Source organism: Haliotis rufescens, unplaced genomic scaffold (assembly GCF_023055435.1).
Source record: "Haliotis rufescens isolate VD_foot unplaced genomic scaffold, xgHalRufe1.0.p SCAF_4, whole genome shotgun sequence".
Lineage (NCBI taxonomy): Eukaryota > Metazoa > Mollusca > Gastropoda > Lepetellida > Haliotidae > Haliotis > Haliotis rufescens.
Genome location: NW_025964112.1, coordinates 4,166,079 through 4,222,533, shown reverse-complemented (window position 1 = coordinate 4,222,533; position 56,455 = coordinate 4,166,079). Strand labels below are relative to the sequence as shown.

General features: G+C 41.1%; 1 protein-coding gene across 1 annotated transcript; it reads left to right on the top strand.

Annotated features, from left to right (window-relative positions):
- Nucleotides 1–23,893: 23,893 nt before the first annotated feature.
- On the top strand, nucleotides 23,894–35,651 carry LOC124142989. The gene is made up of 5 exons (XM_046511764.2): nucleotides 23,894–24,049; nucleotides 28,076–28,271; nucleotides 33,951–34,090; nucleotides 34,533–34,656; nucleotides 34,958–35,651. Exons 1-5 carry the CDS (start codon nucleotides 24,016–24,018, stop codon nucleotides 35,142–35,144), a joined length of 681 nt encoding a protein of 226 aa, XP_046367720.2. The 5' UTR covers nucleotides 23,894–24,015; the 3' UTR covers nucleotides 35,145–35,651.
- The last annotated feature ends 20,804 nt before the right edge of the window (nucleotides 35,652–56,455 follow it).

Sequence of the window (56,455 nt, the reverse complement as noted above, 5' to 3'; positions counted from 1 at the left end):
TCACCTTGACCTGCACTCCTTCATGTAGTATGTTGTCTTCTGTTCCATCACCTGAACCTGCACTCCTTCATGTAGTATGTTGTCTTCTGTTCCTTCACCTGAACCTGCACTCCCTCATTTAGTATGTTGTCTTCTGTTCCTTCACCTGGACCTGCACGAATTCATGTAGTATGTTGTCTTCTGTTCCTTCACCTTGACCTGCACTCCTTCATGTAGTATGTTGTCTTCTGTTCCTTCACCTTGACCTGCACTCCTTCATGTAGTATGTTGTCTTCTGTTCCATCACCTGAACCTCCACTCCTTCATGTAGTATGTTGTCTTCTGTTCCTTCACCTGAACCTGCACTCCCTCATTTAGTATGTTGTCTTCTGTTCCTTCACCTGGACCTGCACGAATTCATGTAGTATGTTGTCTTCTGTTCCATCACCTGGACCTGCACTCCTTCATGTAGTATGTTGTCTTCTGTTCCATCACCTGAACCTGCACTCCTTCATGTAGTATGTTGTCTTCTGTTCCTTCACCTGTACCTGCACTCCTTCCTGTAGTATGTTGTCTTCTGTTGCGATGTCACTGTGTGAGTGTTCTGTGATGTCACTAGACACTGTATGAATGCTCTGTGCACTCATCAGACACTATATGAGTGATTTGTGATGTCATTAGACACTGTGCGAGTGCTCTGTGATGTCATCAGACACTGTGCGAGAGCTCTGTGGTGTCATCAGTGACTTTGTGAGTGCTCTGTGATGTCATAGACACTGTGCGAGTGCCTTGTGATGTCATCAGTGACTTTGTGAGTGCTATGTTATGTCATCAGACACTGTATGAGAGCTCTGTGGTGTCATCATTGACTTTGTGAGTGCTCTATGATGTCATCAGACACTGTGCGAGTGCTTTGTGATGTCATCAGTGACTTTGTGAGTGCTTTGTGAGGTCATTAGACACCTGTTTTTGCCCTGTGGTGTCTTCAGACACAGTGTGAGTGATTTGTGATGTCATTAGACACTGTGTGAGTGCTCTGTGATGTCATCAGACACTGTGCGAGTGCTCTGTGAAGTCATCAGACACTTTGTGAGTGATTTGTGATGTCATCAGACACTGTGTGAGAGCTCTGTATGTCTGTTTAACCATACATGAGGACTTCAGCAGATGATTCTTCTCCTTCTCACATGTGTGAAATATAATTTTGATGTCACATGAGGCGACGTAAATGTAAGATTGTACCAACTGATTGTTACACTTCACAGAAAGTGAATATTTTATGAATGACAAAGCAGGTTGAAGCTCTCATGTGGCGGTTTGGTAGCCTAGTGGGCAAAGTGATTGCTTGTCACACCAGAGCCCCGGGTTTGATTCCTCACATGGGTTCAATATGTGAAGCCCAATTCTGGTGTACCCACACAGTTATATGCTGGGTTGTTGCTAAATGTGGCGTAAAACCATACTCACTCACTCATTCACTAACTGTAACTCTGTTACAGTGTTGCAATAACAAACTGAAACGTATGCATTCTAAGTACCACAAAATACCTGTAACAGACACATTTGGTTACATTACCATGTTTACCCCAAATCATGTGGCTGACACTGACCTTGGATATTGAGTCGTCACATGATCAGTATTGAATATTGACTCGTCTGCTAGGAAACAAGATGGCGTCTGGTACTAACATTTCATAGTTCACAGCTAAGTTACTGTAATCAAATCGGGTCCTTGTTTTCGCATATTGAACTCGCCAGAATTAAATATTTGTATAATGTTTAGTATTATCATGAGTTCCATGAGTTTTGGCAAAGTTTCTGGTGACAATCGTCATGGCTACTCCCCTCATTATAAGACCCCACCAGAGAACATGTGTACAAACGGAAAACAGTGTGCTTCACATAAAGTGGTGACTATGTTATCACATGATTTGGCCATTTTGCATAATAATAAAAGCCACAAAACCCTAGCCATATTTATTAGAAGTCAGTGTTAAAAGTAGAGTCGATTGTACGATTCCCACTCATAAACATGAGAATCACCATCAATTAGTGATGACACTGGAAAAGGTATGCGTATCCTACCCCACCGGTGGTACCCGTCACAAACACATGCAAGTGAGTGAGTGAGTTGGGTTTAACGCCGCTTTAAACAGTATTCCAGTTATATCACGGCGTGTCAGCTTAATGTGGGAGGAAAGCCCGAAGTGATGCAGCTCTCAGACGTTTACCACTTCGGTGAAACCCACGAGCACGGGTATGGTGCTGACAAACCTAGAAACATAATCGGGGCGAACCGGGGTTCGAACCCACAATCATAGGTTTCTGGTGTGCCCAAGGGACGCAACTCTGCACAGCGAATCGCGGCGCCTTTGACGACCGGGCCACCCGTGCCCCCAATGACTGAAAGGAAGCGTAACGCCAAATGGCGTTGGGGTACGAAGACATGCAGTCCTCCAAGTCATGCAGTCTGACCACCAGATATAATTTCGTCGCTCCTTCCAAAAGGGGCAGTTACAGTGAGACATGAAGGAAAGTATACAGCGGGTTTTTCGAACGTAACTGAAAATTGAAAGAAATCTGTTTGATTAGGTGTATTTAACCATCACTCATTCCTCCAACAGTTTGAAAGAACTGAATTTGCAAGCATTCATTCCCCAGTCTATAGAATAATTGTAATGGATAACATATTAAATCTATGAAATAACTGTTATCAAGTATCATAGTTAGAGGGTTTTACTTTATAATGTTGGAAACAATATTCCATATTGGTAAATCGATGAGACTGTAGGGGTCCCAAGTAGTAGATATCTGTGAGGTGGTGAAATGGGTTTGACGTCGCGTCGAAGATCATTGCACTTATTTAGTGACGTGGGTGCGTGCGTGCACTTGTCTGGCAATGCCGATTTGATAGTGCTAGCTCGGCGAGATACCATGCCGCAGATTACCAGATAACCGAACAAGCTATGTGAGCAAGACGGGTTTATCATCACAACTAGTCCCTTAAGAATTACTTACTTGAACACCTCGAAAACTGGACTGAAAGTTTTATTTCCTTCGGTAATGAAACCGATGTCCTTGGCGAACACAATGCCGTCTCCACATCCAGCGCGTAATATTGCATATCTCTGCCCCTGTTGGACTCCTACAGCATCGCACGCAACTGGCTTTAAACCACTTTCCAAGCTCGAACCACGGACCCCCGGATATCCCCTACCAACCGGACCTTCTTGGACAAGGGGACAGCGGCAGCGAGGGTTTCATTCCGGATATCCACCAGCTTCAGAAACACTTCTTCAGCGTCACTTTGCGGGCCTTGATGTGACTGGATCTCCTTGGCAGCAATGAGCGGCTCGGAGGAGGCCGACGTAGGACCCCTGTGGCTTTTATGTGGATCAAATGTACATGTTATCAGAAAGTCTTTTTTTTTGTGTAGTCACACCGTGGAATCGATCTTTCCATGATACTCCTATGTGCAGCTTAAAGAGATTGGCTTTACTGCGAGTGAACGCACATACACTGGGAGTGAAGTTGTAGGATACAGGCAGGTAGAAGTGAACAAAGTCTGTGGAGTTGAAATGGTGCCTGGAGCCGTTGGAGCAGACCGCCACAGCTGACAGGTCAACATCTGTTATTATACTACATTAAGATATATGTGACGTGTTTATCTTACATATAATATATGTCCATAATTTTTAATAAAATCAATTATCTTTGCATAATCCGAGCCGGCTCGCCGGTCTTAACTGCCTTTGACCGAACTGGCGCGCCCCTCTCGCCCGACCCAAGCCGAGCCGGCTCGCCCGTCTTACCTGCCTTTGACCGAACTGGCGCGCCCCTCTCGCCCGACCCAAGCCGAGCCGGCTCGCCCGTCTTACCCGCCTTTGGCCGAGCTGGCGTGCCCCTCTCGCCCCTATTATCAACTCGAAAGGCCTGTTAGATCATATTACAGGGTATTACTTCGGTAGGGCTGGGAGATTTCTTATTATTCTGTAACATCCAAACATGGAGTTCAATGTGCCGACTTAAGGCTAGTCAGCACTAACATTAAAACGGCTCCCAGACCCTAATGCCTAGTTGGTTGTTTATTGTTCAAGTTGCATTATAAACGAATTAAACTAAATAAACATGATGAAACCAAAACAGTTGTCTGTTCCTTGTGCTGACTGAAAACCGTCGTCATGAATATTTGTGTTATAAGTGTGAAGAACGGGGTGTGTATTATATTTAGACTTTATTGATATTGATAATATTTGTAAAATACAGTGAAGTGTATTCATTTTGTTCCAGTGCACATCTAAAATATGGTATACACATTAGGCCGTGTTGATTAGGCAAGAGAAAATAATATTCAGCATTGTAATGTTGAATTTGAATAATAACATTTTCTCGAAAAAAGAGTTGCAGATCATTATTCTTTTGTTATCTGCCAGTGTAATTTATTATTGAACAATGGTTGTGACCGTGTTACATTGTTCCTGTTTAGATTCAGTAGAAGTTCAATGCATTGTATTTGGACAATGATTAGTTATGGAATGTAGTACTATTTAATGTAAGCGGTGGTGAGGAAGTTATTATATTTAGATGCTTTATTCTCTGTAAACTCCCGGAAGAGCAACGATGGATGTCAAACGTTATAGAAACATGTGGAATATTCTGTGATGTTCTAGTGACACTGGACTGGTCAAGCACTGTGTAGAAAGTGCTGGAAGCTAGTTTGACTATATAAGTGGAGAGAGCACGTGTCTATCATCTCACATTTCATCTGACATTACATCAAGACCAGCTATCTCGGAAGTTTGACCACTTCTCTTTGATAGTGATTTATAAACACATGCGTATGATATAGTCGGAATCGTAAAAGATACTTTAAATGGAAGAATTTTCTTCTGATTAGGATTATGCTTTTGTCGCTTTTATTTACAAATGAAATCTTTTCTTATAAGCATTTAAAAAAGTGCTTACAATATACTGACATTGTGTTGAAAATTGTCAGCAGTTTAGCTTAGACGTGGTAAGGATTATTTGCTGATTCGTCAATATTCATATTCAATGAAATGCTATATATACAAAGTATTGTATATCAGAATTAAACACTATGTATTTAGCTCGCAAATACATTGTGGATATTCATAAAACATGATATTTACCATCCCAAAACGCAATCGCCTAACGTCTTCTATATTTGTTTGTAATTTAAAGTAGCAATATTCCAGCTCGCGGTCGTTGCTTATTGCAGACTGGGAGAAGACAACTCAGAGCCCCGCCAACCATGGTCTATTCTCCCAGCAGTGTTTTTTTGTACGATAAAAAAACTCTTACTCGTCGTTTATTTCATAAACACACACATACGCACGCATGCACGCGCACACCACACACAAACATACAACATACACGCACACGCCCACACACACCACACGCAGTCAATAAATCACACACAAACACACACACACAAACACACACACACACACACACACACACACACACACACACACTGCAGGACATGTATCAAAGACAGTCAGCTAGGTAGTGTTCACCTAAGCGAGGTCACCCGCAAAAGTCAATATTGTAGAATACGTCACAGTATAGCATTCAAATGTCTGAGGAACTTTGACAGTTTTCTTAAGTACTTACTTTGCCATTAATTGTGAACAGTTTACGATACTTAACTAGGTTTGGCCAGTGTGTCTAGTATTCATTAACACATTCAGTACGTAAGGGTAAAGGCGTATTACAGCTGAATTAATAGTGGAACTCGTCACCAATTACTCGTTAGTCACACAATATACATATCCTTTGTTCTCATGGTATAGTTACTCATCGGCCTGTTTCTATTGGTAGGTGTGTTTACCAGTTCCAAAAACAGTAAATGTTTAGAAATATGATCAGAGAGAAGTAACTTTTAGCCAGGAATAAATATGACCAAGCTTGTTGCGTTTCAACGTAAATGACGTAATCTTATTCTTTGGATTAGGTAATACTTACTTACACCAGTATGGTATGGCTCGTTTAGCAATTTTAATGCTTAGTGGTACTCTACCCAATTCGCCAATTCTACATTGAGGCTGTTTTGTCTGAGTGTGTGTGTGTGTGTGTGTGTGTGTGTGTGTGTGTGTGTATTTGTATGTATGAATATATACACAAATAACTAGCATGCATTCAAAAGCCACTACATTTCCACGTGTGCACAGTCTGGCCTTAAGGCTACAATAAAAACAATTTTTGGCTAGCGTAGCAAGTTTCTTATACGAGTACAGGAAGTTAAACCTACCAACCCCAGTCCCGCGCCAAAAGTCACCTGCTCGAAAACATTGCCATGGTCACAATCAGGATTAGTTATCCTGTTCAAAAAGACAACACTAAATATTTGAAAAAAAACTTGGTCTGTTTTAATTTACTCAATGTATGTTCATTTGAAAACATCAACAAATTTCACACAAGATCATCCAATCACAGCAACAGATCTCTCAATCAACATTCAATAGTTCTCAACGAAAGCTGCTGGCCGATCGACTGATTCAGGTTTGGTGTGATTTTGATGGAGCTTTGGAATCCAGTACAAAAGAGGAATAGGAATGGACATGTCTTTAGGTACAGAATTATGTATGGTACAGTAGGTGTAGGATTAACAGTAACACAGTGTACTTACATGGGAGATATTAACAAGCTTGGATTAAGAATAACAACAGAAGTATAGTATTGTACCTGCATGATGGGCAGAGAAGCCAACAAGAAGGCATTAAGTGTATGTAAGAGGAATAATAGGAGACGGAGCGTCTGCTTAATGGGCTCATAGAAGGCGCATGGAATGAAATAGTCTTGGTCTAGCCTTTCAACTTCACACAAATGCCTATCAAACAATTCATTTTCGTATCATCACTATTTGATAGTAATTCATTAAACACATGGTTGTGATGTAGTTGGAATCGTAACATGGTCTCAGTTTTGAACAGAAATGTCTTATGATCATGGAAAGGGTTCATTGGCGTTGCTCTTGGTTTATGGTCTGGTACTGTATAGGGGTTTTGCCATGGTGTCGGTCTTAAAGCCCAACCCTGACTATAAATAGCCCGCAAGGTGGCGGTGTTTCAGTTTCGAACAAAGACTGACAATGTAAACACAAACGAAAGTAATAAAAGAAAAACCCAGTGCAATGAAAAAGTACCATATACAGGATATTTTTTAATAATAATATTCACGAAAAAAATCTTTTCTAAAAATGCAAAATAATTTATCAATTTATCCCAAGGTCGTAACCCTGATCACGTGGTGGGTATTTGGAAGGAATCTTTGCGATGACGCCGTGAATGAGGCTGTGTGTATTACATTGTTGAACTGCCCAGGAAGATTGTTGAGGCATTGACATTATGACAGATGTTCGTCATGGATGGAGAGAAAAATGTATCTGAGAGAAACATTGTTGCTTTGAGCTTCGAGACAAAACACTACTGCTGAAGTAGCCAGCGACCTGAATGTAAGCTTGATGAAAGTAATGTTGAAACCCATTTTGACGCACATGACAGAATTAACGTGATCTACAATTGCACCGTCATAAAAGAACCAGGTCAACTTTATCTTTGTTCCCATGTTTATTAAAAATTCGTTTCCGAAAAAAAGCGAATCTATCTACATCATAGATTAATTCATAGACTAGATTCTAGTACCAAGTGTTGAACCTTTTTTAAAATGTCATAAAATAAATTACACAATTATTGAAAGACATTTTTTGATAAGTCATATATTTTATTTCGACCCCCCGCTCTCTGATTAGTTGAAGCTTGAATATGGATGGCCTTATGCAAATGACACTTGGCATGCCAATCAACAGGGATCTGGGTCACTGGGACCCGCCAAGTTTCACGGATCGAGTTACTTCGGCATGAGGAGCTTCATCGGACAAGTGAGACTTTGCCAAAATACATTGCTACGGGGCAATGAAAAAACGACAAGAAACCACTTTGATCACTTGAAAATATTTTTGACCATTACCAGGGTTTTTTACACAATCGTTGTCATCCAGATTCCAGATGAGGCAAGACGAACACAACGAAGAAAAACATTGTTGAAATCACCGATTGCTGTATATATTGTGAGAAATGCTATTTATAAACTGCAGACATACCGCACACCACAGGATAACGATTGGTGCCCAAACACATATTATGTTTCTTGTTCATTTACACTGCTCATATGCATCACGACAAACGTATTTCGTTCTCGTCCAGAGATTTAGAACTATAATTTGTGTGTTGGACTGTGTTGGATAAATCGTGGACATTCCACGGTATCATTTTATGAAGATGTGAAGACGACATGGCAGGTAGGTTTTGAAACCAAAGATGTACGCGTTTGTTGAAAAGTCTTGGAATCGTTTGGTAGATATTTATATTACCATTAAAACTTACGTCCTTGTTGTCAAACGGCCCACGTGGGTGGCACGTGGGTGGGTGTTTACATGACGTCACCCGTTTACGCATTAACCAATGAAATGTATGTGTTATCATGACGTCATATTGACCTGTCAAATCACTTGTATAAGCTCCGCCCACTAGAGTGCGGTAGTTACTACCGCAGATGGGGCTTTAACTGAATTGCTCTGTTAATCGTGCCACGTGAGGAGGGGCGGGGGAAGGACGAACGTGACTGAGTCTGGTCCATGGAATGTAATTGTCCCAATATTATCTAGTATCTAAACATATTGCTGCTTGTTTTTAGGGGGAAGGGTTGGTTTCGGTGCTTTAGGAGATGCACATTGTCCCGGAATATATAGAGATACTGCAAAGGGATTTTATGATTCCAATAAAATATTTTACACATTACTCTGACTGGTAAATCATTACTTGAGGACTAGATATTCATTACAGGAATGGCCTAAACAATGGCAGTTGTTTGCCTGGATTAATTTGTCACATTTCTTAGATAATTTGCTATTCAAATTGTATTTCCTCCTCTGCGGGCCATTGTTTTATATGCAGGGATTAATATTAAGAGGATTTTCTCATAAACTAAACCAGACATAGCAATCAGCACACTTTCTCCATATCTCCCAATGTATACCAAATCCCCTTAGTGGTGGTGCTGCGATCGGTTAGTAAAACAAACCCAGTTGTGTTTATACAAAACAGACTGATTGTATGCTGGCTATAGTTCGATAAAGTTTCAGTTGACAGCAAAAAGAACACGTTTATAGGTGAAAGAACATAGTCAATGTTTTTAACAAATTCAGATAAGACCAGTGGGTTTATCTCCATTCTACCATGACGGCAACTTTGAAAACGGCGCTCTCTTGCAATGCGTCACAACACAGGCACACATTTCAGCAATCTTAGAACATTCTGAAAAGTGGTCCACGGTACAATAGTTATATATGTAACAATTATTACTTAGCTTCAAGATTAAAAACTCCATAGTCGTTAGAAGTTCAAAATAAGTGTTCAAAACACATACTTTTTCAAAAGAATTTGACAAATAACACTACAAACTTAGTCCAAAAACAGATGTTTTTTTAATTTCTACCAACTTGGTGTACACTGTTGTACACTGTGGATTGACTGTCAATCCTTGGAATTTTGTGAGAGCGGTCATTTCTTGGAAATCGAACATGCCATCATTTCTATTGTAGGGATGACAGGTTGTAGAAAAAGGTTTTAAAATGCTAAACTAATACATTTATACAAAAAAACCTTTTGAATTACCATTCTACTGTACATTTAACATGTGTAAGTGTTCTGAGGTAGGACTTGACCTACATCACGGTTACTCACACCTTGCAGCTGTCAATGGCTGTGGCTGACAATCTTGTGTTTACATTCTCCGTTGCAAGTTAAACCGAGCAAGATGGCAACCCCAAGCTATGATGTGGTTCAACATTAACCTGTGATTTACTGGGAATGATCGAGCTTGTGGTACCAATGGTACTGAGTATGACTGATACTGAGTTACCAATGGAACTGTGTGTGACTGAACAGACGCTTTTCAGCCGGCCTATGAGTCGGACATTTTGTCACGAGGTAGGGCCTATCTCAGTATCTGCATGATGTGACCTGTCAGTTTCAAGATTTCATGGATTCCAAGCCAGAGTGTGAATGGAATCAGACATTCATGGCCCAGAAATAGTGGGTCGTGTATGATTTTCTTAATTGTGCATGTTCTGAAATACATTTCATCAAGTTTGTCTTCAATTTATGTCGGGACATTGTTTTCGTGGATTTTCGAATGGACAAGTGTTTTCTGAGTTATGGACTTTCAAATCCATACGATGGAAGTTGACGGAGATGGCAACGAATATCTATTACAAAAAGGTTTTGAAACAACATGAATAAAGTTTTTTCATACAATTTTTAAACTGTTATATTTTGCTTTCATTGTCGGTTGTTTCAATGTGGAAATAGCTTAAATTGTTCTGATTCTGGTCAACAGAGAACCTTTGCCTAACAGTTTCATAAACATTTCATCTGTATGCAAAAGATATCCCTGCGTTAAATCGTTTAATGTCATCATCGAAGCAGTCAGGGTTGCGGCCTAACCAACGCCAAAAATATCCAATATCCATACCTTATTTCCTCTATTTGACGCTATGCCATCTTTTAATTTCATGAGAGCCCTTGAGTCAGCATGTATTAGAGACCTGGCTGGTATTAGAGACCCAGCGTGTATACGGGGAAATATAAATACGTTTTACAGTTCATATGGTGTGATCGATCGGCAGCCATTTTCTATGAATCGATATGTCAGCTGTCTATGTATTCATACGAACATTTATTTTGTGAAAAGGCTTAATATATTTGAAAGGGTTTCCGTAGCAAAAAGGAAACCTCATTTTAACCAGTCAGAATCAAGCATTCCTCAATGTCATTGTAGAATCCCATATAATTATCATATCATGTCATATCATCTCTCTGCTTCAGTGTCGTAATTGTGGATCGATGAACACTCATGCTAATATCACAGGTGGCAGAGTAACATGTTTATTCTTACAAAAGGTATGGCAGCCCTATCCATGTTCGCTGTTGTCACGTTGTTCCTTCATTACAAAGCTAGTGCTGAAGATCATACAGCATTATCTGCAAACCATATTCTGAGTGTACTTAGTTTACTCTCCCATGAATGAGTCTGTTGTTGAAGACAAACATAGCGTTGCCTCATGTGCTGTACAGTGTGCCACAGACACCAGATGTGTGGCTTTCAGTGTGTCTTCAACTGATGACATGTGTATGCTTCACCATGAGATGTTTCTGACAGGAATCTGCAACAGTGGGAAGTGGCGCCACTACAATGTAAGTCAAAACTATATTATGTTTTATTATACAAATATATATTTGATGTTTAATTTACATGATATACGGATTTGTTGCTGATCATTTAGATATTTTAGTCTTGAGTTTTTTTAGCAAACATTGGAATAAGTCAGAATGCTTGACAGCATCCCCGTGATCGAATATTCTCATTACGACCCACCATAGTCAATAAAATAAAGAAATAATTTGAAACTCTGGACTAGATCCGTGCCAAGACCCTCACTGTGACTAGAGATATTACATAGCAGACTTGTATCATATAAAGATGATATTCTTTAAATCGATTTGTAACCTAACAACAAACGATGTCACTGTCGATCAGTAATGGCCATAAGTTTTCAACATGGCTGCTGTGGAGTCGAAACCATTGAATATTTTGTTCCCATCATTGGTGGGAACAAGTATGTAAAGTTTCAGCTTCATTGGTCCAGGTGGCGACGGATGTCAAATATGCAGGAATGATGCGTCGGGGGGGACCATGATTTGAACAATAATTATTCACACGTGGGTGGGGTTCTTTTAATCGAAATTTTCTATACTATGACCGATTATAAGTGGTAATATACTGTTACTTTTTTGTGGTAACGTTTCTTATAAATTGGGAAATAAGCTAAAAGTATATGGTTTCAACTTGCCAAAGGGCACTTTCAGGGTTTTTATAGGTCATTCTTCTCTATTATAAAAAAATCTGAATTATGTCTTCAGGAACCGATGTGGTTATTAAAATCGATAGCTGTGTGGGAACTTTGTAGATACACATAAACAAAAATATACTAGAATTTATTGTCCCGAGCCAAAGCAGATGCTCACCACGGACATGACAGATACTGAGTTTTGCAATGACTAAGGTTAAGAATTGCGGAGTTATGAACCTTCATCACTGAAGAACAAAACATGTCGAATACTAGTGTCATGAAGATCTCTCCACCTCAGTATTTCAGACAGTGAGTGTCTTTCGAACATTTAACACAATCGTACAGAACGTTGATGACGAATAAAAGTAAGAAAAAGTGTGAAAATACTAAAACAACGAAAACAAAGTGCGCGAAATCTCCGACACCTGCCATTGAAAATGTAAACAAAGACACAGAAGTGAGTGATGTGTGTAGAGTCATATCAGAGAGTCTGAATTTGTTATCTGGACAAAATATTGACCTACCGCAACCACAGCCAGTGCAATCGGTCCCCAGCCATGACGGGATGTGGACCCCCACCCCAACACTACCTACCCTACATGTCGACACATAGTCAAGTGGCCCCCAAAGGGTTTGGTCATCTAACACCCCAGGCAAATAAACTGCTTGAGTTGACAGGTAAAATGAACTTGGTTCTCTCTAAACTTGACAAACTAGATCTGGTGGAAAGTGCAGTGCATGACATTAACACTAAAATTTCACAAATGGGACAGAAAATAGAGAATACTGATAACAAGCTTCAACGTCTCCAAGAAAGTGTAGATTTTATGAGCGCACAGTATGATGAGGTAAAAGAACAACAGCAGACAAAATACCTGACAAAAGCAATAGAAAAGAAACAAGCATTAGAAACAGCGGATCTTAAAGAGGAAATAGGAAAAAATATACACTGTATTGATACACTACCCAATAACTTGCATGATACAAGGGAAGAAATGTTGGACCTACAATGGAGGGGGATGAGAAACAATCTGCTATTCAGTGGTATAGAAGAGGAGGATCAGCAGAACAAAGAAGAGAAACTGAGAACCTTCATCAGAGACAAACTGAAGGTGGAAGAGGAGATAGTGTTAGAAAAAGTGCATCGTCTCGGACCACATCGTCCTTCCCGGATTCGCCCCGCTATTGCGCGTTTTCTCCACTATCCACAACGAGATTGTGAGAGATGCTGCACCGTCAAACTTAAAAGGAACAAGGTATGGTGTGAACGAGCAACTACCGAAAGAGTGGAATGAACGTCGTAAGACACTCTTACCAAATTTACAGACGAGCCAGGCAGAACCAGGAAAATACTAAACTTGTCAGAGACAAACTATTTATTAATGGAGAAATAGTATACCCTGAAGGAAACAGCCCTCGCTACTAGGACAGTCAAGGAGATCATGCACCCGGACCTCATCATACAGATGTAAATAGATAATATGCTGCTACTCCTCGTTATAACAATGTAAACAAAGAGGGACACAAGTGTGATTTGCAGATTAGCATTGATGTTATCTTAACGCAACAGGTAAACTGTCTCTTGATAGATGTATGTGGACTCAAGTCAAAATTGTTATCACCAGAGTTTTGTGAATTTATTGAACGTTTTGAAATTTGTGCTTTGCTGAGAGTAAGCTTGATTGCTATGATACTGTAGAATTACCTAATTAAAATCCTTTAGTTACCCAAGGACACAACGTCACTCAGTACGCTCAGGGGGGATTATAGTGTGTATTAAAAATGACATTGTTGACAGGGTTACCGGTGAACCATACAAGGATGAACATGTACTTTGGGTACAGATACATTTGCCTCAACACAAGAATATCATGCTTGGTACTATATATATACCACCTGAAGGATCACCTTACTTTACACCAGAATGTTTCACAAACTTAGAAAATGATATAATTGATTATAGAAATAATGATAATATTATTGTAATGCTTGGTGATTTTAATGCAAGAACTAACAATAAGTCAGATATTATTAATGCTGATGATACAGACATACAATATATAAACATACCTGATGAGTTATTGGAAGAAATGCTAGATCAACATATATTGAGTGAACATGGAATGACAAAAGATAGGTGCTCTATGGATACTGGGCATGTGAACAATCATGGTAACACACTTTTGGGTTTGTGTAAAAATAATAATTTATTTATTCACAATTGAAGAATTGGAAGTGATAAGTCTATAGGAAAAGTAACATGCAAAGGTACAAGTGTGGTGGACTACTCAATTTCAACATATGATGCTATTCAGTACATATCGGATTTCACAATACATGAATTTGATCCCTTATTTTCAGATGTACATAGTGCAATCTCTCTCACACTGGACATACCACCAATAACCATAGACACTGAACCTCACAACACCACACCCTTTCAAAACAAAACTAGGAAATGGAACAAAAGACTATCTCAGGAATATACTGCTGCTGTCAACACAGATGAAATCAATCACATCAACCAGCAAGTTATAGAGGTAGGAGAACAAAGAAAATAGCCTCAATGACATTGTGGATAAATTAAGTGAAATTTTCATCAAGGCAGCTAAAGATACATTTGGAACCTACACCATCAGGGAATCGAACACTGTAAAACATGTTAAATTAATTAAACCATGGTTTGGCAAAGAGTGCAAAATAGCACGAGGGAAGTACCACAGGATAAAACAACACAAAATAAAATGAGGCTCGTAAACGCAAGCAGAATATATAAAAAGACTCTTGTGAAATATAGTAGACTCCATAGAGATGTGTTGCAAAAGAAGATAGATAACCTGCAACAACATGACACTAAATCTTTCTGGAAATTGTTAAAACGTGGAACAAGAAATGATAAATCACCACCTATTGATGAGCTTTTTGAATATTTTAGGGCACAGAATGAAAATAGTGAGTTTGAAACAGATACGAACATTGACTTTAATACAGACTCACATGATATATATATATATACCTGCTGTGCGATCTGGGGCACGTGGTGTTATAAATGATGTACGATATGGAGAACGTGTTATACCTGCTGTACAATATGGAGAACGTGTTATAACTGATGTACGATCTGGAGAACGTGTTATACGTGCTGTTCGATATGGAGAACGTGTTATACCTGCTGTACAATATGGAGAACGTGTTATAACTGATGTACGATCTGGAGAACGTGTTATACGTGCTGTACGATATGGAGAACGTGTTATACGTGCTGTACGATATGGAGAACGTGTTATACCTGTTGTGCGATATGGAGAACGTATTATACCTGCTGTACGATATGGAGAACGTGTTCTACCTGCTATACAATATGGAGAACGTGTTATAACTGATGTGCGATCTGGAGAACGTGTTATACGTGCTGTACGATATTGAGAACGTGTTATACCTGCTGTGCGATATGGAGAACGTGTAATACCTGCTGTACGATATGGAGAACGTGTTATAACTGATGTACGATCTGGAAAACGTGTTATACGTGCTGTACAATATGGAGAACGTGTTATACCTGCTGTACGATCTGGAGAACGTGTTAAACGTGCTGTACGATATGGAGAACGTGTTATACCTACTGTACGATATGGAGAACCTGTTATACGTGCTGTACGATATGGAGAACGTGTTATACCTGCTGTACGATATGGAGAACGTGTTATAACTGATGTACGATATCGAGAACGTGTTATACCTGCTGTACGATCTGGAGAACGTGTTATACGTGCTGTACGATATGGAGAACGTGTTATACCTGCTGTGCGATCTGGGGCACATGGTGTTATAGCTGATGTACGATCCGGGGCACATGTTGTTGAGAACACGTTGTTACAACTGTTGGACGATCTGGGAACATGTTATTATAACAGCGGAACGTGCAATATGACACACACTCAGCCAGTGACGTCAAGGTACAATATCACACACAATCAGACAGTGACGTCAGCATGACGCACAGTCAACCAGTGACGTCGTCAAGGCACAGTATGACACACAATCAGCCAGTTACGTCAACATGACACACAATGTGCCAGTGACGTCAAGGCACAACATGTCAGATAATCAGCCAGGTGATACATTGTAATTAGCCAATTCCCAATTCAGACAGCTCTTACTTCAAGTCAACGTCGCTATATAAGTGCAATAATCTTGGACGCGACGTTAAACCCAATTTCACCTCACCTTACTTCAAGTCATGGGTCGGACCCGGAATTCCTGGAGTTACAGGAATTACTGAAACTGTCAAACTATTGACAAAATGAACATGGGCTGTATTTAATAACAAACACATTCATAGAGCAGGGGCAACATTTGGAAGGTCCGTGGATCGAAAAGGCGAAAACATTATTGCTGTATCTGTGGACAGGTGAACGCCGGTATTGTTTGATGGCTTTGTCAGTAATGCTGGTCCCCGTCACTCCACGCCAGCTTACACTGAGCGGACACTGCATGGTGCAATGCCATCTCATGAAGAAAATTAAAACAAGCGTATTCAATGTTAGAGATTCGATAAACGGAGAGCCTCACGAAGCGATAACCAGCATTAGAGACATTTGGTGCATGTTTATCTTAACCTTTTTGTTATTCGATTTTAACAAGCACAAATGTGTGAAATGACTTCAAACCTTTTACGTCACCTTCACTTGACACATATCATTTAACGCACATGTCCCTGTCTCTCCAGAACACAGTTGCCTCCCCTGTTGGAATTTTGCTATCGACCACACACACCTGTGTAAATAAGACAAGATGTCGATTTTCACGAATTGCAAATGAATGATACCGTATGTTATCAGTCTCAAATCAAACGGTATTAGCACCACGCGAAGTGGCCCTACCTTTGCCCCCCCCCCCCCCCCCCCCCTTCTTAGCAGGGCCCCTCCCATGGGATTGCCTAAAAGTCGGGCGAAGAAAAGTCGGGTCGGGCCGGGCCAGCGGGTAATACTAAAAATGGATTGCAGAATAATAAAACGAAACGTGCATTTCTAAGCAGATCTCAAATGTCCAGAAACGGATAGTTTTGCTCATTTAATTGAGTTTGAATCAAAATGTATCTTCAGCAATGTAATAAAGTGATAATTATAGCTACATACCGAGAGTTCATACCGAAAAGTCAGTCTTGACTGTGTCTTTACTTTGATGAGAAGGTTTATCACCGACCTTAGCGTGCAGGGGTGTGATGTCCTGGGCAGGAATTCGAAATAACAGTGTTTTGACTACTCTTCTTTCATTAACGTGTTTGGCATACCTAATTAACCTTTACTAATTCATGTTAAACCAACACAGGATGTTTTCTGCAAGTGGATATTCGCGAATGTCATAGGACTGACACGACACGTGTTAATAACTGTCAAAGCGCTTCTAAAATTACAGCACATACTTTACATCTATAGACTAATTATAATATCATATCTACCTATATAACACTTTAGTGTCTCATATTGCAGTAGCAAACACGGTGCTCAAAAGTGAAGCCCATTTCCCTCTACATTCTCAACATAGTCTCTATCAGAAGTGTTTGGCTTGTGATGGTTCCGACTTGGCCCGGGCGGTCAAAATCAACTTTAAACACACAGATGTAAGTTCAAATGTGTTTACACCTTTGGATAAGTGTTATATCTACCTGTATACCACTTTATAATGTCACAGTTTATCGCATTTAAAGAAAACAAGGGGCTCAAAGTGAAGCCCTTTTCCCTTTACATTCTCAACATAGTCTCTATCAGAAGTGTTTGGCTTGTGTTAGGTGCGACTTGGCCCGGGCGGTCACAATCAACTTTAAACACACCAGATGTATCTTCAAATGTGTTTACATCTTTTGATTAGTGTTATATCTACCTATATAACACTTTATAATGTCACGGTACATCGTATTTAAAGAAAACAAGGTGCTCAAAGTGAAGCATTTTTACTGTATTTTCTTAAGAAAATCTATGTCAGAAGTGTTGGGTCCGACTTGGCCAGGGCTGTCAAAATCAACTTTAAACCCACAGATCTATCTTCAAATGTGTTTACATCTATAGATTAGTGTTATATCTACCTATATACCACTTTATAATGTCACAGTTTATCGCATTTAAAGAAAACTATGAGTTCAAAGTGAAGCCCTTTTCCCCCTACATTCTCAACATGACTAGTATTATATCTACATGTACCTATATAACACTTAATAATGTCGCACGATTACTCAAAGAAAACTGGTCTGTTAAAGTCGAGCACTTTCACTGTATCTTCTCAAGAAAATTTCACCAAATGTGTTGGAGTGAAGTATACTCTTTAAAGTGAAGCCCTTTTTTCATGGTATGTGTCTGGTCGGAAAATCCCTTGCTTTTACCTAATCCGTCGTGTTTTTTTTCAAGGATCATACTCACAGGGTAACACTCGGAAAAGGTAAGGTGAGACACTTTGCATTTCAGGATAAACCTCTCCCTCAACCCTGCTTAATGCTTCTATTATCTATGAGTGTGTTTAGGAAAACGGGATTATCTGAGACAGTTGTAATCTGCCATACCGCGAGAATACGTGCTGCATCTCCGAGCAGCTCGTTCTGTGAAAACACACTTCTCCTGAACCTGACTTGGACCACTCAGTATTATTGTCGTGATGGTTAAAAGACGCCATAATTAAAGTTCTCTATATATTTAGCAACTTTGTTTTATATAAGCAATCCCTAAAGCCCCCTCTTGGGTTGCACACACCACTTTCGCACCTTTCGGAAACACATTAAATGGCCTGGCCGGGCCCGTGTGCGAAATACGCATCAGTCGGAAATCGCACGTTAAATCTCCAAAGTAAGTAAGTAAGTAAATAAGCAACTTTGTTTTACAGTCCTGATGTTTAAGATTATTAACCACCCGGGACAAGTCGATCCGACAGGTTGAATGATACGCAGGATGCAAAAGGAGGTAAGCGCAAGTACGGTACAGAAACTGAAGTAAGTTGGGCTCTCTTAGTTTTCTGTATGCTTACACATCATCACGTCATACTGGATTTAATTTAGTTTCTTATTCTAATACTGAAAGTATCACAAGGGAAAATTCCAATATATACAAAATATACAATTTGTATATATGGTATATCCAAAAATATACAATTTTGTATATATGGATAGATTTTACCACTGCTTTACTCAGTTCCTTTTTACTGGATTCTCACAATATGTGGTTGATATTGAAAATATTATTAATAATACCGGACAGTATTTTTGCATGTGACAAATATACTTTAAAACTATGTTCATTATGAGAACTATATTTGGAGTGTTATGAAATAATTGGCATTTATTCATGTTGACAGCATTTTACAAAATAAAGAAATAGAAGATTTCAGCAGACTTTTGTAACTGTTAGATATATAATACGCCCGGTTACTGTTTACAAATAAGATGATCTATACATACAAGTAGTTCAGAGTAGTTTTAAACAGTGACGGTAAAATAAATTTATTGTGAATAGCGGCAAATATGAATATATACAATTTAATATATATGTTTCTGTTATGTCATGGAATGTTGATTCTGAATCTAAAATATTGCTTGATATTGTTTGCCAAAGAGTTGTATGCACTGTCCATCGTGATACTTCTACTTAAGTATATAAAAAAGGATGTTTGTTTAGACATGCGTTCATTGTAAACAACGCCGTGTTTTCGTTTGCTGGTTAGCTTTTACAGGTCAAAAGCAAAGTTAATCGCATTACTTCCGTGACGCATTTTAGGCCTGTCATACAGTTCCTGAAACAAATATATCCAATACAGCCAATGCAAGTCAATCATATTTAACAAGACTAGATTACTGCATTTCTATATTTTATCAATAAAATCAAACAATTGTTTTTATTGTGGTAAAATATGTTCATTTCAGAAACTAGATGTTAGTCTAGCCAGTGGTCTAAACTCGCATTAATTTGGTTACACGTTTCATGATTTACAGTATTCGTGAAGAATATGTAACAATTAGCCACAATTAGAGCCTTTGGTAGGAGTAGAGGGAATGATAAGCAAAGACTTGCTAAGTATTTTATGATATTTATGATAGCTCAAAAGAAACTTTGATTTATGTTTGTAGTACACCCCAAAAAGAGGGATAACACAAGTGATATATTAAGATGACATACAACTTATACATACTTACGTGTATAAACTATTATCAAACAGTGAGGATAACAGGTGTTTGCATAGAGGTGAGCGTATCCTGCACCACCGGTGGAACAAACACACGCAAAGGCAAGTTAGTTGTTAAACCCGAAAAACACGGAAACGATTAGCACAAGTCAAAACAGAGAATTTCATCGGACATAACTCCATTTGCTACTTCTGTGGTATTCACCAATCAACCCATTTATACTTCCAAAAATAGCTTTAACCCTTTTAAAGCTTTTGAGAAATTCAACAGTATGGGTTTGGTCTGACAAAGCAAGAAGCACAAATGGGGCATGTTTCGGCCAATGATTAGAGTATCCTTGCAAGTCTAAGGAGTTATTTCTGCGACATGCTATTTCAAAACCCAAAATTCAGAGGGATATATATGAAAAGAAAAATTGAAATAATACAAATATAAATTCCTTCCAGGTGAAGGCTATCACTTGAAATCAAATTAACAAAGCAGATTTTAGTCAATGACACATCTCTTGGGGTAGAGGTTCATCTCTGTCACCATGCTATGGTATTCCTCGAAAGGAAAGTTAACTTACAAAGTTGTAATATACGTGAAAGGCTTAATGTTGCTGATTAAGCACAAAGATATAAACTCTAACTGACTGTTCAGTAACATTCATGTAATATTAGTAATATTCAAATAAGTGTACTTGTTCTAGGTGTGTGTGACGTGGATACATATATCTAAGCGTATAGAAGAAACGTCAACAAACTTGTAACTATGTATAAAATAATAAATAAGCCATGTCCTTCATATGTAACTGATCTTATACCACCAGCTGTGTCACAGAAGGTCAGTTATAATCTCAGAAACCGCCATGATTTTGTAGTTCCATTTGCACGGACATCTACGTTTAAAAGGTGTTATATTATAGATACATTAGGCCAATGGAATAATCTATCATCAGGAATCAGGGATGTTCCGTCAATATCTTATTTTAAAGCTGTCGCATCTGAGCAGCCTACATCACCGCCTATGCACTATAATTGCGGTGAGAGATCTACAAACATATTGCACACTAGACTGAGACACAATTGTAGCACACTAAATTCCAACCTGTTTCGTGTTAATTGTCTGATACTATTTCCTGTAAATGCGGAGCTCCTTGTGAAAATTCATTCCATTTCTTCTTCCAATGTACCTTATATGATGATATTAGGGAGACATTACTGACAGCTATCGATAATCTTGGTGGACAAAAAACTCTAAATAGTATTCTTTTTTGTGTTCCAAACTTAGATGTTTTCCTGAATACAAAAATATTCTTGTCTGTACACAAATTTATACAAACGACTAACAGATTCAGAAGCTAGCATATTTTGTTTCCAAACTGTTAATCATTCATATTGTTAAATCTATATACAACACTAACATGTATAATATTAGCATATGTATGAGATGCACACTGTCTTCACTTTCCAGCACATTGTACATATCCTTCATATCAGCACTGTATATAAATTTATATTGCGCACTTTGTTTCCACAATGTGATGCTTCAACTGTAAATTGTTAATTTTCATTATGCAATATTATGTATAACTGTATATAGGGAGAAGGTGGTAATAAGTGCTGCACTTGTGCCCAATCCCTTTGTCTTTTTGGACAATACAATATGATTAATAATAATAAGCAACCAATGTATTATGATCAGGGTCCATTGGTATCCCTTCAGCAAGTGCGAATCAGGTCCTAACACATCTGTTTTGTCATGTATCACGCGCTATACAGTCGAACCTCGCTTATCCGGACAATTGCTTTTTCTAAAATGTTGTCGAGTTTCTGGATTCTTGAATACCTTGTTATCTGACCAGAAGTCCTTCCCCTACCTCAATTCTACCGAGGCATATGTGAAATGAATGGCAAAAATATGATTTATGAAGGATCGACCAATTACTAATAAAATACATTGTGCTGTACAGACCTACGCAGCATGCTGTGACAGCGCACTGCATTATTGAAACGGCTGAAGACATGCATATGTAGCCTAGTTTAGACTATGCACTTGTTTTGTGTACAGATACGACGGCGAGGTTGGGGCAACCTGACACACATGAGCATTAATAGCCATGTTTACCTGTACTTGTAGTTGACTGCCAAAAATGCTGTCGAGGCATCTGTACATCTCTTTTGTCGAAATTGCATTATTAAAGTACATCAAGAGGAGACATCATATACATTCATATATATTTGTTGAGCATGAAACCTTGAAGTGTAGCCAGGACATTTCCTCGAAACTATGGGCGGCCATGTAGCTTCAATATCTTATAAATTATATCACTGAACATAGGTCAAGGTGTATTCAGTAAACAAAGATCTGAAGGGCTGTATTTCCTTCATCGAACACACTATGCGTTCATCACAGTTTGTGACGGATTACGGATACGAACGAACTAGCACTTGTTTGGCACGTAGGTTTTGTTAAGATTTGTTATCTTGTTCTCTCTCTACCCTCTACTTCCTTAATCACAATTTAAATCCTAAATAGACTTTCGGGCCTAACACTGTGGCAATTTTAGACCCTCTGTTGCTGTATTTACTTGAGCTCATTTCCCCTTAGGTTTACACATCTCATAAGACTAAGTCATCAATAATGTCAAAGCTGTCGGACATATTTCTTATGAACAGTTTATGAAGCTCAACAATGTCCAAGTGACTAAAGCACAAAAATACGCGAACACTTCTGACATAGAATTTCTTAAGAAAATACAGTAAAAATGCTTCACTTTGAGCACCTTGTTTTCTTTAAATACGATGTACCGTGACATAATAAAGTGGTATTTAGGTAGATATAATACTAATCTAAACATATGAACCCATTTGATGATACATCTGTGAGGTTTAAGTTGATTTTGACAGCCCGGGCCAAGTCGGACCCAACACAAGACAAACACTTCTAAAAAGAGACTATGTTGAGAATGTAGAGGGAAAAGGGCTTCACTTTGAGCCCCTTGTTCTCTTTAAGTACAGCGATCTGAGACACTATAAAGTGGTATTTAGGTAGATATAATACTAATCTAAAGATGTGAATCCATTTGATGATACATCTGTGGAGTTTAAGTTGATTTTGACCGCCCGGGCCAAGTCGGACCGAACACTTCTGATAGAGATTTTCTTCAGAAAATACAGTGAAAATGCTTCACTTTGAGCACCTTGTTTTCTTTAAATACGATGTACCGTGACATAATAAAGTGGTATTTAGGTAGATATAACACTAATCTATAGCTTGCTAGCTTTTTGATTGGCTGTTGGCAATAGTTCGAAAGACGCCTCTTTTTTTAGAAGGTTGTACAGAGAGGAGGCGATGCCAGAACAGTTTGCTACAAATTTGTGGCCAAGCCTATTGTTGCTTGCATGGGATTTTGGACAATCACACATCATACGATAATGAAATGTCCCAACTGTGTTTATCGATGAGGAACAGCCCGCCAGTTAGCCCTATCCGAGGATATTTAATTTACGGCCCGCTTCCTGCAGAGTTGATCATAAACACATCGCCATTAAAACACAAGGTTAGTCTTAAACTCGGTATCTTAGACAGCTACGAATGCTTGGTCCACCACCATGTGTAATGTAATAAAGTACAGTGTTGATCTGAACAATTTAAACGTTGAATACAGACGCAAGCGTATTATTTTGTGCTTAAGTATGAGAGTTCAGGGCAAAAAGGGGTAGAAAAAGTTATTATACATTTATTTGAGTTCGGATTCCGAGAATTCCCAGGTCACCTGCTTCCGCACACCACCTAGTTAAATATCCATATTAGGCATTGTCGATCACTGCTGTTTCTGAGAATCACGTCAGTGTACAAGCATTATCTCGTCATATTGCCCAGAGAGCAGTGACGGGAGGTTGTGAAAAGCGCCCGTCTTGTGTGTGAGATCAGTATACGACCTGCTTACATCATGCAGCCCTGGGGTCTCATCGTCTTCGTTGCAGGTAACATTTTATATTTCTATTTCAGTTTTCCGTAGCATAACGTCAACTGACGAACATACAGCAGAACCTTTCTCCCGAAGCGCGCATTTGGCATATTAATTATCGCTAACCAAAGCTTCACACATCTGACATACGAATAATTAGGTACAGAGTATCGGTAAGACTCGCTGATGCATTGTTTATTTCTAATACAGGGTATTTACACTTGCAAACGACCCGTGAAGATCCGGGTTAGAATTCAGCAACCCATTCGTGCTTTGAACAACAAACAAACCATTGCAAACTCGCGTGATAACCTCTTTAACCTCTCCATAATCCTGCAAAGTGAACAAGGTATTTAGGTTTTGTTTTTATCTAACTTCCACGTATCTGGTACACAGCAGTGTTTCCAAATGAGATAATGTTGGTGAAGAGCTGTTTCCAGGTGTAAGTCACGCGACATATCGCACTGTGAACAGACAGGTGGTTAGGCAGAAAAGGTCTGTCGTGCCCCAGGCAGACTTTTGTATACGCTAGAGAAAGGGGGCCATAGACTACATACCCCGACCCGGTACACTATCAGACGGAACACTTAAGACAATCCCCCGTTGTCGTCATCAATCGACTCTCTAGCCGTATTTCGTAGAAAAGAAACACAGCATCGCAGCTGGCTGGAATTCAGACGTCATTTTGGACTGCATTTCTACATCATGACACAATCGAAGATCAGCAAAATTATTTTCAGTAATCGTCAATAAGCAGTGTGATTTTTGGTTCAGTCTGATTGGATAATTGACGGCAATTGTTCAGTTGGTTACATTCGAACATACATATTCTCAACAACAAAAGTTCCTGTGACACAAATATTTAAGTGTATTTTTCAAACAAGTAAAGTTTGGTTTTCAATATTGTAGTACATGTGTGGAATCAAGTCACCAAAACGCAACTGCTACAGAAAAGCATGCATTCCATGCAAAAGTTGACATTTATGCAAGCCCCTTGCATTTCACTACCCAAGAATGGGTATAAAAACATGTGCGTTAACGGGATTCCATATGCATTGTTTAGCATCGTGTTACAACAACAATCGTGTAGTTATTGACAGAACCCTGGTATCCGGAAATGGTTCTGCGCATGCGCGAAGACGGCATTGTGGGTAATGCGTGCGCCTCCAAGGTCGCGGCACTTCCGGTTCCGGGAGGCGTGGGGGGCATCTCCCCATCTAAGATGGCGGCGGCGGGAGGGAGGGAGAGGGAGGAGGAGGAGGGTTCTTTGTTTTGGTGTGATGGATGTGGAGGGTAGTCAAAGCAAGGATGGAAGCGATCTTTCGGGAGAGATGGGTGGCCCTGAAAAGGGCCGTTTGGAGGAAGATGATGAAAAAACGGGAACCGGAAAACGGGAAACGGAATCAGGAACCGGAAGCGTCATCCTAGCTACTTTGGTAGCGGCCAACGACCAAAGTAGCTACAGTTGTAGCATGGCGTTTTGTGGTGTTCTGGCTTTGGCTTGAACTCGTCGGCACGAGTCAATTATTCTTTCCACTCTGATGGTGCACAAGTCAACCATTTGACCCACACCTCCAATGGTGACATTGTCCCTGATTCCTCTATATGTATCTTAACACCTTAAGATGCATCGTCCCGAGGTATTGGATACGCCATCCCATCGCATCGTTTGGGTGTACAGCGAATGGCAACCGCTCCATCATGAGTTGGATGAGATGGCAGACCGCTTAGGGGTCACTCTTGAGTTTGTGCATAGCATGAATGAAGCGGATCGTGCCTTGCCTGAAAAAGGAGTGGCCCTGCATTGGCTTGTCATCCATGATTTGCTGGGCAACAATACGAAAGAAGAAGAAACGGAAGTGCTGCGATGGTTCACCAAGAAAAGTCATCACCGAAACACATCCGTGCTGTATCTCATGAAGCCTATGAAGACGCCACCCAAGAACCATGCACTCACCTGTTCTTTGACTTGAGTCGTGGCCAATGCAGAAGGCCCAGACCGCTGAAGACATGGCCCATGCGGGCTTCGTGTACACGCAAAGCACCGACAGTGTGTTCTGCTTTCCCCTTCTAACACCTGGAATCATCCTTCTCATCCTGGCTTTGATTCATTTCAAGAACGTCTGAGGTCTTTTCAAACGCTGCCTAAACAGATGACCCAGACCCCTTCTGACATGGCCATGGCTGGCTATTTCTATCCAGGACGAGGTGATCTGTTATCTGTTATTGCTGGGGTGTGACACTCTGCCAATTGGAAGCCACAGACAAACCCTGGAAAGAACATCTGAAGCACGCCAAAGTCCCCTGAGAATACTTGTTTGTGTTTTGTCCTGATGGAGAAGTGAACGAAAAATACAGACGTCTGTTGTCCGAAGAAGCATGGAAGAGAAGAGCAGAGTGTCTTGTTCACTCCTAGTGACAAAGTTACCTGTTCACCAAAATCCCAGGGACGCCCCCTCATCCTGTGGTTTTTGTTTTATTGGTTCATGTGAGTGGGGATTAAAAAAAAATTGAACAAAAAAATAGGTGTTGTGTTGTTATTAGGATGGGGATCGGCAGGCACACCCGAGGGAAAAAACAGGATCGACATGCACACCCTAGAAAAAACAGGATCAAAATCTAACCAATCAGAAGCTTGGGTTGTCGACCTATCAGAGGTCTCCCATGGTAAAATCCATTTCCATGGAAAACAAACACAAGGGTCGGGCCGGTTTTGAAAACCAGGGCTCGGGCCGGGCGGCAGAATGGACCAATCAGTGCGGTGCGTGTTGCACCAATCAGCATGTAGCAATGTTCGATCCGGTCCTTCTCCTATAAAGAGTGAAGCCACTCGAGTGGAGTCAGTGTCACTTGTAATAAAAAATCGCATCGAGAATGGCAGAGAGGAAGGGCAGTACGAATACGAGTGAGGGATCCATGGTGACTGAGCTGACGGATGCTTATGGATCCAAGATTCATCTGTGGAGTACGAATGGCTATATATATATATATAAAGGTCTGTTTGAAGACATGCGTGACACCACGTTTGCATGGAGACACGAATGGCAGCACGCATGTAGGCAAACACGAGTGCCAACACCTAGGCGTGGATGAGCGAGTGACAACGTTACGTATGTCTATCGATCTATGCCTCTATAAACGTCTGTTTGTAGTCACGTGTGGCAACACGTTTGCATCGAGACACGAGTAAGAAAAATGCCACGCAGGCATACACGAGTGCCAACACCTGCATGGAAACACAAAAATACAACACGTAGGCATTCCTACATCACGTCCATGTCTGTCCATGTTGGTCCACCTTTAGATCTCAGATCACCGTTCCACAACATGATCGTGGTGGCGGTGGACATGTCTACCCAAAAGAACAGGATCGAAATCTGGCCCATCAGACGCTTGGGTTGTCGACAAATCAGAGGGCGCGCTCGCCCTGTTCGGGTCTCTGATTGGTCGAACCGGGGGTTGTGCTTTCTCTCCCATGATAAAATCCATTTCCTATGGAAAAGAAACACAAGGGTCGGGTCGATTTGGAAAACCGAGGCTCAGGCCGGGCGCCAATCAGCGCGCTGCGTGTCGCAAAAATCAGCGTGCAGCGATGTTCGATCCGGTCCCTCTCCTTGTAATACCCTCTACGCTTGTTTTTTTTATACAATCAAATAAGTGCATAAATTAAATCAACATGCTTAATGGACAAGAAGTAGCCACCAAACGTCGTTACAGACAATGAAGATAGATGCCTCTCAAAGACTCAAATAACAGCAGAAAAGATGGACAGCTGATTTTAGCGTTTATTTGCAAGAGGGGGGTCAAACAGTTTCTAAATGACGTTATTTGTTATTTGATTACATGAAGTGCGAAATGGCCCCATCAACATTCCCCATGTATACTCCATATCTTCTGGTTTAATATCAAAACAGAGGTTACAACTAGGGTCTGTAGTGCAAGCACCCCACGGGCACGGTTACTGACAAACTCAGAATGATTATCAGGAAGCAGCTGCAGGTGCGTCATAATGATTCTCATTCTCATCCTGCCGTTGTTTCAGTGTTAGCGCTACCAGCCATCAGAAGCCAGGGCGCCCTCTCAGAATGTCCCCACCTTACACAGGACACCATCGGGTGTTCATCGCAGTTCCTGAAAGAAACATCCATCAAAGGATTCTTCACAAATTTCACAATATCACAAGTTTTTGATAGTACATTTCTTCTGTCAAGTTCGACATCGATCTTGTGTCAGGCATCGTACGTGTGTTTTTCATTTATTTTTATTTATGTAACAGTAGCCGTTCTCAATGTGTAGAGAATCACTGTGTACAATAGCCGGTTTCACTGTGTATAGTAGCCGGTTTCACTGTGTATAGTAGCTGGTCTCCTTGTGATCAGTAGCAGGTCTCACTGGGTATAAAAGCCGGTCTCACTGTGTACAGTAGCTGGTATCAATGTGTGCAATAGCTGGTATCACTGTGTACAGTAGCTGGTATCACTGTGTACAGTAGCTGGTATCACTGTGTACAATAGCTGGTATCACTGTGTACATTAGCTGGTATCACTGTGTACAATAGCTGGTATCACTGTGTACAGTAGCTGGTATCACTGTGTACAGTAGCTGGTATCACTGTGTACAATAGCTGGTATCACTGTGTACAATAGCTGGTATCACTGTGTACAATAGCTGGTATCACTGTGTACAATAGCTGGTATCACTGTGTACAGTACCCGGTGTCATTCAGTACAGTAGCTGGTATCACTGTGTACAGTACCCGGTCTCACTGTGTACAGTAGCCGGTATCACTGTGTACAGTAGCTGGTATCACTGTGTACAATAGCAGGTGTCATTCAGTACAGTAGCTGGTATCACTGTGTACAGTAGCTGGTATCACTGTGTAAAGTAGCTGGTATCACTGTGTACAGTAGCTGGTATCACTGTGTACAAAAGCTGGTATCACTGTGTACATTACCTGGTCTCACTGTGTACAATAGCCGGTATCACTGTGTACAGTAGCTGGTATCACTGTGTACAATAGCAGGTGTCATTGTGTACAGTAGCTGGTATCACTGTGTACAGTAGCTGGTATCACTGTGTACAGTAGCTGGTATCACTGTGTATAGTAGCTGGTATCATTGTGTACAATAGATTGTATCACTGTGTACAGTAGCTGGTCTCACTGTGTACAATAGCTGGTCTCACTGTGTACAATAGCTGGTATCACTGTGTACAGAAGCTGGTCTCACTGTGTACAATAGCTTGAATCATAGTGTACAGTAGCTGGTATCACTGTGTACAGTAGCTGGTATCACTGTGTACAATAGCTGGTATCATTGTGTACAGTCGCTTGTATCACTGTTTTCAGTAGCTGGTATCACTGTGTACAGTAGCTGGTATCACTGTGTACAGTACCCAGTCTCACTGTTTACAGTAGCTGGTCTCATTTTGATCAGTAGCAGGTCTCATTGTGTACAGTAGCTGGTATCACTGTGTACAATACCAGGTCTCACTGTTTACAGTAGCTGGTCTCATTTTGATCAGTAGCAGGTCTCATTGTGTACAGTAGCAGGTCTCACTGTGTACAGTAGCTGATATCACTGTGTACAGTAGCTGGTATCACTTTGTACAGTAGCTTGTATCACTGTGTACAGTAGCTGGTATCACTGTGTACAATAGCTGGTATGACTGTGTACAGTAGCTGGTATCATTGTGTACAATAGCTGGTATCATTGTGTACAGTAACAGGTCTCACTGTGTTCAGTAGCTGGTATCACTGTGTACAATAGCCGGTATCACTTTGTACAGTAGCTGGTATCTCTGTGTACATTACCTGCTCTCACTGTGTACAGTAGCTGGTATCACTGTGTACAGTAGCGGTATCACTGTGTACAATAGCTGGTATCACTGTGTACAGTAGCTGGTATCACTGTGTACAGTACCCGGTTTCACTGTGTACAGTACCCGGTCTCACTGTGTACAATACCTGGTATCACTTTGTACAGTAGCTGGTATCACTGTGTACAGTAGCTGGTATCACTGTGTACAGTAGCTGGTATCACTGTGTACAGTAGTTGGTATCACTGTGCACACTACGTGGTATCACTGTGTACAGTAGCTTGTATCACTGTGTACAGTAGCTGGTATCACTGTGTACAATAGCTGGTATCACTGTGTACAATAGCTGGTATCACTGTGTACAGTAGCCGGTATCATTGTGTACAGTAGCTGGTATCACTGTGTACACTCGCAGGTGTCATTGTGTACAGTAGCTGGTATCACTGTGTACAGTACCCGGTCTCACTGTGTACAGTAGCTGGTTTCACTGTGTACAGTACCCGGTCTCACTGTGTACAATACCTGGTATCACTGTGTACAGTAGCTGGTATCACTGTGTACAGTAGCAGGTGTCATTGTGTACAGTAGCTGGTATCACTGTGTACAGTAGCTGGTATCACTGTGTACAGTAGCTGGTGTCACTGTGTACAATAGCCGGTATCACTGTGTATAGTGCCTGGTATCACTGTGTACAATAGCTTGTATCATTGTGTACAGTAGCTGGTATCATTGTGTACAAGAGGTGGTATCACTGTGTACAATAGCTGGTCTCACTGTGTAGAATAGCTGGTATCACTGTGTACAGTAGCTGGTATCACTGTGTACATTACCTGGTATCACTGTGTACAATACCTGGTATCACTGTGTACAATAGCTGGTATCACTGTGTACAATAGCTGGTATCACTGTGTACAGTAGCTGGTATCACTGTGTACAGTAGCTGGTAGCACTGTGTACAATAGCTGGTATCACTGTGTACAGTACCTGGTATCACTGTGTACAATACCTGGTATCACTGTGTACAATAGCTGGTATCACTGTGTACAATAGCTGGTATCACTGTGTACAGTAGCTGGTATCACTGTGTACAGTATCTGGTATCACTGTGTACAATAGCTGGTATCACTGTGTACAGTAGCTGGTATCACTGTGTACAGTAGCTGGTATCACTGTGTACAGTACCCGGTATCACTGTGTACAGTAGCTGGTATCACTGTGCACAATAGCTGGTATCACTGTTTACAGTAGCTGGTATCACTGTGTACAATAGCTGGTATCACTGTGTACAATAGCTGGTATCACTGTGTACAGTAGCTGGTATCACTGTGTACAGTAGCTGGTATCACTGTGTACAATAGCTGGTATCACTGTGTACAGTACCTGGTATCACTGTGTACAATACCTGGTATCACTGTGTACAATAGCTGGTATCACTGTGTACAATAGCTGGTATCACTGTGTACAGTAGCTGGTATCACTGTGTACAGTACCCGGTATCACTGTGCACACTACCTGGTATCACTGTGTACAGTAGCTGGTATCACTGTGTACAGTAGCTGGTCTCACTGTGTACAATAGCTGGTATCACTGTGTACAGTACCTGGTATCACTGTGCACACTACCTGGTATCACTGTGTAAAGTAGCTGGTATCACTGTGTACAGTAGCTGGTATCACTGTGTACAATAGCTGGTATCACTGTGTACATTACCTGGTCTCACTGTGTACAATAGCCAGTATCACTGTGTACAGTAGCTGGTATCACTGTGTACAATAGCAGGTGTCATTGTGTACAGTAGCTGGTATCACTGTGTACAGTAGCTGGTATCACTGTGTACAATAGCTGGTATCACTGTGTACATTACCTGGTCTCACTGTGTACAGTAGCTGGTATCACTGTGTACAGTAGCTGGTGTCACTGTGTACAAAAGCTGGTATCACAGTGTACAATAGCTGGTATCACTGTGTACAGTAGCGGTATCACTGTGTACAGTAGCTGGTATCACTGTGTACAGTAGCTGGTATCACTGTGTACAGTAGCTGGTATCACTGTGTACAGTACCCGGTCTCACTGTGTACAGTAGCCGGTATCACTGTGTACAGTAGCTGGTATCACTGTGTACAATAGCAGGTGTCATTCAGTACAGTAGCTGGTATCACTGTGCACAGTAGCTGGTATCACTCTGTACAGTAGCTGGTCTCACTCTGTACAGAAGCCGGTCTCACTTTGTAAAGTAGCTGGTTTCACTCTTTACAGAAGCCGGTCTTACTCTGTACAGTTTCCAGTCATACTCTGTACAGAAGCCGGTCTGACTCTGTACAGAACCCGGTCTCACTCTGTAAATAAGCCAGTCTTACTCTGTACAGTAGCTGGTCTCACTCTGTACAGAAGCCAGTCTCACTCTGTATAGTAGCTTGTCTCACTCTTTACAGAAGCCGTTCTTACTCTGTACAGTTTCCAGTCATACTCTGTACAGTAGCCGGTCTCACTCTGTACAAAAGCCGGTCTTCTTACTCTGTACAGTAGTTGGTCTCACTATGTATAGTTGTCAGTTTTACTCTGTACAGTATTTGATCTCACTTTGTACAGAAGCGGGTCTCACTCTGTACAGTAGCCGGTCTCACTCTGTACAGAAGTCAGTCTTACTCTATACAGAAGCCGGTCTTACTCTGTACAGTTGTCAGTCTCACTATGTACAGTAGCCGGTCTCACTTTGTACAGAAGCCAGTCTCACTCTGTACAGTAGCTTGTCTTACTCTGTACAGTAGCCAGTCTTACTCTGTACAGTAGCCAGTCTCACTCTGTACAGTTGTCAGTCTCACTCTGTACAGAAGCCAGTCTCACTGTACAGTTGTCAGTCTCACTCTGTACAGTAACCGGTCTTGCTCTGTACAGTTGTCAGTCTCATTCTGTACAGAAGCCAGTCTTACTCTGTACAGTAGCCGGTCTCACTCTGTACAGTTGTCAGTCTCACTCTGTACAGTAGCCGGTCTCACTTTGTACAGAAGCCAGTCTCACTCTGTACAGTAGCCGGTCTTACTCTGTACAGTAGCTGGTCTCACTCTGTACAGTTGTCAGTCTCACTCTGTACAGAAGCCAGTCTTACTCTGTACAGTTGTCAGTCTTACTCTGTACAGGAGCCTGTCTTACTCTGTACAGTTGTCAGTCTCACTCTGTACAGTAGCCGGTCTCACTCTGTACAGTTGTCAGTCTCACTCTGTACAGGAGCCTGTCTTACTCTGTACAGTTGTCAGTCTCACTCTGTACAGGAGCCTGTCTTACTCTGTACAGTTGTCAGTCTCACTCTGTACAGAAGCCAGTCTTACTCTGTACAGTAGGCGGTCTCACTCTGTACAGTTGTCAGTCTCACTCTGTACAGTAGCCGGTCTCACTTTGTACAGAAGCCAGTCTCACTCTGTTCAGTAGCCGGTCTTACTCTGCACAGTAGCTGGTCTTACTCTGTACAGTTGTCAGTCTCACTTTGTAGAGAAGCCAGTCTTACTCTGTACAGTAGCCGGTCTCACTCTGTATAGTTGTCAGTCTCACTCTGTACAGAAGCCAGTCTTACTCTGTACAGTTGTCAGTCTTACTCTGTACAGTAGCCGGTCTCACTCTGTATAGTTGTCAGTCTCACTCTGTACAGAAGCCAGTCCTACTCTGTATAGCTGTCAGTCTCACTCTGTACAGTAGCCGGTCTCACTTTGTACAGAAGCCAGTCTCACTCTGTACAGTAGCCGGTCTCACTTTGTACAAAACCAGTCTCACTCTGTACAGTAGCCTGTCTTACTCTGTACAGTTGTCAGTCTCACTCTGTACAGTAGCCGGTCTTACTCTGTACAGTATCCGGTCTTACTCTGTACAGTTGTCAGTCTCACTCTTTACAGAAGCCAGTCTCACTCTGTACAGTAGTTGGTCTCACCCTGTATAGTTGTCAGTCTCACTGTTTACTGTAGCTGTCTCACTGTGTACAGTAGCCAGCGACGGTCGTGTCCATGGTGATTGAGTGTGTTGTCAGGTGTTCAGTTGAATGGCAGTTGGATGTTGTGTTTTCATTTTCCATCCGCGGCATTGTTGAGTAATACATGTGTACACTTTTCCAGAACCAAGACACTTGTTTTCGACTTCTGTGGATGTGTATATGCCAAGTTCCTCGCTTGCATTCCATCTGCCTGGCAAAGAGCATTCCCATCCCTTGACCAGATCAAAAAGGCACTCGACTACTTGTGTAACAACATAAACGGTAACTGTGCTTGAAAGACTGGCCTTTACGTTGCAGCATCATGTTAGTGGGTTAGGGTTAGGGTTAGGGTTAGGGTTTGGGTAAGTTAGGGGTAGGGTAAGTTAGGGTTAGGGTTGGGGTCAGTTAGGGTTAGGGTTGGGTTGGGGTAAGTTAGGGTTAGGGTAAGTTAGGGTTGGGGTAAGTTTGGGTTAGGGTTATGGTTGGGGTAAGTTAGAGTTAGGGTTAGGTTTAGAGTATGTAAGGGTTAGGGTTAGGGTTAGGGGTAATGTTCAAATATTTATTGTTACGAAATAAGTATTTACAAAATGTAAACAAGCACTTGTAAATATATCACTGTCTAAGCAGCAAAGCAAACTTGTACATATAAAACATTGTAGTTACGTTGCATAATGTCCCTTGTAAGACAGTCTATATCTGAACCTCTGAGTGTGTATTTATTCAGATGTGGACCATGCATGCGCGGCAGAAACTGGTAGGTCAACCACCCTGCTGAACTGTGTGCCGAATGGCTCCACAGGAGGTTCTGACTTGTCAACGCCTGATGGATACCTCGCAACCATCTGCAGGTATACCCAAAACGTATTTCAGAGAGTGCTATAGAATATTGAAAGAATGCATAAAAAGGCACACGAATATCACTCTGTTCTGTGTGTCAGTTGAATACACGTGTGACTGCATCACTGTTTATCTATGGATTTAGTAGCCAAAAAGTATAACACAAATTCATAAAGCACCGCTTGATTAATGTATGATAGTAATTTCGAAATGTAAGAAAAATGAGGACGTGAGAATTTGGCCATCCTGATCTTCAGATATTTCGAAATTCATCCTCACTGAGCCTGTCCCATTTAATCTTGGCATTTTCAGTTCATCGCAGCTGTCTGTGAGCTGCATTAAGACAGCCTATGGTTCCTGTCCGAAGAGAACTGGAGATGTCCTGGCAGAATTGGAGGAGCTCGGGAAACCTGCTGCCTGTGACGCCTGTACCTCTCCGCCTTCACTTCTCCTCGTGCTGTTCTCAGTGCTGTCCTTCATGCTGGCCTTGCTCAAGTAGATACCCTAATGACACTGATATACACAACTGATCAAGAATTTGAACTTGTGTTGTTTTTGTTGTAGATATTTCGAAACAGGGAAACTGAAATAATTTAACGAAAAGAGTTGGCCCAACTTCGTTACTTATTCACAGATGGTTATCTGTTTTAAAAAAAACACCGATATGATTTATATATTATTATCTCCCGACTGCCATGCTACCGTCCATTTGTTTTTCGGGACAAAAATGTATAAACCTTCACTGTTCCGTCATCTCTCTGTGGTGAAACACATACATCTTCACTTGTGTTTAATGTAATTTTGATGGATGCAGTTGGGTCTATCGTGTATCGTGTCGGAGCAAATCACAAAATACGTTCACAAATTCACGAACATCGCATACATATGACCCAGATTGTGCGTGGTACAGCTTGCAGGGCAGTAGAAAGCATCACGGTGCTGAGACAGATATTAATAGATGACAATGACACATTCACAACAATCCACCAGGCGGTAATCTAAAGCATACACCATGTTCAGATGTAAAACATCAATATTCTTTCCGTTGCCATGGAAACGTGTAAGCAAGTTTTTATTAGGCAGAGGGTGATTTGCCTGAGGGCAGCCATATTGTTCTAGAAGTATTACGGCTGCTGGTTGTGATGTTGCAAAATGTTTTCTTTATATACAGTACAACAAAACAAAACGGAAACTAGGATCATGTACTGCACCTGTGTTCACAGGATTACATGGGATTAGTCTGATTTATATGTACCCAAAAACAAAGTAATTGTGGTCACTTAATTAATTAATTCTTCTTGTACTGTTATTTAATTCCGATGAAACTGACTACATGTGCTCAAGGAAGTGGTTTTCTTTTCATTCTACCCAGCAATAAATACAGGAAATGTACACAGATTATGTATAAAAATGTGGTTATTTTCATGTCACACCAGAAATAGACTGTTGGAAATGAATAAGGGAACACATAGTTTTAGACACAGTACAATGATATGCTATCATGGGTTCAAGCCTTGTCTGCCAAATACACGTGGGAAACATTGCACACAAACACATCTCAACATTTGATTCTGACAGTTGTTGAACTTGTATGCGCCCTTATCGAAATCTACGAATAGTAAAGCTTATTATTATTAACAAATTGTTCATTGTTACTTTATTCATTTCCATCAGTATATATATACTAGCATTTTGATTTTCTTGTCTCCCTAATACCCTACTGTTTCAAAGTGACCCTGGTGTGTGTTGATAGTTCCTTTATTGTGTACACGCGAACAGTGATCAACCACGAAAGTCATAAATATCATGTCACAATAGGTAATCATTTTAAGTAATTAATACGATCTCAGTTACTTTTGTTTGTCAGTGTATACATGTTTAAATAACAACAAAGTAGGCGGGGGATATAGAAACGGGCTCCGTCCGTCCGTCCATCCGTCACGTTTTGTTTCCGGAGCATAACTCAGAAACCGTTCAATATTTTTTCATGAAACTTTGCAGGTCTGTCAAGTACATGCTAAACTGGTGCCTTTTGCTATTTAGAAATTTTAGAAATTTATATTTTTTACGTTTAAATGGCAACAAGATGGACTTAGGTTCTGTGAGGGTAGGGTTCGTTTCCGGAGCATAACTCATACACCGTTCAATATTTTTTCATCAAACTTTGAAGGTCTGTCAGGTACATGCTGAACTTGTGCCTTTTGCTATTTAGAAATTTTAGAAATTTTTATTTTTTACGTTTCCATGGCAACAAGATGGACTTAGGTTCTGTGAGGGTAGGGTTCGTTTCCGGAGCATAACTCATAAACCGTTCAATGTTTTTTTCATTAAACTTTGCAGGACTGTCAGGTACATTCTGAACTGGTGCCTTTTGCTATTTAGAAATTTTAGAAATTTTTATTTTTTACGTTTCCATGGCAACAAGATGGACTTAGGTTCTGTGAGGGTAGGGTTTGTTTCCGGATCATAACTCATAAACCTTTCAATTTATTTACATGACACTTTGCAGGTTTGTCAAGTACATGCTGAACTGGTGCCTTTTGCTTTTTATAAATTTTAGAAATCTTTATTTTTTACGTTTCCATAGCAACAAGGATGGACTTAGGTTCCAAACTCTTCTTTTTTTAATACAATTTCCATGACAAGTTCCACCTCGGTTAAAAAAGGTTAGGGTTTGTTAAGATTTATTTATGTCATAAATTCTGCAACAGGGGCGGGGGATATAGCCACGTTAGTGGCAAACTCTTGTTTTGATTACATTCATCAAACAATCTGGGCTTGTACCATACACCGAAGCATCGTGCAGGTCATGTATCGATTGACAACTATACATCGACACATAAGGGAGGACGGGCTGTATGGAAAGAAGTTTAATTGTAAGATACTATTTTGGGCCATTGGTTTGGCTTGATCCCGACTCGATTATGTACGGTTATTGGTTGGTTTGTTGTTTCCCCCCACGCATAAAACCAGCTTTGCTAAAGAATTATTCAGACAACTAATATCCATTTTGAAGTGCAACCGCTAGTATAAAGTGCTTATATATATATACTTACGTTATTGTGAAGAATTTGCCATGTACATTATTATTTAGAAGATAATAAAACAAACTTCTGTCAACCATATGGAACGCTTTTATAAAATCAATAAAGTTACCATAAAATCTCTATTTACTTCTTCTTGTGTATGAGTTTTATAAAATACCCTTTATATTCGCCAATAATCTGTTACATTTACACAAATGTATTTATTCAGGATGGATCAAAAGATGTTACTCATTGTATTCAACAGTGAGAAACTTCTGTAATTATTGCGATGTTATGTATTATCGTTTGTTGATAAAGGAACAATAATGGATTTTGGGTAGTAACCTTTATAGTAGATTTTCTTTGAAAAATGTCGTTCAATATTGTGTTGTAACATTTATATTGTGTATATGTTCTGGCGGTAATCCATCATTTACAGGATATTTGAAAGTCTTAACAATTTGGCCGTAGGGCTTGAACGCGAAATACATGAATCATGCAAAATCTCGCGAATATGGATTGGAAATTGACTGTCGCCTTCGTCATCTCCTGTAGGATTTGGAAATTGTTTCAAGCACTCTTGCCACTTAATAGTAGTAATATTATTTTTAACTGTTTTTTTCACTTCATTTTCTTCAATTTAATTTCCAAAACTCTTTATAATCATTATTTATTGGTGCCATGTTTTTTTAAAATATGTTCAAAAAAAATTAATTATTTTTAAAAAATGTATTATTCAAACAAGGCAGATACAGCGCACATATAATCAAGGGTTGTAAAACCGTCTGATCCGAAAGAAGTAAATTCACCCGAGTCATCCGACAATCTTCCATCAACAATATTGACATTAAAATATCTTTCCTTATTTAATCGACAGGGTAGATGACTGTCACGGATATCATATATAACTTCACTCACTGGAATATTTATCAACTGTGTCATCCACAGTGCAACCTTCTTCTGAACTAGCTCTCGTGAACTCTAATATAGCCTGGATCATCACTTTTATTTCCTATGGCACTGACTCCAGATAATTTATTTTACAAGTGAACAATTGACTTGCCTTTGCGTGTATTTATGAGGGTACCACCAGTGAAGCATGATATTCACACCTTTACGGTAATAATAGTGAAACATTAAAGTCATGCTCATGATATATTCGGACTCGTACAGTCGACTCTAGCAGAGATTTCGTAACAACATGGAAAGGGTTTGCCTCTTTTATTGGTCCACATGTCTTTTTTATAAGATTAACTGAGGCCTTGAGTGTTGTAACCCTGGTGAAACAACTTTATATACTTCTCAAAAGGAGTTAGGGAACACTGATATGTTTGCACTTAAAATCAAAAAGGAACAGAAGACGAAGACGTGTAGTAAATTCAATAATGACCGAGTATACAGTAAGAAAGAATCATGAACAATCCACTACATTTCATAACGTGAACAAGTGTTGCTGTCAATAATGTCACTGGGGTCAAAATTGGAAATCCAGGCCATGAGAGAAAAGTCAGTAACGAGTGTGTCCGCCCCTAGCAGCCACACATGCAACACAACGACGCCTCATGGATGTCACTAATGTATGTAGTGTGTTCTGTGGGATAGCATGCCACTCCAAACTCAGCCATTGAGCAAGCTGGCGCAGATCTTGAGGTGGAGGGTGGTTCTCCCTAACACGTCTCGTTAACAGATCCCATACATGTTCAATAGGTGCCATATCAGGAGAATATGCTGGCCAATACATGCGAGTAACATTGTTTTGTCCCAGAAAGTCAGTGACTATGCGTGCACGATGAGGTCTAGCATCCTGGAAAACCGCCTGTGGGCCTATTCGATGAAGACAAGGAATCACCATTGGTCTCAGAATCTCATCCCTGTAGCGAACAACATTCAAATTCCCGTTAATGACGTACAGATTGGTTCTGTGATGAAATGAGAAGGTGGCCCACACCATGACACTACCACCCCCAAAACGATTGTGCTCACGGACGTTGACGTCAGCAAAACGTTCCCCATGCCGTCTGTGGACAAGAACACGACCGTCATTATGCTGCAGTGAGAACCGAGAATCGTCAGGAAAAAGAACTGCTGACCACTGTTGTCTTGTCCACTGTCGGTGTTGCCGTGCCCATGTGTCTCTGGCTGCTCTGTGACGAGGAAGAAGAAGCGGTCTAACGGCTTGACGTCTGTGCCTAATGTTTCTTTCCCTTATACGGTTTCTTAGGGTTTGGTCACTGACATTTGTTCCTGTAGCAGCCCTCAGTTGCCTTCGAAGAGGGTTTGTTGTGACTGTTCTCCTCCTCAATGCTTCAACAACGACGTACCGGTCTTGTCTTCCTGTTGTCACACGAGCGCGTCCTGACCTTGGTCTATCACGTACTGTCTGTGTTTGTTGGAATCGCTGACGTAATCTGCAAATGACGGATGGACTAACATTTAACCTTCGAGCAGCTTCCCGCTGTGAAACATTCTCATTCAGCCACACAATAGCTCTGGCTCGTTCTTCAATCATGAGGTGTCGACGTTGTGGCATGTTGAACACAGTGATACAGTTTCACAGCGACCTGCCTTTATCAACCCAAATTTCGCACATAAATTACTTGTGGCTCGTGCTTCATAGGAATAAGTGAGCAAATGCACGATCTCCATTTTTTACGGCAGCTGTGAGGAGGAGATTACAACAAAAATTTCCATGAAAATGAGTGCTGGTCAAAATGAACGTTGACGAGTCCAGTATGATTTCAAATACTTTGTTCTGGTCATGAAGTCACTTGAGTAAGGGTAGTCTTCAATATCAGTACGTTAGCCGCCGATCAGGAGGCCATTTACCAAATTTAAAAGGAATCGAATGAACAGTGCTACAAAATATCAGTGTTCCCTAAATTGTTTTGACGAGCATATATAGTTTTATCTTGAGTGGTGTGCTGGCATTTACCGTCGTCCTAAAGCCAACCTTGTCAGCAGATTTCCGTTTATCGTCAGATGAACAAAATGCCAGCAGACCACGTTGACTTTTCTCAAATATTGCCATGAGAAACGGCTAGATTTGGTGTTTTTTTTCCATTTCTTCCCGCAGTGTTGTTGGCAATTGTGTTAGTTAATTTGTTCTCTACCATGTTGCGCTGTACCCCCAACTGTTGGATTCACCCGGAAGTAAAACAATCTAAATCTGAGCATGTGCAGAAGAAATAAGTCTTTGAACAAAATGGCTGTGGTTTATGAATTCAGATCGCACTGCATGCAGATATCGTGGTCGTTGTTTATTGTAAAATATAACACTGCAAGGAGAATAAACCATGAGAGGCACAGTAATGTTATATTGTACGAAAAACAACGACCACCAGTCGTTTATTTCTTAAATGATATATTTTTTGTTATTTAACGCCGCACTCAGCAATTAATACTGTATTATATTTACTATGACGGTAAATGATATATCAACATTGTGTATAGTCTCCATGAACGACATTGTAGAGCCTTTTTAAGGGTTTTTGTAAAGATTATACCCTTTAAATGTAATTTCCCGTAGTGAAATAATGATGACTCCCTGAATAGGATCCGTCTTCGTCAAAGGTAGGCTGAGTTAGGTATTTAACGGATATTCTTACAATTTTGACGGCGGTAAAAGAAACATCCACCCCTAATACAGAAAATCATATATCGCCCACTTTTGGATGCGATGGTTCGGCCATGGCGTTTTTCTACGATGCCCAGCTACATCTATGGGGAAGAACCCACTAGGCACTTCCCTTTCAAAAATATCGTAGTCCGGTCTACGACGTCAAATTGCGAGCGCAAGTTCGAATCTCCAGAAATGATTTCCCGAAAAGAACAATGTTTTATCATGAATTATAAACCTCCAGTGACGTCATCCTATTGTTCTCCAGTCAGGTTCAATCTCATAAACGGGGATGTTGTAATATCCCCTGGATTTTATACAATATCCCAGTGAATTTATTAATACAATTTCCGTTTATATTGTAACATATAGATGTTTCTCGCTAGAAATCTATTTTTCATTTGAACGCAATGTAATGACATGTGAAATGAAATGACAAAGCACTAGGCTACAGAGGCGCTGATAAATCACAATGCTTTTAAGAATGTCTTTTTCAAGTTACCGTACGCCAGCAACAGATGTTTCAAAAATAAAAATGTTCATAAGTGTTGTTTTAAGTTTCATTTTTCGGTTTATAAGTTAGATAAAACACTTACCCTAGAATTTTTATGGGATTTAAAAGCCTTATCCTCGGAATATAACCTGACGCCGAGGTCAGTCGACAGGTTACTGCCTACATACCCGCCAGTAGTATATATTTTAAAGTGCTAACATTTCCTTGACACATAAGAGCTGATACAGAAAAAAATAAGCCTCACCACCCTATCTAATTTGTCGCCTGTGTTTTATAAACATAGGTTCCTCCCCTTCATATAGCATGTCGTCCATCACCTGGATCTGCACTCCTTCATATAGCATGTCGCCTTCTGTTCCATCACCTGGACCTGCACTCCTTCATATAGCATGTAGTCTTCTGTTCCATCACCTGGACCTGCACTCCTTCATGTAGCATGTTGTCTTCTGTTCAATCACCTGGACCTGCACTCCTTCATGTAGCATGTCGCCTTCTGTTCCATCACCTGGACCTGCACTCTTTCATGTAGTATGTTGTCTTCTGTTCCATCACCTGGACCTGCACTCCTTCATGTAGCTATCGCCTTCTGTTCCATCACCTGGACCTGCACTCCTTTATGTAGCATGTCGCCTTCTGTTCCACCACCTGGACCTGCACTCCTTTATATAGCATGTCGCCTTCTGTTCCATCATCTGCATCTGCACTCCTTAATATAGCTATCGCCTTCTGTTCCATCACCTGGACCTGCACTCCTTCATGTAGCATGTCGCATTCTGTTACTTCACCTGGACCTGCACTCTTTCATGTAGCATGTAGTCTTCTGTTCCATCACCTGGATCTGCACTCCTTCATATAGCATGTCGCCTTCTGTTCCATCACCTAGACTCGTACTCCTTCATGTAGCATGTCGCCTTCTGTTCCATCACCTGGACCTGCACTCCTTCATGTAGCATGTATTCTTCTGTTCCATCACCTGGACCTGCACTCCTTCATGTAGTATGTCGCCTTCTGTTCCATCACCTGGACCTCCACTCCTTCATGTAGCATGTCGCCTTCTGTTCCATCACCTGGACCTGCACTCCTTCATGTAGCATGTCGCCTTCTGTTCCATCACCTGGGCCTGCACTCCTTCATGTAGTATGTTGTCTTCTGTTCCTTCACCTGGACCTGTACTCCTTCATGTAGTATGTCGCCTTCTGTTCCATCACCTGGATCTGCACTCCTTCCTGTAGTATGTTGTCTTCTGTTCCATCACCTGGATCTGCACTCCTTCATGTAGCATGTTGTCTTCTGTTCCATCACCTGGACCTGTACTCCTTCATGTAGTATGTTGTCTTCTGTTCCATCACCTGGACCTGTACTCCTTCATGTAGTATGTTGTCTTCTGTTTCTTTCACCTGGACCTGCACTCCTTCATGTAGCATGTTGTCTTCTGTTCCATCACCTGGACCTGTACTCCTTCATGAAGTATGTTGTCTTCTGTTCCATCACCTGGACCTGTACTCCTTCATGTAGTATGTTGTCTTCTGTTCCATCACCTGGATCTGCACTCCTTCATGTAGTATGTTGTCTTCTGTTCCATCACCTGGACCTGTACTCCTTCATGTAGTATGTTGTCTTCTGTTCCATCACCTGGACCTGTACTCCTTCATGTAGTATGTTGTCTTCTGTTTCTTTCACCTGGACCTGCACTCCTTCATGTAGCATGTTGTCTTCTGTTCCATCACCTGGACCTGTACTCCTTCATGTAGTATGTTGTCTTCTGTTCCATCACCTGGACCTGTACTCCTTCATGTAGTATGTTGTCTTCTGTTCCATCACCTGGACCTGTACTCCTTCATGTAGTATGTTGTCTTCTGTTCCATCACCTGGACCTGTACTCCTTCATGTAGCATGTTGTCTTCTGTTCCATCACCTGGATCTGCACTCCTTCATGTAGTATGTTGTCTTCTGTTCCTTCACCTGGATCTGGACTCCTTCATGTAGTATGTTGTCTTCTGTTCCATCACCTGGATCTGCACTCCTTCATGTGGTATGTTGTCTTCTGTTCCATCACCTGGATCTGCACTCCTTCATGTAGTATATTGTCTTCTGTTGTGATGTCATCAGTGACTTGTGATGTCATTAGACACTGTGCGAGTGCTCTGCGATGTCATCAGACACTGTGCGAGTGCTCTGTGATGTCATCAGACACTGTGCGAGTTCTCTGTGATGTCATTAGACACTGTGTGAATATTCTGTGATGTCATCAGAGACTTTGTGAGTGCTCTATGATGTCATCAGAAACTGTGTAAGTGCTATGTGATGTCATAAGACACTGTGCGAGTACTTTGTGAGGTCATTAGACACTGTGTTTTTGCCCTGTGATGTCATCAGACACTGTGCGAGTGCTTTGTGATGTCATCAGTGACTTTGTGAGTGCTCTGTGATGTCATAGGCACTGTGTGAGAGCTCTGTGGTGTCATCAGTGACTTTGTGGGTGCTGTGTGATGTCTTTAGACACTGTGTAAGAGCTCTGTGGTGTCATCAGTGACCATGTGAGTGCTCTGTAATGTCATCAGACACTGTAAGAGCTCTGTGATGTCAGTGACTTTGTGAGTGCTCGGTGAGGTCATTAGACACTGTGTGAGAGCTCTGTGATGTCATCAGTGACTTTGTGAGAGCTCTGTGTTGTCTGTTTAACCATACATGAGGACTTCAGCAGATGATTCTTCTCCTTCTCACTTACATGTATGAAATATAACTTTGATGATCTGAGTGGAAATATTTTGTGTATATTCTCTGTAAATTAAGTCACATGAGGCGACGTAAATGTAAGATTGTACCAAATGATTGCTACACTTCACAGAAAGTGAATCTATTTTATGAATGACAAAGCAGGTTGAAGCTCTCATGTGGCGGTTGGGTAGCCTAGTGGGTAAAGTGTTTGCTTGTCACACCAGACCCCCGGGTCTGATTCCTCACATGGGTTAAATATGTGAAGCCCAATTCTGGTGTACCCACACAGTTATATGCTTGGTTGTTGCTAAATGTGGCGTAAAACCATACTCACTCATTGACTAACTTACTCCGTTACAGTGTTGCAATAACAAAACTGAAACATATGCATTCAAATTACCACAAAATACCAGTAACAGACACATTTGGTTACTTTACCATGTTTCCCCCAAATCATGTGACCGACATTGACCATGGATATTGAGTCGTCATATGATCAGTATTGAATATTGACTCGTCTGCTAGGAAACAAGATGGCGTCTGGTACTAACATTTCATAGTTCGCAGCTAAGTTACTGTAATCAAATCGGGTCCTTGTTTTCGCATATTGAACTCGCCAGAATTAAATATTTGTATAATGTTTAGTATTATCATGGGTTCCATGGGTTTTGGCAACGTTTATGGTGACAATCGTCATGGCTACTCCCCTCATTATAAGACCCCACCAGAGAACATGTGTACAAACGGAAAACAGTGTGCTTCACATAAAGTGGTGACTATGTTATCACATGATTTGGCCATTTTGCACAATAATAAAAGCTACAAAACCCTAGCCATATTTATTAGAAGTCCGTGTTAAAAGTAGAGTCGATTGTACGATTCCCACTCATGAAAATGGGAATCTATCAATAAGTGATGACACGCGAAACGGTTTGCGTATCCTACCCCACCTGTGGTACCCGTCACAAACACATGCAAGTGAGTGGGTGAGTTGGGTTTAACGCCGCTTTTAACGGTATTCCAGTTATATCGCGGCGTGTCAGCTTAATGTGGGAGGCAAGCCCAAGGTGAGGCAGGTCTCAGACGTTTACCACTTCGGTGAAACCCACGAGCACGGGTATGGTGCTGACAAACCTAGAAACATAATCGGGGCGAACCGGGATTCGAACCCACAATCATAGGTTTCTTTCGTGCCCAAGGGACGCAACTCTGCACAGCGAATATCGGCGCCTTAGACGGCTGGGCCACCCGTGCCCCTACAAACACATGCAAAGGCAAGTCAGATATTCACCTGAATAAAAACGCGGGAACAAATCAAAATACGTAATTGCATCGGACATAATTTTGTCACCCATGCGTTAAATTTGGAGATGTCCTCCACATGTCTACCATAAAACGTTTTGAAAGCTTTACTGGGCCTTGAATGCTGTAACTTTAATCAAACTGCTTCTGAGCAAGAGTCGTATGAAATCTTGGCAGGAAGAGCTTGCTCGATTGAACCTCAACAGTAGACACCAAACACCAAACATGACGATTTAAAAGTTGAAGTAATCCCTCTTGTCATACAGTCCTGTGGAGAGTGTTTTGTTACTGTGAATCTTTATGCATAGATCTCATTATGAAACAGATGAGGCGGTCTCACTGGTCTCCATTATTTCTAGTTCTGGTGGGTAAATCAGTGGGCGGAAATCGGCTATCGGAATCAGCTGCTAAATTTAGATTTCATGGCCAAATAATTTTGTTTTGATCCGAGTAGAAATTCCTATTCATATGTATGAAGAAATAGATCAGCAAGAATGTAAGCACAATTGGTACCCATAGGGTTCCTTCTTCTTGCCTAAATGTCTTAACCCCAAATGTTAGAGATGTTATTCAGTGATGAAGTCCAGTATTTAATACATTGTTTTCTCAGTAAACTTCACATGCTTTGGTTTTTGACAAATTGACCTGAAGCTCTGAGGATAGATCTGTAACTGTATGGTCAGCACGTGTTGTAACAAATGGCCCATAGATCAAGGAATGCAGCCTGTCTTTAAGTTTGTCATATGGGAAAGTGGTGTTGAAGTTGAAAAATCAAATGTTTTAACAAAATTGGACCTAGTTCTTTTTGGAGATTGTCAAAAGTCAAGAAAATCTTCAGTTTTTGAAAATCCACATGGTATTAATTCCGCTTGTCTCGAATACTTTCGGTGAATATTAATTAAGTTGGTTTGTTTCTTTATTTGTGGTTTAACGCCGCACACAGCAATATTCCAGCTATATGACGGCGGTCTGTAAATAATCGAGTCTGGACCAGACGATCAAGTGATTGACAACATGAGCATCGATCCACGCAGTTGGGATCGATGACATGCATCAAGCGAGTCTGACCATCCGATCCCGTTAGTCGCCTTTTACGGCAAGCATCGGTTGCTGAAGACCTATTCTAGAATATTATCCAAAATATTATTGCCAAAACTCATGGAACTCATGATAATACTAAACATTATACAAATATTTAATTCTGGCGAGTTCAATATGCGAAAACAAGGACCCGATTTGATTACAGTAACTTAGCTGCGAACTATGAAATGTTAGTACCAGACGCCATCTTGTTTCCTAGCAGACGAGTCAATATTCAATACTGATCATGTGACGACTCAATATCCAAGGTCAGTGTCAGTCACATGATTTGGGATAAACATGGTAATGTAACCAAATGTGTCTGTTAGTGGTATTTTGTGGTAATTTGAATGCATACGTTTCAGTTTGTTATTGCAACACTGTAACAGAGTTACAGTTAGTGAATGAGTGAGTGAGTCAGTGAGTATGGTTTTACGCCACATTTAGCAACAACCCAGCATATAACTGTGTGGGTACACCAGAATTGGGCTTCACATATTTAACCGATGTGAGGAATCAAACCCGGGGCTCTGGTGTGACAAGCAAACACTTTGCCCACTAGGCTACACAACCGCCACATGAGAGCTTCAACCTGCTTTGTCATTCATAAAATAGATTCACTTTCTGTGAAGTGTAGCAATCAGTTGGTACAATCTTACATTTACGTCGCCTCATGTGACTTAATTTACAGAGAATATACACAAAATATTTCCACTCAGATCATCAAAGTTATATTTCATACATGGACAATGTCACCGTTGTCACGTGTACATCGGTAAACAGGGACAATGTCACCGACGTTACATGTACATCGGTAATGGGGGACAATGTCACCGTCGTCACATGTACATCGGTAATGAGGGACAATGTCACGGTCGTCACATGTACATCGGTAATGAGGGACAATGTCACCGTCGTCACATGTACATCGGTAATGAGGGACAATGTCACCGTCGTCACATGTACATCGGTGATGAGGGACAATGTCACCGTCGTCACATGTACATCGGTAATGAGGGACAATGTCACCGTCGTCACATGTACATCGGTAATGAGGGACAATGTCACGGTCGTCACATGTACATCGGTAATGAGGGACAATGTCGCCGTCGTCACATGTACATCGGTGATGAGGGACAATGTCACCGTCGTCACATGTACATCAGTAATGAGGGACAATGTGACAGTCGTCACATGTACATCAGTAATGAGGGACAATATCACCGTTGTCACGTGTACATCGGTAATGAGGGACAATGTCACCGTCGTCACATGTACATCGGTAATGAGGGACAATGTCACCGTCGTCACATGTATATCGGTAATGAGGGACAATGTCACCGTCGTCACATGTACATCGGTAATGAGGGACAATGTCGCCGTCGTCACATGTACATCGGTGATGAGGGACAATGTCAGCATCGTCACATGTACATCGGTAATGAGGGACAATGTCGCCGTCGTCACATGTACATCGATGATGAGGGACAATGTCACCGTCGTCACATGTACATCGGTAATGAGGGACAATGTCACCGTCGTCACATGTACATCAGTAATGAGGGACAATGTCAGCATCGTCACATGTACATCGGTAATGAGGGACAATGTCAGCATCGTCACATGTACATCAGTAATGAGGGACAATGTCACCGTCGTCACATGTACATCGGTAATGAGGGACAATGTCAGCATCGTCACATGTACATCGGTAATGAGGGACAATGTCAGCATCGTCACATGTACATCGGTAATGAGGGACAATGTCACCGTCGTCACATGTACATCAGTAATGAGGGACAATGTCACCGTCGTCACATGTACATCAGTAATGAGGGACAATGTCACCGTCGTCACATGTACATCAGTAATGAGGGACAATGTCACCGTCGTCACATGTACATCGGTAATGAGGGACAATGTCACCGTCGTCACATGTACATCAGTAATGAGGGACAATGTCACCGTCGTCACATGTACATCAGTAATGAGGGACAATGTCACCGTCGTCACATGTACATCGGTAATGAGGGACAATGTCACCGTCGTCACATGTACATCAGTAATGAGGGACAATGTCACCGTCGTCACATGTACATCAGTAATGAGGGTCAATGTCACCGTCGTCACATGTACATCGGTAATGAGGGACAATGTCACCGTCGTCACATGTACATCAGTAATGAGGGACAATGTCACCGTCGTCACATGTACATCGGTAATGAGGGACAATGTCACCGTCGTCACATGTACATCAGTAATGAGGGACAATGTCACCGTCGTCACATGTACATCGGTAATGAGGGACAATGTCACCGTCGTCACATGTACATCGGTAATGAGGGACAATGTCACCGTCGTCACATGTACATCAGTAATGAGGGACAATGTCACCGTCGTCACATGTACATCAGTAATGAGGGACAATGTCACCGTCGTCACATGTACATCGGTAATGAGGGACAATGTCACCGTCGTCACATGTACATCAGTAATGAGGGACAATGTCACCGTCGTCACATGTACATCGGTAATGAGGGACAATGTCGCCGTCGTCACATGTACATCGGTAATGACGGACAATGTCACCGTCGTCACATGTACATCGGTAATGAGGGACAATGTCACCGTCGTCACATGTACATCGGTGATGAGGGACAATGTCACCGTCGTCACATGTACATCAGTAATGAGGGACAATGTCACCGTCGTCACATGTACATCGGTAATGAGGGACAATGTCACCGTCGTCACATGTACATCGGTGATGAGGGACAATGTCACCGTCGTCACATGTACATCGGTAATGAGGGACAATGTCACCGTCGTCACATGTACATCGGTAATGAGGGACAATGTCACGGTCGTCACATGTACATCGGTAATGAGGGACAATGTCGCCGTCGTCACATGTACATCGGTGATGAGGGACAATGTCACCGTCGTCACATGTACATCAGTAATGAGGGACAATGTGACAGTCATCACATGTACATCAGTAATGAGGGACAATATCACCGTTGTCACGTGTACATCGGTAATGAGGGACAATGTCACCGTCGTCACATGTACATCGGTAATGAGGGACAATGTCACCGTCGTCACATGTACATCGGTAATGAGGGACAATGTCACCGTCGTCACATGTACATCGGTAATGAGGGACAATGTCGCCGTCGTCACATGTACATCGGTGATGAGGGACAATGTCAGCATCGTCACATGTACATCGGTAATGAGGGACAATGTCGCCGTCGTCACATGTACATCGATGATGAGGGACAATGTCACCGTCGTCACATGTACATCGGTAATGAGGGACAATGTCACCGTCGTCACATGTACATCAGTAATGAGGGACAATGTCAGCATCGTCACATGTACATCGGTAATGAGGGACAATGTCAGCATCGTCACATGTACATCAGTAATGAGGGACAATGTCACCGTCGTCACATGTACATCGGTAATGAGGGACAATGTCAGCATCGTCACATGTACATCGGTAATGAGGGACAATGTCAGCATCGTCACATGTACATCGGTAATGAGGGACAATGTCACCGTCGTCACATGTACATCAGTAATGAGGGACAATGTCACCGTCGTCACATGTACATCAGTAATGAGGGACAATGTCACCGTCGTCACATGTACATCAGTAATGAGGGACAATGTCACCGTCGTCACATGTACATCGGTAATGAGGGACAATGTCACCGTCGTCACATGTACATCAGTAATGAGGGACAATGTCACCGTCGTCACATGTACATCAGTAATGAGGGACAATGTCACCGTCGTCACATGTACATCGGTAATGAGGGACAATGTCACCGTCGTCACATGTACATCAGTAATGAGGGACAATGTCACCGTCGTCACATGTACATCAGTAATTAGGGACAATGTCACCGTCGTCACATGTACATCGGTAATGAGGGACAATGTCACCGTCGTCACATGTACATCAGTAATGAGGGACAATGTCACCGTCGTCACATGTACATCGGTAATGAGGGACAATGTCACCGTCGTCACATGTACATCAGTAATGAGGGACAATGTCACCGTCGTCACATGTACATCGGTAATGAGGGACAATGTCACCGTCGTCACATGTACATCAGTAATGAGGGACAATGTCACGGTCGTCACATGTACATCGGTAATGAGGGACAATGTCACCGTTGTCACATGTACATCGGTAATGAGGGACAATGTCACCGTCGTCACATGTACATCGGTAATGAGGGACAATGTCACCGTCGTCACATGTACATCAGTAATGAGGGACAATGTCACCGTCGTCACATGTACATCAGTAATGAGGGACAATGTCACCGTCGTCACATGTACATCGGTAATGAGGGACAATGTCACCGTCGTCACATGTACATCAGTAATGAGGGACAATGTCACCGTCGTCACATGTACATCGGTAATGAGGGACAATGTCGCCGTCGTCACATGTACATCGGTAATGACGGACAATGTCACCGTCGTCACATGTACATCGGTAATGAGGGACAATGTCACCGTCGTCACATGTACATCGGTGATGAGGGACAATGTCACCGTCGTCACATGTACATCAGTAATGAGGGACAATGTCACCGTCGTCACATGTACATCGGTAATGAGGGACAATGTCGCCGTCGTCACATGTACATCGGTAATGACGGACAATGTCACCGTCGTCACATGTACATCACTAACTAATCGCGTTGAAAAACTGCCTCCCCCACCCTTTCCCTTTCCAGATATATTGTCTACTGGTTGGGTCATTCGTGCACTTTCCAGTCGATGATGCTCTTCATGGCATTGGTGTTTAATGGAAAAGAAACCTTATTAGTCATACCATTAGGCAGACATCGACCGTTTGTCCAACATGATATATGTGTTCATTACCCAATAATCATCTTCAACTTTGTATCGAACAACATATATAGACATGAGAAATCAATTGATCCACAACGAAATGAAAACACTTAAAGACATATTCACATCCGTTGAACAACATTATGAAAACATGTTATGTTTGTGTCAATATAGAAATTAGTGTCCTTGTTTTCGTTTCCACAAGAATTCTGCTTTTAGCAGAGATGATATAGGATTATGGAACGTTCTTTTTTAATTATTGTTTTGCTCTTTTTGCAGTGTTGCAATTTACAAGGTTTCAGAAATATCAGTTACAGGTTGGTGGTACAGACGTTATTATGGAATTGGAATAGATGTAACTTCAGACAACCGTCCAATCAATTCACTGAGACAACTACCGACAGTGTAACGAAGTGCAGGGTCACTGTTAAAAAAGTTGTTGAAGTAACTCAGTAGGAACTACCCCACGCTGAGTGGGCGAAGCGTATAAAAGTGATCTGACAAGTCAATATGACGTCATGATAACACACAAATTTCATTGTTTATGCATAAACGGGTGACGTCATGTAAAAACACACCCACGTGGGCCGTTTGACAAGGACGTAAGTTGAAATGGTAATGAATATCCATTAAACGATTCCAAGACCAACAAACGCGAAGGTCTTTGGTTTCAAAACCTACCTGCCATGTCGTCTTTACATCTTCATGAAACGGTACTGTGGAATGTCCACGATTTATGTTTATATTCCAGTCCAACACACAAATTAGTTCTGCGCTATTCTCTGGATGAGAACGACACACGTTTGTTGTGATGAAAAAGAGCAGTGTTTATGAACAAAACACCATAATATGTATGCCGGCACCAATCATAATCCTGTGGTGTAAGGTATATCTACAGTTTATGAATAGCATTTCTTACAATATACACAGCAATCGGTGATTTCAACAGTGTTTTTTTCCCGTTCTGTTCATCTTGCCTTCATCTGGAATCTGGATGACAACGATCGGGAAAAAACCCTCGTAACGGTCAAAAACATGTTAAAGTGGTGTAAGTAGTTTTTTTTGTCATAACACATATTTGTCCGAAAACTCCTCATGCCGAAGTCACTCGATCCGTGAAACTTATCGGGTCCCAGTGACCCAGATTCCCTGTTGATTGGCATGCCAAGTGTCATTTGCATAAAGCCATCCATATTAACTAACTATGAGTGGGCGGACGAAATAAAATATACTATTCATTAAAAAATGTGTAAGTTATTTTATGACATTTAAAACAATTTTGAAACACTTGGTACTAGAAAACGATATATTATTTAACGTCTGAATGGAGATGAAACATGGACAGCCTCATATACTTCGATTCAATGTTCAGATAAATATTTGATTACATTAATTCTGTCATGTGCGTAAGCATGCATTTCAACATTATTTTCATTAAGATTATTCAGGTCGTGGGCTACACAGATCATCCACTCTTATAACTACTACTCATGCACACATGTTTGGTCTCGAAGCTCAAAGCAACAATGTTGCTCTCAAAATGCAATTTTCCCCGTCCATGTCGAGCATCAGTCATAATGTCAATGCCTCGACAACTTCCAGGTAAGTGGATTTCAACAATGTAATACACACAGCCTCATTCACGGCGTCATCACAAGATTCCTTCCAAATAGCTACCCACGTGATCAGGGTTGTGACCTCGGAATGAATTAATTCTAATATGCATTTTTTGGAAAGAAATGTTTTCGTGAATACTATTATTAAAAAACATGCTGTACATGGCAATTTTTAATTGCACTACGGATTTCTTCTAGTTATTCTCTTTCTGACCACTCGATCTCCTAGCAACCACGACCCGTGAGCACATCCGAGTTGGACAACTTTCAAGAACTTTGCAAGTTCGCTTGTCTTCAACATGAGCAACGCAACATTTTTGTGTGACGCTTAATTTGACGGAGAGTTGTTCGAGATGATCAAGGGAGCCTTTGGTAATTTCGATTATGACACTGGTGAATTTACCGTGCAGAAAGTTCCAATTCAAGATTACATCATTCCGGCTGTCAACTCGAATCAATCGATTCTTGGGATTAGTGAATCAGTGTCATAGCCAGATTTCACTGTGGAACCAGATGAAGGCGAATATGTCTTTTCACACTGTTTTTGTCAAGAATGCTGGACACGGCACAGACAATCGCAGTTAGAGAATGGTGCCGCCACCATGTTCCAGAAATCCGACGATTCGAAAACAGCGGTACAAATACTTCTGGACTGAGCTAAATAGACGAAGTGTTTGAAGAGATGAAGAAACGAGTATCAAACGTAGCAGCAGATGAAGGATTGGTGTGGACAAAACGGGAAGTGATGCCAGATTGTATTTTAGAACTTTAGAACAAATGATTAATCCACCAGACAGAGACTTCACGGGACACATGTGGATCTCGTTATCAAACTCAGTTTCGTGTGTGAAAATTATGTGAAAGAAAAGGAAATCCATAATTAAAGTTGCTTTTGAATATGTGTATTGGAGCTTTCCTTTATCGTAAGTACAATATTATCCAGATAGGCCCAATGTTGGTCAAAACATCTTGTATATTTCGTTACATATTTATCCGTTTCTTATGTGATTTATGTTGATACATGTGATATATTCATATATTCATGCTAAGAAATAAGATGCTTTGTGAATGTAACACACTGCATCATATACATATTTCCTTTGGAGAATTGTGAAATAGTCATTGTGGCAAATTTATATAGATAGGTTAAATAAAACATGCAATTCATTTCTTAATTAAACTAAATGTATACCTGAAGGAAATTCGTGACGTTATATTTGCATTAATGTATAACTCATGTGTGGACAACTGCTTGTTTTACATTTGGATTTTATCGTTTAATGGGCGGAACATTGACAGCTAAAGATTGCATCAGGTGCGCGTTTCAAAATAGGGGCCGACGATTTGAGATTCACGGCTGGATGCGGGTCATGGTCTGTTGGTTTGGGTGTGCGTTGGTGGGTGGGGTTGGGGTGTGGGGTTGTGAAGCTGTTGTAGTGATAAAGCCCAACATTCTGTTTTTTTTAATCGAAATTGTCTATACTATGACCGATTATAAGTGGTAATATACTATTACTATTTTGTGGTACCGATTTCAAAATTTCTTATAAATTGGGAAATAAACTAATAAAGTGTCTGGTTTCAACTGGCCATAGGACACTTTCAGGTCATTCTTCTATATCATAACAAAATCTGAATTATGTCTTCAGGACATTTTGGATGACAATCATTCGATGTCCCAGAAAAGGAACCGATGTGGTTATTAAAATCGATAGCTGTGTGGGAACTTTGTAGATACACATAAACAAAAATATACTAGAATGTATTGTCCTGAGCCAAAGCCGATGCTCACAACGGACATGACAGATACTGAGTTTTGCAATGACTAAGGTTAAGAATTGCGGAGTTATGAACCTTTTTGTCTTTGTACATGTGGACATCGCCGTCGTGTTTTGACATCATGTAGCGGAAACATAACACAAGTACGTTTTCGTGTCGAATGTGTCACGTTATACATAATCGTACAATTCTAATATATCTGTCATGATGTTCGGATATAAGACAGTATTTCGTTCACTCACAGTTTACATACAGCTGTCAAATAAAACATTTCGTAAAACAAACTGTACTTTATCTATGTACGATCAAATGTGGCTACATATTGTAGGGCTTTTTCGTTAGCAAAACAGAAACTTGGACACCATTTAGCACTTTTTGCTTTTCAAACCAGTCTTTAATTTTCCATCATGGGGTTAAAAATTCAATAATATACAAGTCCGTTAAATTGCAAAGTGAGAGGTTGGTCCAATACCGCGCGACCGCAATTCTCGCACTGTGATGATTTTTCAGAGCTATGCCTCTGAACATTAACTCGGCAACCAAGATTCCAACGATAATGTAGTGAATCACACGCTTTTTGTCAGAGATCTCGCGAGACCCGAGTTGTATGCAACTCTACGCCGTGTGAATGCCGAGTTGTATACAACTTCTGTTCGTGCAACTAATTGCATACAACTAGTTGTAATGTGTGAATGTCCCTTTAAAGAGAAGACAGATGGCAGACCGAGAGAGACAACGTGGGGACAGACAGAGAGACCTTGGTTTGACGAACAGGCAATCATCACCAGCAGCACACAGTGAAATGGTCCTGAGTAAGAGCCAGAGCAAGTCATTTTGTACTCCAGTTAATAAACCTTTTTATTCCTGAACAAAGAAATGTGTTGTGTAAGACTTCGAATCTGATTAATGTTACATATTAATTTTCAAATAAAGTTCTTACAGTTTTGAAGCTTAGTGGGTTTTTTAAAAATATAAACTGGTTTAAACTGGGATATAACATAACTATCTTTCCCTCAATTCAAGCCGGTGGCGTCGTTGTAATGTTGGAAGAGAATAGAAATTAGAAACATTTGTTTCTGTTTGTTAGTGTGCAGATTGTATTGAGGTTGTGTGAGTGGCGAGTGGTACCGGAATGGTTTTCCAACGCTTGATTCTTCCGATCCGATCTTTAGACATAAAGGGGGAACAAACACGACAATCATTTTAATACTATTTTGCCAACTGTCAATGATACTGAATGGTAGAAACATCAAAATCAGTTGTAACAACGCCTAGATA

What these genes read in the sequence shown, in the direction of transcription:
- LOC124142989 (XM_046511764.2), top strand. Translation starts at nt 24,016, where the DNA reads ATGCAGCCCTGGGGTCTCATCGTCTTCGTTGCAG. An exon ending in TCGATCTTGTGTCAGGCATC is followed by an intron (nt 28,272 to 33,950) that starts GTACGTGTGTTT and finishes ACACTTTTCCAG; the next exon opens with AACCAAGACACTTGTTTTCG. An exon ending in CTTGTGTAACAACATAAACG is followed by an intron (nt 34,091 to 34,532) that starts GTAACTGTGCTT and finishes GTATTTATTCAG; the next exon opens with ATGTGGACCATGCATGCGCG.